The sequence below is a fragment of the Lolium perenne genome, chromosome 3 (assembly GCF_019359855.2).
Source record: "Lolium perenne isolate Kyuss_39 chromosome 3, Kyuss_2.0, whole genome shotgun sequence".
NCBI classification, from domain to species: domain Eukaryota; kingdom Viridiplantae; phylum Streptophyta; class Magnoliopsida; order Poales; family Poaceae; genus Lolium; species Lolium perenne.
The window spans coordinates 167779346-167851434 of record NC_067246.2 but is presented as its reverse complement, the minus strand read 5'-3'; the positions used below and the strand labels follow the sequence as shown (position 1 = coordinate 167851434).

Below are 72089 nucleotides of genomic sequence, written 5' to 3'. Positions count from 1 at the left end.
CTTGATCTGACTAATCAGGGTGGGTTGGAGTTCAATGCTGGCGAGATATCCTTCGCTAACCAGTTCAAGTCTAAACTGTTCAAACTCTTCAAACAGGCTGGGTTGCTCGATTGCTAACATGGAGTTTAACTGACACGACAGTTTACTCAGAGCATCTGCTACCACATTGGCCTTGCCTTGGTGATAGTGGATTTCCATGTCGTAATCCTTGATTAACTCTATCCATCTGCGCTATCTCATATTCAGCTCCTTCTGCGTGAAGATATACTTCAGGCTCTTGTGATCCGAGTAAACCTCGCATCGATTACCCATGAGGTAATGACGCCATACTTTCAGTGCTAACACCACGGCTGCTAGCTCTAAGTCATGGGTTGGGTAGTTCTGTTCATGCTGCTTCAGCTGTCTTGACAGGTAAGATATCACTTTGCCTTCTTGCATCAGCACACATCCAAGACCAATCTTGGAGGCGTCACAGTACACATCGAATGGCTTGGTAATATCCGGCATAACTAGTATTGGGGCTGATGTCAATCTTAGCTTGAGCTGTTGAAAGCTCTCTTCACACTTGTCGGTCCATTCGAACTTCCTGTCCTTCTTCAACAATTGAGTCATCGGTCTTGCTATGCTCGAGAAACCTTCAACGAATCGGCGGTAATATCCCGCCAATCCGAGAAATGCACGGACTTCGGTCTGAGTGGTTGGGGCTTTCCATTCTTCAACAGTCTTGATTTTTGCGGGGTCAACGGCAATTCCTCCGGCTGACAAGATATGACCCAAGAATCCTACTTCCTTCAACCAAAACTCACACTTGCTGAACTTGGCATACAACTGATGCTCCCGAAGGGTATCTAGGACCACTTCCAAATGTTGCTCATGTTCTTCTTCGTACTTGGAGTAGATGAGGATGTCGTCGATGAAGACAACGACAAACTTGTCCAGGAAGTTCATAAAGATCTTATTCATGAGATTCATGAAGTAAGCGGGGGCGTTGGTCAATCCAAATGACATGACATTGTATTCATACAATCCATATCTGGTGGTAAAGGCAGTTTTGGGGATATCGGTGGCACGAATCTTCAGCTGATGGTATCCTGTCCGCAGATCAATCTTCGAGAATACTTGGGCTCCGGTCAGTTGGTCAAACAGATCTTCTATCTTGGGCAACGGATACTTGTTCTTAATGGTGACATCGTTAAGCTTACGATAGTCCGTAACCAAACGAGTGGCACCGTCCTTCTTATCCACAAACAAAACTGGGGATCTCCATGGTGACGCACTTGGTTGAATCAGACCTTTGAATAGCATATCATCCAGTTGCTTCTTCAGTTCTACTAACTCTGCCGGGTTCATGCTATAGGCTCTCTGGGCTATAGGTCCGGTTCCAGGGATTAACTCGATGATAAAATCGATATCCCGATCTGGGGGCATACCGGGTAGATCATCCGGAAACACATCAGGGTATCGACAAACGACCCTGATCTGATCCAAGGTGGGTTTGGCTAGGCTTTGGTTGCAGGTAAACTTTCTGGGCATCTGTTCAGATATGTGTTCGACTATTATTCCAGTGCTACTATTCATGGTGATGGCCTTCTTGGCGCAATCAATCAGTCCATGATGTTTCGCCATCCAGTCCATTCCCAGGACTACTTCCAAACCTTTGGCTCCCAGAACAATCAAGTTTTCATAAAATTCTATTTCATGAATTCTGATAGGCACATCCTTGCAAATTTTTCTAGCTTTAGTTGTTGATCCAGGTATTTGAACTATCATGACATGCTTCAAACTGATGGGTTGAATCTTACTAGTGCATGCAAAATCTTCGGTAATAAATGAATGTGATGCTCCAGAATCAAACAGCACTCTTGCAGGTATTGAGTTAACAGAGAACATACCCAGCACAACATCTGGGGCTTCCTGAGCTTCCTCTGCATTCATGTGGTAGAGGCGGCCATTGCGGTTGTTCGGGTTGTTGGGGGCGAACTTCTTGTTGGTGGTGACACGGCGTTGCTGCTGAGCAGGGCCTGAGGTGTTGGCGGCAGTCTTGGCGAGCTTCTTGGGGCACTCATAGGAGAAGTGCCCCGCCACTCCGCACTCGTAGCAGTTGTAGGTGGACTTGTCCTTGGGGGTGATGGGAACAGCATTGCTCCCAGTCCTTGGAGCGGTGTTGGAGTTGTTGTTGGGGGCGCGGGGTGGAGCGCGATTGAAGTTGTTGTTGTTGTTGTTGTTGTTGTTGTTGTTGTTGTTGTTGTTGTTGTTGTAGTTATTGTGGTTGTTGTGGCCTCCTGGCCTGGGGTTTCCTCCACTCCGGTTCTGATAACTCAGACGTGGATTCTGCATCGGGGGCTTGTTGTTTCTTGGGGCGAACCCTCCACTTGAGTGATACGCGTACAGCACGCGTCCGTTGGGAACCCCAAGAGGAAGGTGTGATGCGTACAGCGGCAAGTTTTCCCTCAGTATGAAACCAAGGTTTATCGAACCAGTAGGAGCCAAGAAGCACGTTGAAGGTTGATGGCGGCGAGATGTAGTGCGGCGCAACACCAGGGATTCCGGCGCCAACGTGGAACCTGCACAACACAAACCAATTACTTTGCCCCAACGAAACAGCAAGGTTGTCAATCTCACCGGCTTGCTGTAACAAAGGATTAGATGTATAGTGTGGAAGATGATTGTTTGCAGAAAACAAGAGAACAAGATTGCAAGAGATTGTATTTCAAGATAGAGAATTGGACCGGGGTCCACAGTTCACTAGAGGTGTCTCTCCCATAAGATAAACAGCATGTTGGGTGAACAAATTACAGTTGGGCAATTGACAAATAAAGAGGGCATGACCATGCACATACATATTATGATGAGTATAGTGAGATTTAATTGGGCATTACGACAAAGTACATAGACCGCTATCCAGCATGCATCTATGCCTAAAAAGTCCACCTTCAGGTTATCATCCGAACCCCCTCCAGTATTAAGTTGCTAACAACAGACAATTGCATTAAGTATTGCGTGTAATGTAATCAGTAACTACATCCTCGAACATAGCACCAATGTTTTATCCCTAGTGGCAACAACACATCCATAATCTTAGAGATTTCTGTCACTTCCCCAGATTCACGGAGACATGAACCCACTATCGAGCATAAATACTCCCTCTTGGAGTTACAAGCATCTACTTGGCCAGAGCATCTACTAGTAACGGAGAGCATGCAAGATCATAAACAACACATAGATATAAATTGATAATCAACATAACATAGTATTCTCTATTCATCGGATCCCAACAAACGCAACATATAGAATTACAGATAGATGATCTTGATCATGTTCAGCAGCTCACAAGACCCGACAATTAAGCACAATGGGGAGAAGACAACCATCTAGCTACTGCTATGGACCCATAGTCCAGGGGTAGACTACTCACACATCACTCCGGAGGCGACCATGGCGGCGTAGAGTCCTCCGGGAGATGATTCCCCTCTCCGGCAGGGTGCCGGAGGCGATCTCCTGAATCCCCCGAGATGGGATTGGCGGCGGCGGCGTCTCTGGAAGGTTTTCCGTATCGTGGCTCTCGGTACTGGGGGTTTCGCGACGAAGGCTATTTGTAGGCGGAAGGGCAGGTCAGGGGCCACACGAGGGGCCCACACTACTGGTCGGCGCGGCCAAGGCTTGGGCCGCGCCGCCCTAGGGTGTGGCCACCTCGTGGCCCCACTTCGTCTCCTCTTCGGTCTTCTGGAAGCTTCGTGGCAAAATAGGACCCTGGGCGTTGATTTCGTCCAATTCCGAGAATATTTCCTTACTAGGATTTCTGAAACCAAAAACAGCAGAAAACAACAACTGGCACTTCGGCATCTTGTTAATAGGTTAGTTCCAGAAAATGCACGAATATGACATAAAGTGTGCATAAAACATGTAGATATCATCAATAAAGTGGCATGGAACATAAGAAATTATCGATACGTCGGAGACGTATCAGCATCCCCAAGCTTAGTTCCTGCTCGTCCCGAGCAGGTAAACGATAAACAAAGATAATTTCTGGAGTGACATGCCATCATAATCTTGATCATACTATTTGTAAAGCATATGTAGTGAATGCAGCGATCAAAACAATGTATATGACATGAGTAAACAAGTGAATCATATAGCAAAGACTTTTCATGAATAGTACTTCAAGACAAGCATCAATAAGTCTTGCATAAGAGTTAACTCATAAAGCAATAATTCAAAGTAAAAGCATTGAAGCAACACAAAGGAAGATTAAGTTTCAGCGGTTGCTTTCAACTTATAACATGTATATCTCATGGATATTGTCAACATAGAGTAATATAATAAGTGCAATATGCAAGTATGTAGGAATCAATGCACAGTTCACACAAGTGTTTGCTTCTTGAGGTGGAGAGAAATAGGTGAACTGACTCAACAATAAAAGTAAAAGAATGGTCCTTCAAAGAGGAAAGCATCGATTGCTATATTTGTGCTAGAGCTTTGATTTTGAAAACAAGAAACAATTTTGTCTACTGTAGTAATAAAGCATATGTATCATGTAAATTATATCTTACAAGTTGCAAGCCTCATGCATAGTATACTAATAGTGCCCGCACCTTGTCCTAATTAGCTTGGACTACCGGGATCATCGCAATGCACATGTTTTAACCAAGTGTCACAAAGGGGTACCTCTATGCCGCCTGTACAAAGGTCTAAGGAGAAAGCTCGCATCGGATTTCTCGCTATTGGTTATTCTCAACTTAGACATCCATACCGGGACAACATAGACAACAGATAATGGACTCCTCTTTTATGCATAAGCATGTAACAACAATTAATTTTCTCATATGAGATTGAGGATATTGTCCAAAACTGAAACTTCCACCATGGATCATGGCTTTAGTTAGCGGCCCAATGTTCTTCTCTAACAATATGCATGCTCTAACCATAAGGTGGTAGATCGCTCTTACTTCAGACAAGACGAACATGCATAGCAACTCACATGATATTCAACAAAGAGTAGTTGATGGCGTCCCCAGTGAACATGGTTATCGCACAACGAGCAACTTAATAAGAGATAAAGTGCATAAGTACATATTCAATACCACAATAGTTTTTAAGCTATTTGTCCCATGAGCTATATATTGTAAAGGTGGAGAATGGAAATTTAAAGGTAGCACTCAAGCAATTTACTTTGGAATGGCGGAGAAATACCATGTAGTAGGTAGGTATGGTGGACACAAATGGCATAGTGGTTGGCTCAAGTATTTTGGATGCATGAGAAGTATTCCCTCTCGATACAAGGTTCAGGCTAGCAAGGCTTATTTGAAACAAACACAAGGATGAACCGGTGCAGCAAAACTCACATAAAAGACATATTGAAAACATTATAAGACTCTACACCGTCTTCCTTGTTGTTCAAACTCAATACTAGAAATTATCTAGACCTTAGAGAAACCAAATATGCAAACCAAATTTAAGCATGCTCTACGTATTTCTTCATTAATGGGTGCAAAGCATATGATGCAAGAGCTTAAACACGAGCACAACAATTGCCAAGTATCACATTATCCAAGACATTATAGCAAATTACTACATGTATCATTTTCCAATTCCAACCATATAACAATTTAACGAAGAAGAAACTTCGCCATGAATACTATGAGTAGAGCCTAAGGACATACATGTCCATATGCTACAGCGGAGCGTGTCTCTCTCCCACAAAGTGAATGCTAGGATCCATTTTATTCAAACAAAACAAAAACAAAAACAAACCGACGCTTGATGTCTATGCCCCCCTCCTTTTCCTGTAGACAGTGTTGGGCCTCCAAGAGCAGAGGTTTGTAGAACAGCAGCAAGTTTTCCCTTAAGTGGATCACCCAAGGTTTATCGAACTCAGGGAGGAAGAGGTCAAAGATATCCCTCTCATGCAACCCTGCAACCACAAAGCAAGAAGTCTCTTGTGTCCCCAACACACCTAATAGGTGCACTAGTTCGGCGAAGAGATAGTGAAATACAGGTGGTATAAATAAGTAGTAGCAACAGCACCAGAAAAGTGCTTTGCCCAGGACAGTAAACAAGCAGTAGTAACACAGCAATAGTAACGCAGTAAAACAGTAAACAAGCAGCGATAGCAGTATTTAGGAACAAGGCCTAGGGATCATACTTTCACTAGTGGACACTCTCAACATTGATCACATAACAGAATAGATAAATGCATACTCTACACTCTTTTGTTGGATGATGAACACCATTGCGTAGGATTACACGAACCCTCAATGCCGGAGTTAACAAGCTCCACAATTCAATGTTCATATTTAAATAACCTTAGAGTGCATGAAAGATCAACACGACTAAACCAAGTACTAACATAGCATGCACACTGTCACCTTCACACTATGTAGGAGGAATAGATCACATCAATACCATCATAGCAATAGTTAACTTCATAATCTACAAGAGATCATAATCATAGCCTACGCCAAGTACTAACACGGATGCACACACTGTCACCATTACACCGTGCAGGAGGAATAAAACTACTTTAATAACATCACTAGAGTAGCACATAGATAAATTGTGATACAAAACACATTGCAATCATAAAGAGATATAAATAAGCACTTCACTATGCCATTCATAACAGTGAATAAGTATTCTGTGAAATATAGCCTAAGAGACCCACACGGTGCACACACTATCACCTTTACACACGTGGGACAAGGAGTCTCCGGAGATCACATAAGTAAAATTCACTTGACTAGCATAACGACATCTAGATTACAAGCATCATCATATGAATCTCAATCATGTAAGGCAACTCATGAGATTATTGTATTGAAGTACATAGGAGAGAGATGAACCACATAGCTACCGGTACAGCCCCGAGCCTCGATGGAGAACTACTCCCTCCTCATGGGAGACAGCAGCGTTGATGGAGATGGCGGTGGTGTCGATGGAGTAGCCTTCCGGGGGCACTTCCCCGTCCCGGCGGCGTGCCGGAACAGAGACTCCTGTCCCCCAGATCTTGGCTTCGCGATGGCGGCGGCTCTGGAAGGTTTCTCGTACCGTGGCTTTTCCGTATCGAGGTTTTAGGTCCAGGGGCTTTATATAGGTGAAGAGGCGGCGTCAGGAGGTCGAAGGGGTGACCACACTATAGGGCGGCGCGGCCAGGGCCTGGGCCGCACCGGCCTGTCATCTGGGGCCCCTGTGGCCCCCCTCTGGCGACTCTCGAGTGTTCTGGATGCTTCCGGGAAAAATAGGATGCTGGGCGTTGATTTCGTCCGATTCCGAGAATATTTCCTTACTAGGATTTCTGAAACCAAAAACAGCAGAAAACAGCAACTGGCCCTTCGGCATCTCGTCAATAGGTTAGTTCCAGAAAATGCATAATAATGACATAAAGTATGCATAAAACATGTAGGTATCATCAATAATGTGGCATGGAACATAAGAAATTATCGATACGTCGGAGACGTATCAGCATCCCCAAGCTTAGTTTCTGCTCGTCCCGAGCAGGTAAACGATAACAAAGATAATTTCTGGAGTGACATGCCATCATAAACTTGATCATACTATTGTAAACACATGTAATGAATGCAGCAATTCAAAACAATGGTAATGACATAAGTAAACAAATGAATCATATAGCAAAGACTTTTCATGAATAGTACTTCAAGACAAGCATCAATAAGTCTTGCATAAGAGTTAACTCATAAAGCAATAATTCATAGTAAAGGCATTGAAACAACACAAAGGAAGATGAAGTTTCAGCGGTTGCTTTCAACTTGTAACATGTATATCTCATGGATATTGTCAACATAGAGTAATATAATAAGTGCAATATGCAAGTATGTAGGAATCAATGCACAGTTCACACAAGTGTTTGCTTCTTGAGATGGAGAGAAATAGGTGAACTGACTCAACAATAAAAGTAAAAGAATGGTCCTTCAAAGAGGAAAGCATCGATTGCTATATTTGTGCTAGAGCTTTGATTTTGAAAACAAGAAACAATTTTGTCAACGGTAGTAATAAAGCATATGTATCATGTAAATTATATCTTACAAGTTGCAAGCCTCATGCATAGTATACTAATAGTGCCCGCACCTTGTCCTAATTAGCTTGGACTACCTGGATCATCGCAATGCACATGTTTTAACCAAGGGTCACAAAGGGGTACCTCTATGCCACCTGTACAAAGGTCTAAGGAGAAAGCTCGCATTGGATTTCTCGCTATTGATTATTCTCAACTTAGACATCCATACCGGGACAACATAGACAACAGATAATGGACTCCTCTTTTATGCATAAGCATGTAGCAACAATTAATTTTCTCATTTGAGATTGAGGATATTGTCCAAAACTGAAACTTCCACCATGGATCATGGCTTTAGTTAGCGGCCCAATGTTCTTCTCTAACAATCTGCATGCTCTAACCATAAGGTGGTAGATCGCTCTTACTTCAGACAAGACGAACATGCATAGCAACTCACATGATATTCAACAAAGAGTAGTTGATGGCGTCCCCAGGAACATGGTTATCGCACAACGAGCAACTTAATAAGAGATAAAGTGCATAAGTACATATTCAATACCACAATAGTTTTTAGGCTATTTGTCCCATGAGCTATATATTGTAAAGGTGAAGAATGGAAATTTAAAGGTAGCACTCAAGCAATTTACTTTGGAATGGCGGAGAAATACCATGTAGTAGGTAGGTATGGTGGACACGAATGGCATAGTGTTTGGCTCAAGGATTTTGGATGCATGAGAAGTATTCCCTCTCGATACAAAGTTTAGGCTAGCAAGGTTATTTGAAACAAACACAAGGATGAACCAGTGCAGCAAAACTCACATAAAAGACATATTGTAAACATTATAAGACTCTACACCGTCTTCCTTGTTGCTCAAACTCAATACTAGAAATTATCTAGACCTTAGAGAGACCAATTATGCAAACCAAATTTAAGCATGCTCTATGTATTTCTTCATTAATAGGTGCAAAGCATATGATGCAAGAGCTTAATCATGAGCACAACAATTGCCAAGTATCACATTGTTCAAGACATTTTAGCAATTACTACATGTAGCATTTCCCGATTCCAAACATACAACAATTAACGAAGCAGTTTCATCCTTCGCCATGAACATTAAAAGCTAAGAACACATGTGTTCATATGAACCAGCGGAGCGTGTCTCTCTCCCACACAAGCATTTATTCAAACAAAAACAAAAACAAGAAACATACAGACACTCCAAGTAAAGTACATAAGATGTGACCGAATAAAAATATAGTTTCAAGAGAAGGAACCTGATAATTCGTCGATGAAGAAGGGGATGCCTTGGGCATCCCCAAGCTTAGACGCTTGAGTCTTCTTGAAATATGCAGGGGTGAACCACCGGGGCATCCCCAAGCTTAGACTTTTCACTCTTCTTGATCGTAGTATATCATCCTCCTCTCTTGACCCTTGAAAATTTCCTCCACACCAAACTCGAAACAAACTCATTAGAGGGTTAGTGCATAATCAAAAATTCACATGTTCAGAGGTGACTCAATCATTCTTAACACTTCTGGACATTGCCCAAAGCTACTGGAAGTTAATGGAACAAAGAAATCCATCCCACATAGCAAAAGAGGCAATGCGAAATAAAAGGCAGAATCTGTCAAAACAGAACAGTCCGTAAAGACGAATTTTATTGAGGCACCAGACTTGCTCAAATGAAAATGCTCAAATCGAATGAAAGTTGCGTACATATCTGAGGATCACTCACGTAAATTGGCATAATTTTCTGAGTTACCTACAGAGAATTTTTCCCAGATTCGTGACAGCAAAGAAATCTGTTTCTGCGCAGTAATCCAAATCTAGTATCAACCTTGCTATCAACGACTTTACTTGGCACAACAAAACACAAAACTAAGATAAGGAGAGGTTGCTACAGTAGTAAACAACTTCCAAGACACAAATATAAAACAAAGTACTATAGCAAAATAGACACATGGGTTATCTCCCAAGAAGTTCTTTCTTTATAGCCATTAAGATGGGCTCAGCAGTTTTAATGATGCACTCGCAAGAAATAGTATTGGAAGCAAAAGAGAGCATCAAGAAGCAAATAAGAAACACTTTTAAGTCTAACATGCTTCCTATGCAAAGGAATCTTGTAAATAAACAAATTCATGAAGCATGATGCAACAAGCATAGAAAGATAAAACAAGTGTAACTTCAAGATTTTAAGCATATAGAGAGGTGTTTTAGTAACATGAAAATTTCTACCACCATATTTTCCTCTCTCATAATAATATCCAGTAGCATCATAAGCAAACTCAACAATATAACTATCACATAAAGCATTCTTATCATGAGTCTCATGCATAAAATTATTACTACCCACATAAGCATAATCAATTTTATTAGTAATAGCGGGAGCAAATTCAACGAAGTAGCTATCATTATTATTCTCATCATCAAATATAGGAGGCATATTGTATTCATAATCAAATTTATCCTCCATAACAGGTGGCAACAAAAGACTACTATCATTATAATCATCATAAATAGGAGGCAAAGTATCATCAAAGAAAATTTTCTCCTCAATTCTTGGGGGACTAAAAAGATCATGCTCATCAAAACCAGCTTCCCCAAGCTTAGAATTTTCCATAGCATTAGCAACAATAGTGTTCAAAGCATTCATATTAATAACATTCCCATTAGCATGCATATAAAGTTCCATGGGTTTTTTAATTCTCTCTTCAAACACATCATGTCCTAATTCAAGATAAAGTTCATAAAGATCTCTCATATTTTTGTTGTTTTCCATTATGCCTAACTAGTGTAAACAAGGAACAAAAAGATGCAATTGCAGGATCTAAAGGAAATAGCTTCGAGCACAAACACAATGGCGCCAGAAAAGTACTGTTACCTGGAACCGGAGTATGAGTGCCTTTTACCTTTCCTCCCCGGCAACGGCGCCAGAAAATAGCTTGATGTCTACGCCCCTCCTTTTCCTCAGAGACAGTGTTGGGCCTCCAAGAGCAGAGGTTTGTAGAACAGCAGCAAGTTTTCCCTTAAGTGGATCACCCAAGGTTTATCGAACTCAGGGAGGAAGAGGTCAAAGATATCCCTCTCATGCAACCCTGCAACCACAAAGCAAGAAGTCTCTTGTGTCCCCAACACACCTAATAGGTGCACTAGTTCGGCGAAGAGATAGTGAAATACAGGTGGTATAAATAAGTAGTAGCAACAGCACCAGAAAAGTGCTTTGCCCAGACAAGAAACAAGCAGTAGTAACGCAGCGGTAGTAACGCAGAAACAAGAAACAAGCAGCGATAGCGATATTTAGGAACAAGGCCTAGGGATCATACTTTCACTAGTGGACACTCTCAACATTGATCACATAACAGAATAGATAAATGCATACTCTACACTCTTTTGTTGGATGATGAACACCATTGCGTAGGATTACACGAACCCTCAATGCCGGAGTTAACAAGCTCCACAATTCAATGTTCATATTTAAATAACCTTAGAGTGCATGAAAGATCAACACGACTAAACCAAGTACTAACATAGCATGCACACTGTCACCTTCACACTATGTAGGAGGAATAGATCACATCAATACCATCATAGCAATAGTTAACTTCATAATCTACAAGAGATCATAATCATAGCCTACGCCAAGTACTAACACGGATGCACACACTGTCACCATTACACCGTGCAGGAGGAATAAAACTACTTTAATAACATCACTAGAGTAGCACATAGATAAATTGTGATACAAAACACATTGCAATCATAAAGAGATATAAATAAGCACTTCACTATGCCATTCATAACAGTGAATAAGTATTCTGTGAAATATAGCCTAAGAGACCCACACGGTGCACACACTGTCACCTTTACACACGTGGGACAAGGAGTCTCCGGAGATCACATAAGTAAAATTCACTTGACTAGCATAACGACATCTAGATTACAAGCATCATCATATGAATCTCAATCATGTAAGGCAGCTCATGAGATTATTGTATTGAAGTACATAGGAGAGAGATGAACCACATAGCTACCGGTACAGCCCCGAGCCTCGATGGAGAACTACTCCCTCCTCATGGGAGACAGCAGCGTTGATGGAGATGGCGGTGGTGTCGATGGAGGAGCCTTCCGGGGGCACTTCCCCGTCCCGGCGGCGTGCCGGAACAGAGACTCCTGTCCCCCAGATCTTGGCTTCGTGATGGCGGCGGCTCTGGAAGGTTTCTCATACCGTGGCTTTTCCGTATCGAGGTTTTAGGTCCAGGGGCTTTATATAGGCGAAGAGGCGGCGTCAGGAGGTCGAAGGGGCGACCACACTATAGGGCGGCGTGGCCAGGGCCTGGGCCGCGCCGGCCTGTCATCTGGGCCCCTGTGGCCCCCCTCTGGTGACTCTCGAGTGTTCTGGATGCTTCCGGGAAAAATAGGATGCTGGGCATTGATTTCGTCCGATTCCGAGAATATTTCCTTACTAGGATTTCTGAAACCAAAAACAGCAGAAAACAGCAACTGGCCCTTCGGCATCTCGTCAATAGGTTAGTTCCAGAAAATGCATAATAATGACATAAAGTATGCATAAAACATGTAGGTATCATCAATAATGTGGCATGGAACATAAGAAATTATCGATACGTCGGAGACGTATCAACGCTCCAAGCAAAGCACATAAGATGTGATGGAATAAAAATATAGTTTCAGGGGAGGAACCTGATAATGTTGTCGATGAAGAAGGGGATGCCTTGGGCATCCCCAAGCTTAGACGCTTGAGTCTTCTTGATATATGCAGGGGTGAACCACCGGGGCATCCCCAAGCTTAGAGCTGTCACTCTCCTTGATCATGTTGTATCATCTCCCTCTCTTGATCCTTGAAAACTTCCTCCACACCAAACTTAGAACAACTCATTAGAGGGTTAGTGCACAATCAAAATATACATGTTCAGAGGTGACATAATCATTCTTAACACTTCTGGACATTGCACAAAGCTACTGAAAGTCAATGGAATCGAAATATCCATCGAACATAACAAAACTGACAATGCGAAATAAAAGGCAGAATCTGTCAAAACAGAACAGTTCGTATTGACGAATTTTATCGAGGCACCAGACTTGCTCAAATGAAAATGCTCAAATTGAATGAAAGTTGCGCACATATCTGAGGATCACTCACGTAAATTGGCATAATTTTCTGAGTTACCTACAGAGAAAACAGCCCAGATTCGTGACAGCAAAGAAATCTGTTTCTGCGCAGTAATCCAAATCTAGTATGAACTTTACTATCAACGACTTTACTTGGCACAACAAAACACTAAAATAAGATAAGGAGAGGTTGCTACAGTAGTAAAAAACTTCCAAGACACAAAATAAAAACAAAGTACTGTAGTAAAAACATGGGTTGTCTCCCATAAGCGCTTTTCTTTAACGCCTTTCAGCTAGGCGCAGAAAGTGTATATCAAGTATTATCGAAGGATGGTGCATCTACAGCGGGGTGTGGAGTTTTCTCAACCATGCATAGTATTTTGGATACATAAGTTTTAGCGTCTCCCTTTTCATTAGTCTTAGGCTTGCTACTCTCATCAAATAAATTTTCCGGAACAAGCCAAGCATAATTATTTTCTAGTGCATCATTCATCGCTAGGAGCTTACATGGTATTGGTGCTTTGATCTCCCCACCATCATTAATATTATTAGTGTACTTTATTCTATCCATATCCATTTTTTCAAGGAGACTAACAAAATTGGTATAAGAACCAAGCATATTATATTTAGCAAAGACCTTTCTAGCCTCTCTTGCTATACCACCAAATTCTCTAAGAAGAGTTTCTAAAATAAAATCTTTCTTTTCCCCTTCTTCCATATCACCTAGTGTAAGAAACATGTGTTGGATTATAGGATTGAGATTAACAAATTTAGTTTCCATCATACGAACTAAAGCAGCAGCAGCAATTTCATAAGTAGGAGCAAGGTCTACCAAGTGTCTATCTTCAAAATCATCAACGATACTAACATGGTTGAAAAATTCTTCTATATTATTTCTCCCAATTATGGACCCGCGTCCTACCGGCATGTTTGTTACGGTAAAATTAAAAGGAAACATAATGAAATAAGTAAAGTAACTGCAAGTAACTAATTTTTTTGTGTTTTTGATATAGCAAACAAGATAGCAAATAAAGTAAAACTAGCAACTAATTTTTTTGTATTTTGATTTAGTGCAGCAAACAAAGTAGTAAATAAAACTAAGCAAGACAAAAACAAAGTAAAGAGATTGGGATGTGGAGACTCCCCTTGCAGCGTGTCTTGATCTCCCTGGCAACGGCGCCAGAAAAAGTGCTTGATACGCGTACAGCACGCGTCCGTTGGGAACCCCAAGAGGAAGGTGTGATGCGTACAGCGGCAAGTTTTCCCTCAGTATGAAACCAAGGTTTATCGAACCAGTAGGAGCCAAGAAGCACGTTGAAGGTTGATGGCGGCGAGATGTAGTGCGGCGCAACACCAGGGATTCCGGCGCCAACGTGGAACATGCACAACACAAACCAAGTACTTTGCCCCAACGAAACAGCGAGGTTGTCAATCTCACCGGCTTGCTGTAACAAAGGATTAGATGTATAGTGTGGAAGATGATTGTTTGCAGAAAACAGTAGAACAAGCATTGCAGAGATTGTATTTCAGTATAGAGAATTGGACCGGGGTCCACAGTTCACTAGAGGTGTCTCTCCCATAAGATAAATAGCATGTTGGGTGAACAAATTACAGTTGGGCAATTGACAAATAAAGAGGGCATGACCATGCACATACATATTATGATGAGTATAGTGAAATTTAATTGGGCATTACGACAAAGTACATAGACCGCTATCCAGCATGCATCTATGCCTAAAAAGTCCACCTTCAGGTTATCATCCGAACCCCCTCTAGTATTAAGTTGCTAACAATAGACAATTGCATTAAGTATTGCGCGTAATGTAATCAGTAACTACATCCTCGAACATAGCTCCAATGTTTTATCCCTAGTGGCAACAGCACATCCATAATCTTAGAGATTTCTGTCACTTCCCCAGATTCACGGAGACATGAACCCACTATCGAGCATAAATACTCCCTCTTGGAGTTACAAGCATCTACTTGGCCAGAGCATCTACTAGTAACGGAGAGCATGCAAGATCATAAACAACACATAGATATAAATTGATAATCAACATAACATAGTATTCTCTATTCATCGGATCCCAACAAACGCAACATATAGAATTACAGATAGATGATCTTGATCATGTTCAGCAGCTCACAAGACCCGACAATTAAGCACAATGGGGAGAAGACAACCATCTAGCTACTGCTATGGACCCATAGTCCAGGGGTAGACTACTCACACATCACTCCGGAGGCGACCATGGTGGCGTAGAGTCCTCCGGGAGATGATTCCCCTCTCCGGCAGGGTGCCGGAGGCGATCTCCTGAATCCCCCGAGATGGGATTGGCGGCGGCGTTTCTGGAAGGTTTTCCGTATCGTGGCTCTCGGTACTGGGGGTTTCGCGACGAAGGCTATTTGTAGGCGGAAGGGCAGGTCAGGGGGCCACACGAGGGGCCCACACTACAGGTCGGCGCGGCCAAGGCTTGGGCCGCGCCGCCCTAGGGTGTGGCCACCTCGTGGCCCCACTTCATCTCCTCTTCGGTCTTCTGGAAGCTTCGTGGCAAAATAGGACCCTGGGCGTTGATTTCGTCCAATTCCGAGAATATTTCCTTACTAGGATTTCTGAAACCAAAAACAGCAGAAAACAACAACTGGCACTTCGGCATCTTGCTAATAGGTTAGTTCCAGAAAATGCATGAATATGACATAAAGTGTGCATAAAACATGTAGATATCATCAATAATGTGGCATGGAACATAAGAAATTATCGATACGTCGGAGACGTATCATTGAGCTGGGGCGATACTTGTGGTTATTGCTGGGCCCACTCTGGTTCATCATGCGGCGCTTGCGGTTCTCATTGGCTTGGTGTATCTTCCCCTCCATCTGAATGGCGGAGTCAACGAGGGCTCCCAGGTCAGCAAAGGGGATTTTGATCAGTACAGTCTACATCTCATCATGCAGTCCATTCAGAAACCTCTCCTTCCTCTTCTCGACGGTATCCGTCTCATCCGGGGCGTACCTTGACAAGGTGAGGAACTTGTCGCGGTATTCCACCACGGTCATTCTGCCTTGTTTCAGTTCCCTGAACTCATCCCTCATCTTCTTGATCAGGCCCGGGGGTACATGATACTTGCTAAACTTGAGTTTGAAATCCTCCCAAGTCATCATTTGCCCCGCATTCAATGCGCGAGCACTTGTCCACCAGGCACGTGCCGGTCCAGCCAGATAGTGGGTGGCGAACAACACCTTCTCATTGTCCTCCACTCCGGCAACCTCGAGATTGTTCTCCATGGTTTGGAGCCAATCATCAGCATCTAGGGGTTCCTCCGTCTTGCTGAACACCGATGGGTTGGTGTTTTGGAAGTTCTTCAGCTTCGACCCTGGGTGGTCGTGGTTTCCGTGGCCTTGATTTCCTTGAGCTATCTGTTGAAGTGCAGCTAAGTTGGCTTGCCGGTCAGCTCTCTCAGCTTCTCTCTCTGTCATCATCTGTTGCAGCATTTGCAGCATTGCGGTTTCGCTGCGAGTTGGGGGTGCCATCTGAACAGGGATATGGATCATGAGATGAGAGGGAAATTTCTATGGCTCATTTTGGGATAAAAGTTCACACAATTTTAAAAATTGATTCATAAAATAATAATAATATTACACACACACAAACATAGTCATGGAGGTAGCAAATATTACAAGCCAATAGTTCCGGAGGGTTTGAAGAACCCTTTCAACAAACTACGATACATGGGGCGGGTACAAAGGACCGATACATAACACGGGACGCAAGTGCTCAGACGGGACTACTCGCCATCGACGTTGATAGGGTAGACGTTGTCTACCCCGGCAGCAAGGTGCTCGTGGCCATCCTCGTAAGGGTGGAACTCCAGGTCTTCGTCTTCCTCCTCCTCGTAGTCGTCGTCGTTGCTGACGTAGGAGTAGCCGTCCCCCTGGATGTTCTCCCCTTCACCTTCGCCCTCCAGCTCCTGGATCTGTTCAGCTTGGGTGGCGATGGTCGCCTTCAGAGTGGCGATCCTGGCCTTGAGGCGGTTGATGGCGTAGTCCTTCTTCTGGTTGGCGCGGCGGAGTGCCCTGCGTTCCCCGGCGATGACCTTGATGGTCTCTGCCTGCTGTGCCAACTGAATGTGAGTGTGGTTGGCGTATTCACGGGAGTTGTCGAGGTTGATGCGGGTCTCATTCAACATGAAGTCGAGATGATCCACATGGTGGCGCAGTTGCGGGTGCGACGGCAGGTTCATTGGCACCCCGAGGGAGTTGTGCCTTGCATAGTGCACAAAGGGACTATCCTCGAAGTCCATGAAGTTTTGCCCGCACAGACGTGCGAGCCCCTCCTGAAGTCCACGGGCGAGACCATCCGCCCAGTTGTCCTCCCGGAAGGAGAACTAGATCCTCGCGCTCATTGGGAGAGTGAACCTTCCACGGAGGTCCACCATGATCACCCACTGGAGTTGACCACCGGGCTGGTCATTGATCATTCCACCAAAGACTTCCGGTGGTGGGCGCCCGAGGAATTCCGAGAGGGAGAAGAGGTCCCTCTCGAAAATGATCTCTCCACCGTTCCCCAACTGATAGAACTCAGTCTGGAGGAAAGGCTGCCCGTCGACGACGTGATCCATCTGTAGAGGGATTAGATGATTAAGTTAGAGAGGTGCAAGTGTTCCAAATTTTAATTCACTCATAAGATAGAGCATGAATTTAAAGTTTTGCCAAAGACTCTTCAAGATAAGGGGGTGAAATAAAGTTTTCATAACTAGTCACTTCATGGAATTTGAAACTAAGTTTTTGAACGTCCATTCTAACTAGGGTCTCCTAAGGTCAAACAATGGCTCTAATACCAACTTGTCAACACCCGGGTTTTTAAGTCCAGATGCCTATTATGCCGTACATCGCAAAAAAAATCCCAGGAATAATGTTTTTGCGAGACATAATAGTAAGTAGCATAGAGTCATCATTTATTACAACACATATTGTCTTACAACCATAGATCACATGATCCAATATTACACGAATATATTGTTCAACATCACAAATAGTAGCGGAAGCGAAGTAGTAGTGGACTATCTATTCCACAGGCAACGCTTGACGTTAGAAGACGATCCTAGTTATCGTAGACGTCCTGCTGTCCGTCATCCTGATACTGGTGCTCTCCTTCATAGTCTGGCATTTGAATAGCCAGGGCAAAGCCATGAGTACTTTTAAAGTACTCGCAAACTAACTCTACAGTAATTACTTATTAAGTGTAGTAAGGGGGTGCTAAGCTCTAGGTTCATTTGCATAAAGCCAAGTTTTAGTTTGATAAACATTTAGTAAAGCCTTATCATGTGCTAGACTAACTCAAGTGGGAACATTAGTGTCATTCCCACAACTCATATTGATTCACCTCAATATCACCTTTCAATTCATCATTCCTTTTTAAGGTCAAAAATTATGATAACGGAGATAGTATGGCCTTTCCAATCGTCCGTAACCGTGGACACGGCTATTCGAATAGGTTTAACACTCTGCAGAGGTTGTACTCTTGTGCCACAACTTTTGATTACATCCGTCGAGGATAACCCCGAATCATCATAACACAGTACGCGGATCATCAACCATAACCTTTCACTTATATATGCTAGTATGAGCACCTCTCCCCATGAGCTTGGCCTCCCGGTGAAAACCGCAGTCAACCCGGGAACTGCACAGGGCTTGGACCGTACATTCACCCCATTTTAACATCATTCCACACTTAACGGAGGCAGCCTCGGCGTAACCCCTATGATGCTTGTTTAGAGGGAACCCATACTAAAATACACAAGTTTCTAGTTAAGCCCTACCCATAATCAGGTATTGTGGGGGTACTTGTATAATTGGAAGGGTATCACATTCAAACCCAATCATCAATTTTATCAAAAATCACCATCTTCTCTTGTTCATATCCACCTTCAACTTTACTTTCTTTCAAAGTCATTTCACTTCACCATGTTCCCATCTAGAGTAGTCAATTTTAATTCATTAGCACTAGCAACTATATGAGGGGTGCTATCTAGCCTTGAGTTGTGCTAATCTAACTTCAAGTATTGTTCTACTCTAGACCAAGTGAATCATAAATCAAAAAGTACTTTGAAATAAATAAGCAAAAGTAAATGTAAGTAAAAACATGGGATAGGTAATACATAAAAATAAAGGGTGATGGTGTCTTTGCTCTTGTAGAGCTAAGCACTTGTGTTTAGCAAGGGTTAGCTTGCCTTGAGCTGAGTAGTTATCGAAGTTCTCTTCTTCTTCCTGAGAGTAGGCCTCCTCCTCTTGGTATTCCTCGTTACTAGCATCTATATACGAATACGAGGTATAAATACTAAACCAAGCTCACATACTAAACTAGAAACACTCAAAAGAATCCACCCACTAATCCTATCATCAATCAAACATGGCATGGTGGATTATTTGATGAGTTCTTATTTAGGAGAAAAATAATTTCCTCTCATTATTCCTATTTCTTTAATTTGGTATTTAGATCCTTAGAGAAATTAATTTCTTCTCATTACATCTTATTAAGATTTAATCTCTTCATATAATAATCAGGTATGAAATATAGGTTGACCAAAGTCAACATTCCATATCTATTATATGTGAGTATAATTTAATTGAAGTGCTACACTTCACATAGTTTAATACTAACATTTAAATGAATTAAAATCTCTAAGTAATAATTATCAGGGGTTCATTAGCCTAAGTCATTTCCCCTGGTTATATTACTTAGGATCAAGATTTAAATGAGAGAGTAGCTCTCATATTACTTGTTGAGTTTGAATTCCAAGATTTAATGCACTAGTAATGGCTACATAGCCACTAATTTGATCTAGTCCATGATCCTACAAATAACATGTCTATATTATTGCATAATCAATTAGAGGACATCATTTGTGATTTATTAGAGTTGGAATCAATTCAAAATCTATTATGGTTAAATTTTAAATAAAGTTTGAATGTACAAAAGTCACTGTCTTGTTATTTTTATCAGATTAATTATACTTTGAATTTGGAGGTGGGACCAGTGGCATTAGTTAGATAATTTCATGGGCTTTCCAACGGTATAAAGTTTGCTAAATTTGGTTTGGCAGATTTCAAACTATTCACAAATTACTAAACCATCTGCAGAACAATTTGAAATATGAATAAATCCATATTTGAATCGTGGGCTTAGGCGGGAAGAGTTACTGGGCCGAAACGGGATTTAAATTCACTGCACAGCCCAACAAGCCACGGGTGCGAGTGGGCTGCCCTGACGAGGTGGGGGCCACCTGTCAGCGGTGTTTTAACCAGCGAAACGGTACGCAGAATATAAGCCGTAGGATTAGAACGAGATCCGACGGCGTGTGAACGTCGTCGTCTCCGACGAGCGGCGAGCTCCCTGGCGGCGAGCCTAGGGGGTGGGAGGGAGTACCAGGCCGTTGCAGGTGTCTGGCAGGGTGCTCGGGGAAGTCGTCGTCGACGAGGAAGAGCCTGGTGCAGCGGCGGCGCTCGGCGAGGCTCCAGGCGAAGCAGAGCTTCCGCGAGCTCCGGCGGACTTGAGCTCGCGATTCGAGCGACTCCGGCGGTGAGTGGTGAAATTGACTGGAGGAGGATGCTCAGAGAGGAGAGGGGAGTGGGTTGTGTGAAGAGAAGGAGTGCTGAGGAGCTCTATTTATAGAGGGAGGGAGGTGGCCGGGTGTGCTGAGGAGGAGCGGCCATGGCGTGGCTCTTGTGGCGATCCAAAGGGCAAGGCGAGGACGGCTACGGCTAGCTGGTGTCCTGGCGATGCTCAACGTGTAGCTGGCGAGGCCAAAGCGTGAAGAGACGGCTCGGGCGCATCCAATGTCTGCGGCGGAGCGTGCGGCAGAAAAGTGAAGAGGACGACGGCGACGGAGCAGGGGCAGGCCTGGGCGTTTGTCTAGCGTGTAGAGGGCGGGGAGTAGATGCTCGACGCGGTGGTAGCTTGGCCAGAGGAGGACGACGTCGCTCGAGTGCGCGACGTACTGGCGCGGCCAGAGCGCGGTGAGCGCGCGTGCTGGCATGTCCTGGCCAGCTTTGGGCGCGCGCGTTCTGGCCAATGCCAAGGCTTGGCATTGCTGGGTCGTGTACGGTGCGATGCCTCGTGATGCAGAGATGCTCTGGGACAAGGAGAAACGTTGAGAGGAGGGCCAGAGAGATGGATGCCAAAGGTGGCCGGGTGTGCTTTGGCATGGGTAGTTCTCCTCACCTTTCCACTCTACCAAGCCCTAGCATGTACCAAGCTTGATGCAGGGGAGCCAGAGGTAGCTAATGATCACCAGAGAAAGTTAGTTTAGGCTTAGAACCATTGGACAATAGAGTGTAACACCATTTGGAAAACATGCCTGCCAAGTGTTTGATTAAATGGCCGCATGAACTTTTTGTTTGAATTTTGGTTTTATTTTTGGTGGATCTCAATTATATAATTATAGTGTTGGATTGGTGGTGGTTTTGTTCAATTTGGAGTTGTTTTGCAAAATGGCAAAAGTGACATGATCTTCTCTTTAATTCAGCATCACTACTTGTCACATTGCTACTGGTCAACCTAGTCAACTCTAGCCATGGTGGTCAACATCAAAGTTACTCACCTTGACATGGTCTTGGATGACAGAGCTTTGGTTGACCAAGTTTAGTTTAAGAATGAAGAAAACCAGAGGGGTAAAGTAGTGAAGAAAATATTTTGGGGCCATATGACCATTATCATATGTGTGAAGATTTTGAGAATTCCTTGTGTTTGATTCTTGATTCATTGATGCAATTGTGTTAGTTTATCATATTTAAGCATTCTACAAGCAAGAGGGCAAGCAATTATGGCCTAGGGTGAAGATTTGCAATTTGGCATAATGTGTATGTAAGAGAGAAATGGGTTTTTTCTCATTTTCTTCATTTCTTCTTAATTTAGGGTTTGATGATCTTAGCTTAGGGTTCAATAGCAATTGATCATCATACTAACACTCATCATGGCAATTGCACAAAAGAAATCCACTCAAATGCATGAAACTATATGTGGCACTATATGCATAGAAAAAGTTTTTGTTAATTGCAAATTTTGAGTTTGGGAAATTTTCTTTCTTATTTATTATTGTTGAAACTTGGGATGTTACAAAAATAATCGTTTATTTATGGGCTCACAAAGGCTAAACAATCGTCGCATCCTGTAGCAGATGAATGATGCGAATATACGAAGAACACACGCCGAACTTCATCACGGCCGTGCGAGGCACACGAACCTGTGCATGCTGCAATTGCGTAGCAGTCATGCACGATGCCGACTGCCCTGACGGCCAAGGAGTCGCGACTCCTCCACTCGTCCGGCCGCGGTAGCCCGACGCGCCCGGCGTGGGAACTATTACGGCGAGTTGAGAAATTTGTCGAGCATACGGGACTCAATCGGTTAATCATGTTGCTCGGTTGCGTGCGTTTGTGCTCGTTATTTACTCGGTAGTAGATAATAGATGGTTGCACGTACTTTTTTTTAATAGATGGATGCTTACATGATCGAATATGTTGGTTTGTGGGTACATAGATCATGGGCCTGGTTATCCGGGGCGATTTAAGTGTGGGTTATATTGGGCTCAGTAAAAACGTTCTTTGGCCCATTTGTGACACCAGCCAGTCACCTATTGTCACTTTTTTTTTGCGAATAGGACTTTGGCATTAAAAGAAATAACGAACAGTACAAAGCACCCCAAGAAAAACGAAAATTACAATGAGGTTCTTGAGAAGCCCTTCATCTTCAACCTCCAGACCATGTCGACGGCGCGCCGCCGTTGCCGTTCCTCCCTGAGTTGGTCTGACGTTGTTGGTTGCGGACGGGAAGTCATCGAACGGGTCAAAAAGATCACATCCGTCCCAGAGACGAAGAAGAAGGAAGAACTGCCGATAAAGCTCCTTGACAATCCGAAGATCCCCACAGCCAGACGAAATCCTCAAAGACCACACCACTCCCACAAGCCCCTCGATGTTGCCGCCGAGATGGGGTTGAAGCCGGAAAGACCTTATTGCATGAGACGCCCCCACCACCACCTGAGCGCCGCCCCTACAAACCTTGACCCTAAAAACGAAGAAGGAATCCCTCGAAATAGGGAGCGGAGCCCTCCCATCGACGAGGGCCGAGATCCACCGCGCCTCCATGGTCCAAAGGCCACAAAGACGAGGCGATCAACGGCGTCGCCGACAGGAGGCACAAGCCGAGATCCAATTGCCTTGGGTCATCTGTAGTTCACTTTTGATGTTGGGTACATAGGCTCCTTCCACCCGAGAAAAAACTTTATATATCTAGCAAATACCGAGCACAAAATTTCGCACATACATCTTGACATTTTGTTTCCACGCCAAGTTTTATGGAAAACTAACATCGTTTATGTCCCGTGCAGAAAAAGATAAATAAATTTCTCTTGAAGAACTTTTTATAAGCACGGAATTTTATCTTTTTACAAATGATACAAAAATATCGATTTTCCTGTAGTTCACTTGTGATGTCGGGTGCATAGGCTCCTTCCACCCGAGAAAACACTTTAAATATCTAGCAAATACCGAGCACAAAATTTCGCACATACATCTTGATATTTTGTTTGCACGCCAAGTTTTATGGAAAACTAACATCGTTTATGTACTGTGCAAAAAAAGATAAATAAATGTCTCTTGAAGAACTTTTTATAAGCATGGAATTTTATATTTTTACAAATGACACAAAAATATCGATTTTTCGTTAAACAACTTTGTGAGCATATAGAAAAAATATAGGTTTTTCTTTAAATGACTTTGTGAACACATATAAAGTTGAGTTTTATGGGAGACATTTTTTGTCAGAATTTTTTGATATCTTAGAAAGCATTTAAAACACATTTTAAAAACCAGTAGTATATAGCCAAACACAGTCCTTTAATGAGAAAACGCTTTGTCCTTTAAATGTCTCTCATTAAAATGCTCATAAAACGGAAAAATATGTGAAGTGCACTTTACGCCAGTTGGAACAGTCTTAGGTCACCATGAGAGTGTCTTTTCCATTTATGAACAATCTAAGCACGTGTATGCATTGCATGATGCTCATGTACACACTAAACGTGTTTGGACTTTGGATTACGTTTTTACATCACACGCTTTAAGAATATTCGTTCGATCATGCCTAGGCATGGCTGCTAAGTGGTAAAGCGCTAAGTGCATCGAACTTGTAGCAAAATAATCGTTTATTTATGGGCTCACAAAGGCTAAACAATCGTCGCATCCTGTAGCAGATGAATGATGCGAATATACGAAGAACACACGCCGAACTTCATCACGGCCGCGCGAGGCACACAAACCTGTGCATGCTGCAATTGCGTAGCAGTCATGCACGATGCCGACTGCCCTGACGGCCAAGGAGTCGCGACTCCTCCACTCGCACGGCCGCGGTAGCCCGACGCGCCCGGCGTGGGAACTATTACGGCGAGTTGAGAAATTTATCGAGCATACGGGACTCAATCGGTTAATCATGTTGCTCGGTTGCGTGCGTTTGTGCTCGTTATTTACTCGGTAGTAGATAATAGATGGATGCACGTACTTTTTTTAAATAGATGTATGCTTACATGATCGAATATGTTGGTTTGTGGGTACATAGATCGTGGGCCTGGTTATCCGGGCGATTTAAGTGTGGGTTATATTGGGCTCAGTAAAAACGTTCTTTGGCCCATTTGTGACACCAGCCAGTCACCTATTGTCACTTTTTTTTTTGCGAATAGGACTTTGGCATTAAAAGAAATAACGAACAGTACAAAGCACCCCAAGAAAAACGAAAATTACAATGAGGTTCTTGAGAAGCCCTTCATCGTCAACATCCAGACCGTGTCGACGGCGCGCCGCTGCTGCCGTTCCTCCCTGAGTCGGTCTGACGTTGTTGGTTGCGGACGGGAAGTCGCCGAACGGGTCAAAAAGATCACATCCGTCCCAGAGACGAAGAAGAAGGAAGAACTGCCGATGAAGCTCCTTGACAATCCGAAGATCCCCACAGCCAGACGAAATCCTCAAAGACCACACCACTCCCACAAGCCTCTCGATGTTGCCGCCGAGATGGGTTGAAGCCGGAAAGACCTTATTGCATGAGACGCCCCACCACCACCTGAGCGCCGCCCCTACAAACCTTGACCCTAAAAACGAAGAAGGAATCCCTCGAAATAGGGAGCGGAGCCCTCCCATCGACGAGGGCCGAGATCCACCGCGCCTCCATGGTCCAAAGGCCACACAGACGAGGCGATCAACGGCGGTGCCGACAGGAGGCACGAGCCGAGATCCAATTGCCTTGGGTCATCTGTAGTTCACTTTTGATGTTGGGTACATAGGCTCCTTCCACCCGAGAAAACACTTTATATATCTAGCAAATACCGAGCACAAAATTTCGCACATACATCTTGATATTTTGTTTCCACGCCAAGTTTTATGGAAAACTAACATCGTTTATGTCCCGTGCAGAAAAAGATAAATAAATTTCTCTTGAAGAACTTTTTATAAGCACGGAATTTTATCTTTTTACAAATGATACAAAAATATGGATTTTCCTGTAGTTCACTTTTGATGTTGGGTGCATAGGCTCCTTCCACCCGAGAAAACACTTTAAATATCTAGCAAATACCGAGCACAAAATTTCGCACATACATCTTGATATTTTGTTTGCACGCCAAGTTTTATGGAAAACTAACATCGTTTATGTACTGTGCAAAAAAAGATAAATAAATGTCTATTGAAGAAATTTTTATAAGCATGGAATTTTATATTTTTACAAATGACACAAAAATATCGATTTTTCGTTAAACAACTTTGTGAGCATATAGAAAAAATATAGGTTTTTCTTTAAATGACTTTGTGAACACATATAAAGTTGAGTTTTATGGGAGACATTTTTTGTCAGAATTTTTTGATATCTTAGAAAGCATTTAAAACACATTTTAAAAACCAGTAGTATATAGCCAAACACAGTCCTTTAATGAGAAAATGCTTTGTCCTTTAAATGTCTCTCATTAAAATGCTCATAAAACGGAAACATATGTGACGTGCACTTTACGCCAGTTGGAACAGTCTTAGGTCACCATGAGAGTGTCTTTTCCATTTATGAACAATCTAAGCACGTGTATGCATTGCATGATGCACATGTACACACTAAACGTGTTTGGACTTTGGATTACGTTTTTACATCACACGCTTGTAAGAATATTCGTTCGATCATGCCTAGGCATGGCTGCTAAGTGGTAAAGCGCTAAGTGCATCGAACTTGTAGCAAAATAATCGTTTATTTATGGGCTCACAAAGGCTAAACAATCGTCGCATCCTGTAGCAGATGAATGATACGAATATACGAAGAACACACGCCGAACTTCATCACGGCCGCGCGAGGCACACGAACCTGTGCATGCTGCAATTGCGTAGCAGTCATGCACGATGCCGACTGCCCTGACGGCCAAGGAGTCGCGACTCCTCCACTCGCCCGGCCGCGGTAGCCCGACGCGCCCAGTGTGGGAACTATTACGGCGAGTTGAGAAATTTGTCGAGTATACGGGACTCAATCGGTTAATCATGTTGCTCGGTTGCGTGCGTTTGTGCTCGTTATTTACTCGGTAGTAGATAATAGATGGATGCACGTACTTTTTTTTAATAGATGGATGCTTACATGATCGAATATGTTGGTTTGTGGGTACATAGATCGTGGGCCTGGTTATCCGGGGCGATTTAAGTGTGGGTTATATTGGGCTCAGAAAAACGTTCTTTGGCCCATTTGTAACACCAGCCAGTCACCTATTGCAATTTAATAGTAAAGATTATCATATTATTTGTGAAAACTATATGAGGCTAGCAATATAAATATATTTTTATGAAGTTTCACCGTACTTGTATTAATACTAGCATCATGTGGCAGTATGCCCATGCGTAGCATAACCAAGTACTGAAGTACAGTATATGGTTGCACGTATATATTTTCTCTCATTTGTATTAACACTAGTATGACATACTCCCTCTATTCCATTCTATAGTGCCTATTGTTTTTTGGCACGGAAATTAGCGCAAGAGTATTTTTTACACAAGACCCCTTGCTGAACGATTTGAGATCAACGTAAAATTTGGTAAATCCATATCTTTCTAACTTACCATAACAATTTTTGGGAGATGAACGATTTGGGAGCTGAATGGGAGGGGTAATAGAAAAAAAGCTAAGCTACAACCTTATATTCTGAAACAAACGCCAAAAATCTATAGGCACTATATAAAGGAATGGAGGGAGTATAATATATGTCCACCGTGCAACCAAATAAGAATCATTTAAGATTTGGTGATGAATACATGCATATGCACCTATATTGCATGCCTAGTGCAAATAGTATAAGTTGTGATCGCCATGTAATTTCCCGGATATATGAATCCTAGAGTATACGATTTACTTTGGTGGATTAAATATGGATGGGCTAAATGCAACATGGATTAGCATCAGCCAAATCAATTTCACTATATGCAGTCTATTTTGTCATATTTTTTCGATAAAGGGCGCTTCCACTACAAGAAAAGTTCTGATACTCAACGTCCAATTTTCGTCAGGTATGACCCCTTTTTTTCGTCGCCTATGGGCCTAAGCCGATGATATGAGTTCTGTGGTCCAAACTGCGTCAGGCAAAGGCCTACAACGGATTTTTCGTTGCGTCGCGTTTGGGCGCCCATCCGCCACGGAAAATCGGACCGTTGCAGAAGTGTTTTCGGGAGGCCGTTGACTGCTGACGTCATGCAAACTGCCAAGTGACCGTTAATTGTCAGTTAACGCCGTTAACTAGCTGAAACCACGTGGCCCATTTAGTTTGCCGGCCGGGCCACCTAATTTAGTTTGACCGGTCAAGCATATAACTAGGATGGTCTATTAGGTACGTGGGCCAGGCCTAACCTCTAAGGTTGACTGGTCAAAACTTAAATTGGCCGGCCTACTAAGCACGTGGGCCGGGCCGAATGCCTTCGTTTGACTAGTCAAAGGATAGCTGGACGGGCCCACTGAAAAGGTGGACCGGGAATGTCTTTGTTTGACCGGTCAACACGATAAATGGGCCGACCCACTTGTTAAGTGGGCTGGGCCGAATGTCTTCGTTTGACCGGTCAATAGGATAAATGGGCCGGCCCAGTGAGCATGTGGGCCGGGCCAAATGCCTTTGTTTGACCGGTCAACAAGCAAACGGGCCGGCCAAATAAGCATGTGGGGCCCACTTTCCTCTTATCGGGTCGGCCCAGTTAGTAAGTGGGATCCACCATAAAGCAAATGGGCTGAATAAGTTAGTGCGCCGGCCCAAAAATAAAAGTGGGCCCACTATCCTATTATCGGGCTGGCCCAGTTAGTAAGTGGGGTCCACCTTAAAGCAAGTGGGCTAGCCCAATAAGCACAAGGGTCCCACTTTCCTGTTACCGGACCGGCCTAGTTAGTGAGTGGGGTCCACCTTAAAGCAATTGGGCTGGCCCAATAAGTAAGTGGGCCAGCTCGTTTAGTTGGTGGATCGGTCCACTACATAATATATGTGGGCCTAGTAAGGCCCAATAGTCTTGTTGGGACGAGGTGCGTGAAGACCGTTGTTACTTGTTGGGCCATCCCATCTGCGAATTGCTATGTTAACATGCCGGCCTATTATTAGTTGATGGGATTCGTAGCATAGAAAACAAAAAATTTCCTACCGCGAGAACGCAATCCAAGCCAAGATGCAATCTAGAAGACGGGAGCAACGAGAGGATGAACAAGACTAACCCTTGAAGATTTCCAAAGCCTACAAGAGGAAGCTCTCGTTGCTGCGGTAGACGATCACTTGCCGCTTTCAAAAGCGCGTAGAAGATCTTGACGGTGCCACAATCGGGCAGCACCTCCGTACTCGGTCACACGTTCGGTGTTGATGACGACGTCCTTCTCCCCGTTCCAGCGGGCAGAGGAAGCAGTAGATCCTCCTCGGAATCCCGGTAGCACGACGGCATGGTGGCGGTGGTGGTGGAGAACTCCGGTAGGGCTTCGCCTATGCGCTGCGGGAGTATTATGTAGAGGAGGAGAGGCTAGGGTTTGGGGAGAGGGGGTGGCTAGGGCGCCGGCCATGGGCAGCCCTAGGTGGTGCGGCCAAGAGTGGCTGCCCCCTCCCTCTCCTCCTCATTATATAGGTGGAAATCCCCAAGAGTTGTAGTCCAAGTCTTCGAATAAGACCCCAACAACAAAACCTCCCATAGGTGGGAAACCTACTCAAGGGGGGAGTCCTACCCAAGGTGGGACTCCCACCTTTCCCTTAGGTGGGGTGGCCGGCCACCTATGGTGGAGTCCACCTGGGACTCCACCCCTAAGGGTTTGGCTGGCCATGCAAGGTGGAGTCCCTCCGGGACTCCACTTTCCATGGTGATTTATTCCGGACTTTTCTAGAACCTTCTAGAACCTGCCATAAATGCACCGGATCATTTCCAAACTTGGAATATGACTTCCTATATATGAATCTTATTCTCCGAACCATTCCGGACCTCCTCGTGATGTCCTGGATCCCATCCGAGACTCCGAACAAAACTTCAAACTCCATTCCATATTCCATATCTACTTAAACGACATCAAACGTTAAGTGTGTCACCCTACGGTTCGCGAACTATGCAGACATGGTTGAGACCTCTCTCTGACCAATAACCAATAGCGGGATCTGGAGATCCATAATGGCTCCCACATATTCAACGATGACTTTAGTGATCGACTGAACCATTTACATACGATACCGATTCCCTTTGTCACGCGATATTTTACTTGTCCGAAGTTTGATCATCGGTATCTCTATACCTCGTTCAACCTCGTCTCATGACAAGTACTCTTTACTCGTACCGTGGTATGTGGTCTCTTATGAACCATTCATATGCTTGCAAACTATTAGACGACATTCCACCGAGAGGGCCCAGAGTATATCTATCCGTCACCGGGATGGACAAATCCCACTGTTGATCCATATGCCTCAACTCATACTTTCCAGATACTTAATCCCACCTTTATAACCACCCATTTACGTAGTGGCGTTTGATGTAATCAAAGTACCTTTCCGGTATAAGTGATTTACATGATCTCATGGTCGAAAGGACTAGGTAACTATGTATCGAAAGCTTATAGCAAATAACTTAAGGACGTGATCTTATGCTACGCTTAATTGGGTGTGTCCATTACATCATTCATATAATGACATAACCTTGTTATTAATAACATCCAATGTTCATGATCACGAAACCATGATCATCTATTAATCAACAAGCTAGTTATACAAGAGGTTTACTAGGGACTCCTTGTTATTCACATAACACACATGTATCAATGTTTCGGTTAATACAATTATAGCATGGTATGTAAACATTATCATAAACACAAAGATATATTATAATAACTATTTTATTATTGCCTCTTGGGCATATCTCCAACAGTCTCCCACTTGCACTAGAGTCAATAATCTAGTTTACATATGTAAAGATATAACACCTTGACCTTCCGGTGCTTTATCATGTTTCGCTCACGGGAGAAGTTTTAGTCAACGGATCTGACATGCTCAGAAACGTATGTATTTTGCAATTCATTTGTGTCTCAACGCATCACTCATTTTCTAAATGAGTCGGCATTAAATATGTTTGGTCTTTTGGTGGAACCTTAATTCCGCGGTCTGAAATATGTCACTAATATTGTCACACACAATATAGCTTCAAAGTTCTGACACTATCGGAACTACACCAAGTTTTCAAAGAACCTCTTGACTTAACATCCTCAGTCATTGTCAAAACAATGACATACTCTGCCTTCATTTGTAGAATCCGTCACAATATTTAGAACTCTTCTAAATCTAGCATAGACAACTTCTAGCTCATTGTGCTACCTTTTAAACACACTTATTCTAATTTGAGATTGAAATTTTATTTTTATATGTGACAAAACAAATATCGGTGCAACACCTTACAGCGATTTGTTTGTCATTTCTCCATACAAAACTATATATATATATATCCTTGGTTCTTCTTAAGTACTCAAGAATATTCTTACTGTTTTTCAATGATCATCACATGAATCATTCTGATACATGCTCATAACACATTTAGAGCACACGACATCTGATTGTGTACATATTATTCGTGATCTATAATCACTCATGTGTTTTTACTCATTGAGTGTCAGATACACTCAAGTCTTGTTAAACCTTCACATGACAAGAATATTTTCTTAATATTTCTATATTGAACTACTTCAATATCCATTCTATGTACTTTGACTTAAACTTATTATGTGTTTCAATCTATCTTCATAGATCTTGACACTAAATTTGTTTCCGTCCATATCCTTTCATTGAAGTTAATTTCTCAATGAAATCTTTTAATCAAGTATATAATTACATCATTTATAACCAACTATATGTCATCTACATAAAGTATTATAAATATGTCTCAGCGCTCCCACTTAATTTCTTGCAAATGCAAGCCTCTTCATCGTCTCTGATGAAATCAAAAACTCTTTGATTATTTCATCTGGTGAAGATTCCAACTCCACGATACTTAATTCATCCAATTGAAGTTCGTATACCTATCTAGTATTCCATGGACTAGCAAAACTCTTGGTTGTATCTTGTATACACCTTTAATACACACTTCTGCTAAGTAATGTATTTTGCCATCCTACTAGCATATCTCATAAAAGAAATATGTAGCGATTACTAGAATAATCCACATAGACTATAAGCATTGCTACGGAAGATCTAATCTTATCGTAGTCAACCTTTTGAACTTTGTCGTAAACATCTTTTCGACAAATCGAGCTTCTTCAAGGATATTCCATCCAAGTCCATCAATTTTATAGATCCATTTACTTTCAAAAAGTATTCATCTATCATGGATTTCATGGCGTATAGCCATCTTAACGGAGTCAGGGCCCATCATAACTTCTTTGTTTGTAGTTGGTTTATCATTGTTCAAAATCAATCCTTTGTCCACAAATCATTTATTTGATCACAAAGTAAACCACACCTATAAGGTTCAATAAGTACTTCGATCTCCATGGCTAAAAACACTTTGTAGTCATGGAAGCCATGATCGTCGTGGCCGCTTCCGGAACCATCTCCGATGCTGCGCTACTCTGATCATTATGCTCAGGTTCATAAACCTTATTAAGTTCTATTGTCCTCCCACTCAAATACTTCGCTAGAAAACAATTTCTTGGAAATAAGCAAGTAACATTAACAAACACTTTTGTCTTTTACTTCATAGTGGAAAGAATTCCCAATCAATTCTTTGGGATAACCAACAAAGACATTCATCCATTTTTGGTTGTAAACTCTTAGACCAAAATTTAAAGAAAGGACTATTAGGGTTTATACCCATGCCATAACTTGTATGGTGTCATTTCAACGGATCATGATGATGCTCTATTTTAGTGTAAAAGCGGCAGTCTCTAAAGCATAATCCACAAAAATTATAATGGCATTAATATTTTATCTCATCATTGACCCAACAAGGTTTGGATACATCTCTCGGATACTTCATCATTACTATGATACTCCAAGAAACGTGAGTTGTAGAATAATTTCATAACTCTCTTAGATGTTCGCTAATACTAGTAATTCAAATATTTCCACTATGATCCAATCATAGGTATTTGACTTTTCTATTACGATGATTTCCACTTCATGCTGAAATTTATTTGAATCTATTCAAATGTTTCAAACTTTTTCCTTATCGAATATATCCACATATATATACTCAATTCATTGTTTAAAGTTTTCATGAAGTAGAAGAATCTCCCGCACACAACTATGTCCAGTGAACCACATACATCATCATGTATGTTTTCACTAAGTTAGTTGCCTGTTCAACTCTTGGCCTATGAACGGTATTTTAGTCATTCTCTTTTAGAAAAGATTTGCAAGCGCCAAATGATTCATGTAACACCCCACCTTTTGCAACCTTGATTAATTGTCCTTAATGCAAAAATTAGGGGGAACAAAAACTTTTTCTATAGACTAATTAAGATGAATTGCCTTGATCTGTCTGTTAAGATGAATTGCTTTGATCTGTTGATAGATGTATTGTCTTGTTTTTCTTGTTGAGTTTTGTCTTGAGCCACCTCTTAGAACAACACCTCTAGTGGTAAAACCAACAACTCACCTAATAAAACACATGTGTGTCCTAGGAAAAGTTGTTTTCCTTTTTACTACATCAAACTCTTCCCCTGATGGCAACCTGAGTGTGCCTTCTTGATTTTTCTCCTTGTGGTACAACCTAGCTCAATCATCCTAAATTCAAAACTTGGGATCATCTTCCCCTAGCTACATCCCTCTCTTATACCCACTCATCCTTGTTGGTTTTGAGGCCATGTCGACCATCTGTGTTGACAGGATTAAAATGTCCAGACTTTGGCAATTGATCTCTAAGCACCCACAACTGTTATTGTTGACTTCAATGCATGGATCTCATCTATGCAACACCCTCTTCAACCTCCACATCTTGCATGTCTCAGTCTATCCTTGCAGCTCATATATTCAACTTGATCTTGTACCCTATTCAATGATTCAACACTAGATCACTTCCTTCAATTTTACCTCTTGTTTTTATTCAAGTTTAATCTTCACAAAACCAAGAGTGGGAATGGTGGGTACATTTTGTAGCCATCATCTACCCTTGAGAACACTTCTCCCTAAATTAGTTTTCTCTCTCAAAAATCCTATTGTTTTTCCTTCTCTAGTTTTGATCACAAAACTACTTCTAAGTCTTATTAAATCTTTTCAAGATAATTCTTCAAAGAAAACAAGAAACTGAAATGGGTTTTGTTTCTCATCCCATTTCTACCAAGTGCTGATTTCTAAAACATTATTTTCTATCTTGCCTTATTTTTTAACAAAAGGCTTGTTTATGGTACCTATACCATTTCTTGATTACTTTAAATTTGAGAAAACTCTACTTCACTTGAGAAAGTAAGTAGAACATTTTGAACTTCTATGTTCCAACTAGTTCTCTCAACATTTTCAAACTCCATTCCACTTGAGTTCATTCCCAATTGTCTTTAGACAATTGAGGTGTTTCAAATACTTTTCAATTGAGTTCTATTTCAAATGACAACTCTTGCACATCTTGTGTATCTCTCTGATCTACCACATTGAATCCCCTCCATTCTCCAATTCTTGATCAAATGGATGACCATTTGATACTTTCCAATCAATCCCAATTGACCTCTTATTTGAAGAGCAACTTATATTTCATCATACATACCTCACTCCTCCATTTCTTTCCATCATCACCTTGACCTCTTGAATTGATGATTTATGTCAATATATTCATCCTTGTGAGTATATGGTTACTTCACTCCCCATCTCTCTTAGCCTTGCTCTACCATTATCTAAACCATCATCACCACCATCAACTCTTGGCCAAATTGACAATTTGATCAAAGTACTTTATTTCTCAACATGGGCACCAATGTTTATTGTCACCTCTTTCCCAAATTTGAATACATCCCCAAGCCACTTTTGGCTAATCATCCCCTACACTCAACTTTGGCCGACATGCATGAAATGGTATTGCACTTTGCTTGTCCTCTTGTAATATCAAGAAGTAGCCGGCCATGCCAAGCTCTTGGCATGCATGAGCTGAAATTTCTTCATCTCCACTTTCTTCTCTTACAAGCCTTGCCTCCCACCTAACCCAATCACTAAATGAGCAGCCTCCCAACCAGCCCAATCAATGAGGAGGCAGCCAACCATCCTCCCTCTATAAAAGGAGCTTGGCCGGCCACCCCCTCCTCCTTTGCTTCTCATTTTTGACTCTCCACTCCTTCCACCACTCACTCACACCCCTCTCATACCTCTCCCCCACGAAATCCTGCTCCACCTAGCTACCATGGCCGGCCATGGCCATGGAAAGGCACCTAGATGAAGCTTCCCTCCTCCATCAAGCTCATCCTCACCATGAGAGCATCCCTCTCACTCTCTTCTCCCCTAACCCTAGTTGAATCCAGCCCTATTTCTCCTTTCTCCTCTCACAAGATTGGATCTTGATGCAGGTGCATGTTGGTCCAAGCATGGAGAAGGTTGAGCTATCCTCAGATCTGAAGCTCTTGACCAAAGTTCGTCCAAAATCTTGCTGTAATTTCTGCTATCTTGCTGTTTCAGATTCTGGTACGATCTTGTAAAATCCGCCAAATCTCGTGTGCAGATCCAAATCGAGTGATTCAAAGTTTCTCAGATAGGTATTGAAAAGATCTACAACTTGGCGTTGGTATCATCCTCAAATTCGTTACGGATTTTGCATGGTAAATAAAGTTCTGCAAACATGCAGAATCACTGTTTGTTAGATTTCTTCCTTTTTACAAAACCTTTTTGAGCAAACACAACTGTGGGTGAAATCCCTCTCCAGTACCTTCATTTTGGCGTTGGTTTCACTTCAAATGACCTCCTGAAATTGAAATGGTTCACAGATCAAGATCTGGTCAGATCTGACTTTGTCGAATTAAACCAGGAGCTTGGAAGCGAATTTTTGAATGAAACCAATTGGGTAAGAACCACCTATTCAATACCTTTCAGATGCAGCTGACCTCATATTTTTATGATTTGTGTAAGATTTTTTATGAATTAAACTTGTTCTGTGTGTTCTGCAGACATGGCTGTTAGCTTTTAAATAATCAAAAATCCATTTTTGAACCTAATTGTGTGATTCCAATTCTGTAGGATTACTGAATGTTTTCTTAATCATCTCAAACAAGATTCAAACCTTTATCTGTTCTGCAACTCCATAGTTAAAGCAAATGGTGAAAGCATGCTGTAAACTTGTAAATCCAATTGTGAGAGTTTCAGAAACAATTTGAACCCAAGTCCAATTGTGTGTGAATCTCTGTTTAAATATCTTTCGAATGCCAGTGGCCTCATATTTTTAGGATGTTTCTATGATTTATGGCTTACAAATCTTGTTTTCTGTACAGTCAGATTCAAAGAAATTCCTAAAATTGTAGGTTTAATATTTTTGTGTGATTCCAATTGGGTTAGTCTTGTATTAGTACTGGCTATATAGGAAAAATATTATTAGTCTCTGTTAATACATATTTGTTGCTGTTAGTAATGTTTATGTGTGACATGCATTGTTGAAGCAAAACTTTTCGGTTTATTTAAAACCCTTGACCAACTCTTTTTAGTAGAGATGGGCAACCTTTGTTTTATGCTTGCAAAACAAAACCTCTGCAATTTAACTTTAGCTCTTTTGTTTTGCTTAAGTCTTCAAATGGTGGGGCATATCATTTGCTCCTATTCTTGTGTAGTGTTATGTAAGCTTCTTAAAATAGGGAGAATGATTGCCCGCTTTTCCAAAAATGTTTCAAATTATAATGTGAATGTTTTTGTTGCCAAACTAATGCACTTGTCATCTTTATGATGTTATCTACCAGGGGATATTTGGTTTATACCATGGTGATAACCGAGAGAGGCAATTGCTAAGTTGTGATGCACTCATACCTTTACTAGGTAATTAAATGGGGTTTTCTAAATTAAAACTCTTAAAAATTGTTTTGTGGTGTCTATAGGTCTTTAGTATGTTATACCTTGGCTGCATGGTTAGTTGTTGATTGTTGAATGTTGTCTTGTTGATGCAATGTGATTGATTGTGTTCCTTTTATATTTTCTGGTGATAGATGCGAACAATTCCGGAGAAGAAGAAGAAGTGGAATCGGATGAGAAGATTATTTATATTGTTGGAATTCTTATATTGATGGAGTTGAAGAAGTACAGGGACAAATAAGCCAAGGCAAGCCATCTTTTGACCTCTGATTTGGTGTCTAGTTGGATGTCATTTGTTGATGTCCAAAGCACCTTGGTTCTATGTGTGTTGTTCTCCTTATTATTGTCATATATGTATGGTTGCTAGTGGAGTACTCCTAGTGGTGATACTCCACTATTGTCTTTGTGATTATGGGATGCATGGTATCATGGCCGTGCTATTCCTCTTGGTTATCTTGTATGCTCGACTTGAGCATGTTCCATCTCAAGATAATGACTTACACTACACCCACCACTTTTGTAGTATAGAGGTATCAATGTCATGATCTTGGTGTATTCTCAACTTGAGAGGAGTATGCCGTGTACCCATTGGAGAGTATGTTGGATAGTGATAATCCACTATCTAAGTTGTATATTTAGCACCACAAATCTGAAAGTATAATCCTCCTTGTGTGGTCATAGTACATGCTTACCTTAAGCAAGTATGATCCACTCCATTACTCCTTTTCACACCATCTATGGCGTGATGACTCTCATCTCGGCCGTAGTGCAATAGTAGTTCAACTCATGAAACTTTAGGTTGGGAACCCCTCAAGGCTTACCTTGTTGTAAATGTTTTATGAAAACCTTGGGTGAGTTGGACTTACCCAAGTGTGTGTTTATGAAAGGAAAGGATCTTGGCAAAGATGGTTGGAAAGAAAATCTTGTTTTCCAAAACTTTGGCGTCTAAGTATTCACCCGTGACAATTAACCCGCGCAACCACATTACCCTGGAGTGGGACGGGGCTTAGCTCGTAGTTTGTTCTTCTTAACATGGGACACCGCACAACTATATAAGGGTAAGGTTACCCCTGAATCCGGATTGTCGTTGGTGGAGACAATAGTATAACGGGAGGCCTTCGGGGCTGACGCGTCCGGAAGACACTATGGGTCTCCTGGCTTGGCGGTGGAGCCACGCTCAAAGTGAGGTGAGCTGCCACGGTGCCGGGGAGGTACATACTCCACAGGGTAGGATCCCGTGCTAAGACGAATAGGCGAAAGGCTATGTCCGAGTTTTTGTCATGGCATAGTTGATATGCGGGGATGATGCCCACATGATGAACTCGCGGATCTTGTGGGGAAAGTGTGCAAACTCTGCAGAGCCAAATCTATTTGAATAGCCGTGTCCGCGGTCATGGACGGTTGGAATGGCTGTTGCTTAGCCTGATGAGTTTTGTTTTACAAAATTGTTTGACAAAGGAAAGGAAAGAACTTGTTTTGAAGTACCGGAAGGGTACGGGAAAGGATGTGTCGACCATATGGAGATGGTCGGGAAGGATAAATAAAATTGGGTTACCCCATCCTAGTGTTTTATGTTGTGGAACTCTTTTGAAGTAACTTCTTCAACAAAGATATAGAGATGTCATAGGAACTCTTTTGAAGTATCTTCTTCAACAAAGATATAGAGATGTCATATGATCTTCTTAGTGTCCCCTTCAACTGTGATGTTGGGATGCTACATCCACAAGAGAAACTATTACTCTTTCATATGCTATATCCACAAGAGAAACTACTTCTCTTCTTCATGCTATTTCCACTGGAGAAATTAGCTCTTCCCTCTTGTCATCTTAGATTAGCATTTGTTATCTTGCACTCTTGCAAAGTACCTTCTTGATGGTTTGCGAGTACAATTCCAAATGTACTCACGGCTTTGTCCCTGGCTATTTACTTGGCCAGACTTGGAGGAACACGATGGATGAAGAAGGAGTTGACGACGTCTATGCGAGCTAGGAACGTCTTCCCAGTCAGTTGCCTGTAGGGTTATGGCAGATGACTTGGGTACTGCGATGCTGAAGTGATGATGCTACTCTGATGTTTAGTTAGGCCCTTCGAGGCTATTATGTAAGTATCGGTCATGTGACCATGTTGTAATTTTCTTATTCCGCTTTGTAATGGATGGTGTAATTTGATATCAGTTCGGTTATGTGTTCACGGCGCACTGATCATGGGATCGTGAACTGTATACATAACAGGGAATTTCGGACAGCTAGTCCGGGGTCCCCACAGTAGCCGGTATCGCAGCTATCCTGACTGTAGGAGACCTTAGTTAGCATGGACGTTAGTTAGGAAAGAAGTATTTGGGAAAAACTATTTACGAAACAAATTTTTTCTTTAGTCGGAAGCATAGCTTCTACTCCTCTTATTTCTTCAAAGCTTCTAAATTCTTATCTCTCCGCTTTATTAAAATGTGTGAAAATTCTTACTCTATTGTCTCATCCACTTCAAACCTACATATTTATGCGATGTCCCCAACTCAGACCCGGAGACTCGATGTCGAAGATGGATCAACTTTTTATGAAGTCTCACGTATCTCCAACAACAACTATTGAAGATTGGAGGCCGACTTAGTGTGCACATATAGGGATGATAACGTCGTGCCTTTGGTTGTCACCAAAGTCTGTCAGGGAGCTGACCTTGTTCCTCCGTGGACTTGCACTTTTTGCAGTCGTCAGGGATCAAGTCCTCAGTCTCTTGACTAGTAATTTTTAGGCCAGCCACAAGAAGATATCGACTTCGGGAGCACCTCAACACCTACCTCTACGAAGACCTCATGTTTCCGGGATGTCGACACAAGAAGTTCTACACAGTTTTCTCCTCTGCCTCAACATCAACGACTCAACACCCGGCCCCTTCACCACCAACTGCAACAAGAATCCAAGTTGAAGCCGATGCTGACGGTATGAAGACGTCGACATATGTGACCAGCCCCAGACCAATAGGATGGATAGGACAAACTCAATCGTTTTGACTGAGATAAACCCGCGCATTAGGAATTTTTGGGTACTTAGAGTACCATGTCTGGTTTGATGATTGCTTGTAGTTCCCTAGTGTGCTTCCTTGAGTGTTTGTATCTGGTTGTTGTGTGCATGTATGTCTTGCTATTTAGACGTTCCCGCCTTTTCTAATTGTTTGGAAATTGTAAAACAGAAATTAAAAATGGAAATCTGCTAGTGTACTGTTTTGCTAATAAAAATAGTTTGGTAGCTCCGATTGATGTGATTCCAGTTGCACTAGAACTAGTATGAAATTATCTTTCTGATGCCACCGACCTTGTATTTTTAGGATTTTTTTGCGGTTTTTAATAAATAAAACTCGATCACTGTTTCTGGTTAGTATTTTGAGTCTCAAAAATTGAAAAATAAATATTTTTGAATGATTCCAATTGTGTTGATCTTGTTTTGTTACTGTGCATCTAGGAAAAATACCAGTAGCCTCTGTTAGTGGTATTTTGACTCTGGTTATGGTTGTATGGGTGTCACATGCCATGATAGGATTAAAGTTTGCCTCGCCGATGTATTGCTAACTGTTAGTTAGTTGGGTAGATTAACGAAAGACTCTAACTCTAAACCCGTTAGCAGTTTTTTTTCAACCGTCAGGGAAACTAACTCAGACCCCTATCTACGCCGACTACTTTCAAGGTCATCTGAAGCATCTCTACTACGCCAACAAAGCAAAAGCCAATACCTTCAAGATCCGCTGAAGCATCTCCACTTCATCAAGAAAGCAGAAACCCCTACCTTCCAGAGTGACTGCACCTCTGCGAGAAGACATACTAACTTGGTCTAACCTTGGAGTAATAGCGCTAACCTCGAGAATATCTTCTTGAAAACCACCCTCTAACACACCCTCTAACAAGGTGAGGGAACAATAGCGTCAAAGTCGAGCTACATCACATGGTTCATCTGGTCCTCCTCAAGTGAAGCTTCTGAAGATACCTCAAGGACTCAAGGCTATGTGCAACTTACCCGCTCACCAACTGGTATAAGTCAGCACCGACCCACCAGCTGATGATTGTCATCGACGACCTCTGTTGCTGTTTCATATGGATACCAACTAGGTGTTTCATCAATTTACTAACTCACCGCGCATCCCATATGGTTTAGTTAACACATGAGTGCCTCTTGAAGATGTGGTCTGCACGTCGCCCCGAAGATTCTACAACTGAATACGGAAGATCGACGACTTCTTCAGAAGCCCCAGATAGGACCACAAGGCAGAAGCTCTGAGTTTTTCCGAAAGCCCGATGAAAACTCTTAAGGGTGGAAGACTTCGTCTTCCACTAAAAGTTGGAGCTAACCCTAAAATCTTAAAGCTTTCTAAAAACACCGTTGGAAACGTGGGACTACACTAACCCCTCTTGAAGCCGTGGACTACACAACTTTCTCTGAAGATGTTCGACGCAAGACGAGAGATCAACGACTTCTCCAAAAAGCGCCCGACAAGACCCGTGGCTGAGGCTCTAAGTTTTCAGGAACCCCGCTGAACAATCCTAAGGGTGGAAGACTTCGTCTTCCACTAAATTTAAGCTAACTCTAAAAAGTTTTCAACCCTGCTCAAGCACCATTGGGTGCACTAACTCTCCTACAATCATGAACCCCGCTAGGATCATGAAGAAGCTACAGGTCTAACATCTGCAGGGAGTAGTCAATCTCTTCATGAAGCTCGCCATCGGCAAGAATCTATCAAGTCTGATAGAAGATGAAGCAACGACCTTCTCTACAACTGCACATCTACAGAAGAATGGAGACTAACTTTAGTTAAACTTTACAACCCCTCTATTTCTACACTCAGTAATCTCGGGACGAGATTATTTTAAGGGTGGAAGATCTGTAACACCCCACCTTTTGCAACCTTGATTAATTGTCCTTAATGCAAAAATTAGGGGGAACAAAAACTTTTTCTATAGACTAATTAAGATGAATTGCCTTGATCTGTCTGTTAAGATGAATTGCTTTGATCTGTTGGTAGATGTATTGTCTTGTTTTTCTTGTTGAGTTTTGTCTTGAGCCACCTCTTAGAACAACACCTCTAGTGGTAAAACCAACAACTCAGCTAATAAAACACATGTGTGTCCTAGGAAAAGTTGTTTTCCTTTTTACTACATCAAACTCTTCCCCTGATGGCAACCTGAGTGTGCCTTCTTGATTTTTCTCCTTGTGGTACAACCTAGCTCAATCATCCTAAATTCAAAACTTGGGATCATCTTCCCCTAGCTACATCCCTCTCTTATACCCACTCATCCTTGTTGGTTTTGAGGCCATGTCGACCATCTGTGTTGACAGGCTTAAAATGTCCAGACTTTGGCAATTGATCTCTAAGCACCCACAACTGTTATTGTTGACTTCAATGCATGGATCTCATCTATGCAACACCCTCTTCAACCTCCATGTCTTGCATGTCTCAGTCTATCCTTGCAGCTCATATATTCAACTTGATCTTGTACCCTATTCAATGATTCAACACTAGATCACTTCCTTCAATTTTACCTCTTGTTTTTATTCAAGTTTAATCTTCACAAAACCAAGAGTGGGAATGGTGGGTACATTTTGTAGCCATCATCTACCCTTGAGAACACTTCTCCCTAAATTAGTTTTCTCTCTCAAAAATCCTATTGTTTTTCCTTCTCTAGTTTTGATCACAAAACTACTTCTAAGTCTTATTAAATCTTTTCAAGATAATTCTTCAAAGAAAACAAGAAACTGAAATGGGTTTTGTTTCTCATCCCATTTCTACCAAGTGCTGATTTCTAAAACATTATTTTCTATCTTGCCTTATTTTTTAACAAAAGGCTTGTTTATGGTACCTATACCATTTCTTGATTACTTTAAATTTGAGAAAACTCTACTTCACTTGAGAAAGTAAGTAGAACATTTTGAACTTCTATGTTCCAACTAGTTCTCTCAACATTTTCAAACTCCATTCCACTTGAGTTCATTCCCAATTGTCCTTAGACAATTGAGGTGTTTCAAATACTTTTCAATTGAGTTCTATTTCAAATGACAACTCTTGCACATCTTGTGTATCTCTCTGATCTACCACATTGAATCCCCTCCATTCTCCAATTCTTGATCAAATGGATGACCATTTGATACTTTCCAATCAATCCCAATTGACCTCTTATTTGAAGAGCAACTTATATTTCATCATACATACCTCACTCCTCCATTTCTTTCCATCATCACCTTGACCTCATGAATTGATGATTTATGTCAATATATTCATCCTTGTGAGTATATGGTTACTTCACTCCCCATCTCTCTTAGCCTTGCTCTACCATTATCTAAACCATCATCACCACCATCAACTCTTGGCCAAATTGACAATTTGATCAAAGTACTTTATTTCTCAACATGGGCACCAATGTTTATTGTCACCTCTTTCCCAAATTTGAATACATCCCCAAGCCACTTTTGGCTAATCATCCCCTACACTCAACTTTGGCCGACATGCATGAAATGGTATTGCACTTTGCTTGTCCTCTTGTAATATCAAGAAGTAGCCGGCCATGCCAAGCTCTTGGCATGCATGAGCTGAAATTTCTTCATCTCCACTTTCTTCTCTTACAAGCCTTGCCTCCCACCTAACCCAATCACTAAATGAGCAGCCTCCCAACCAGCCCAATCAATGAGGAGGCAGCCAACCATCCTCCCTCTATAAAAGGAGCTTGGCCGGCCACCCCCTCCTCCTTTGCTTCTCATTTTTGACTCTCCACTCCTTCCACCACTCACTCACACCCCTCTCATACCTCTCCCCCACGAAATCCTGCTCCACCTAGCTACCATGGCCGGCCATGGCCATGGAAAGGCACCTAGATGAAGCTCCCCTCCTCCATCAAGCTCATCCTCACCATGAGAGCATCCCTCTCACTCTCTTCTCCCCTAACCCTAGTTGAATCCAGCCCTATTTCTCCTTTCTCCTCTCACAAGATTGGATCTTGATGCAGGTGCATGTTGGTCCAAGCATGGAGAAGGTTGAGCTATCCTCAGATCTGAAGCTCTTGACCAAAGTTCGTCCAAAATCTTGCTGTAATTTCTGCTATCTTGCTGTTTCAGATTCTGGTACGATCTTGTAAAATTCGCCAAATCTCGTGTGCAGATCCAAATCGAGTGATTCAAAGTTCCGCAGATAGGTATTGAAAAGATCTACAACTTGGCGTTGGTATCATCCTCAAATTCGTTACGGATTTTGCATGGTAAATAAAGTTCTGCAAACATGCAGAATCACTGTTTGTTAGATTTCTTCCTTTTTACAAACCCTTTTTGAGCAAACACAACTGTGGGTGAAATCCCTCTCCAGTACCTTCATTTTGGCGTTGGTTTCACTTCAAATGACTTCCTGAAATTGAAATGGTTCACAGATCAAGATCTGGTCAGATCTGACTTTGTCGAATTAAACCAGGAGCTTGGATGCGAATTTTTGAATGAAACCAATTGGGTAAGAACCACCTATTCAATACCTTTCAGATGCAGCTGACCTCATATTTTTATGATTTGTGTAATATTTTTTATGAATTAAACTTGTTCTGTGTGTTCTGCAGACATGGCTGTTAGCTTTTAAATAATCAAAAATCCATTTTTGAACCTAATTGTGTGATTCCAATTCTGTAGGATTACTGAATGTTTTCTTAATCATCTCAAACAAGATTCAAACCTTTATCTGTTCTGCAACTCCACAGTTAAAGCAAATGGTGAAAGCATGCAGTAAACTTGTAAATCCAATTGTGAGAGTTTCAGAAACAATTTGAACCCAAGTCCAATTGTGTGTGAATCTCTGTTTAAATATCTTTCGAATGCCAGTGGCCACATATTTTTAGGATGTTTCTACGATTTATGGCTTACAAATCTTTTTTTCTGTACAGTCAGATTCAAAGAAATTCCTAAAATTGTAGGTTTAATATTTTTGGGTGATTCCAATTGGGTTAGTCTTGTATTAGTACTGGCTATATAGGAAAAATATTATTAGTCTCTGTTAATACATATTTGTTGCTGTTAGTAATGTTTACGTGTGACATGCATTGTTGAAGCAAAACTTTTCGGTTTATTTAAAACCCTTGACCAACTCTTTTTAGTAGAGATGGGCAACCTTTGTTTTATGCTTGCAAAACAAAACCTCTGCAATTTAACTTTAGCTCTTTTGTTTTGCTTAAGTCTTCAAATGGTGGGGCATATCATTTGCTCCTATTCTTGTGTAGTGTTATGTAAGCTTCTTAAAATAGGGAGAATGATTGCCCGCTTTTCCAAAAATGTTTCAAATTATAATGTGAATGTTTTTGTTGCCAAACTAATGCACTTGTCATCTTTATGATGTTATCTACCAGGGGATATTTGGTTTATACCATGGTGATAACCGAGAGAGGCAATTGCTAAGTTGTGATGCACTCATACCTTTACTAGGTAATTAAATGGGGTTTTCTAAATTAAAACTCTTAAAAATTGTTTTGTGGTGTCTATAGGTCTTTAGTATGTTATACCTTGGCTGCATGGTTAGTTGTTGATTGTTGAATGTTGTCTTGTTGATGCAATGTGATTGATTGTGTTCCTTTTATATTTTCCGGCGATAGATGCGAACAATTCCGGAGAAGAAGAAGAAGTGGAATCGGATGAGAAGATTATTTATATTGTTGGAATTCTTATATTGATGGAGTTGAAGAAGTACAGGGACAAATAAGCCAAGGCAAGCCATCTTTTGACCTCTGATTTGGTGTCTAGTTGGATGTCATTTGTTGATGTCCAAAGCACCTTGGTTCTATGTGTGTTGTTCTCCTTATTATTGTCATATATGTATGGTTGCTAGTGGAGTACTCCCTAGTGGTGATACTCCACTATTGTCTTTGTGATTATGGGATGCATGGTATCATGGCCGTGCTATTCCTCTTGGTTATCTTGTATGCTCGACTTGAGCATGTTCCATCTCAAGATAATGACTTACACTACACCCACCACTTTTGTAGTATAGAGGTATCAATGTCATGATCTTGGTGTTTCTCAACTTGAGAGGAGTATGCCGTGTACCCATTGGAGAGTATGTTGGATAGTGATAATCCACTATCTAAGTTGTATATTTAGCACCACAAATCTGAAAGTATAATCCTCCTTGTGTGGTCATAGTACATGCTTACCTTAAGCAAGTATGATCCACTCCATTACTCCTTTTCACACCATCTATGGCGTGATGACTCTCATCTCGGCCGTAGTGCAATAGTAGTTCAACTCATGAAACTTTAGGTTGGGAACCCCTCAACGCTTACCTTGTTGTAAATGTTTTATGAAAACCTTGGGTGAGTTGGACTTACCCAAGTGTGTGTTTATGAAAGGAAAGGATCTTGGCAAAGATGGTTGGAAAGAAAATCTTGTTTTCCAAAACTTTGGCGTCTAAGTATTCACCCGTGACAATTAACCCGCGCAACCACATTACCCTGGAGTGGGACGGGGCTTAGCTCGTAGTTTGTTCTTCTTAACATGGGACACCGCACAACTATATAAGGGTAAGGTTACCCCTGAATCCGGATTGTCGTTGGTGGAGACAATAGTATAACGGGAGGCCTTCGGGGCTGACCCGTCCGGAAGACACTATGGGTCTCCTGGCTTGGCGGTGGACCCACGCTCAAAGTGAGGTGAGCTGCCACGGTGCCGGGGAGGTACATACTCCATAGGGTAGGATCCCGTGCTAAGACGAATAGGCAAAAGGCTATGTCCGAGTTTTTGTCATGGCATAGTTGATATGCGGGGATGATGCCCACATGATGAACTCGCGGATCTTGTGGGGAAAGTGTGCAAACTCTGCAGAGTCAAATCTATTTGAATAGCCGTGTCCGCGGTCATGGACGGTTGGAATGGCTGTTGCTTAGCCTGATGAGTTTTGTTTTACAAAATTGTTTGACAAAGGAAAGGAAAGAACTTGTTTTGAAGTACCGGAAGGGTACGGGAAAGGATGTGTCGACCATATGGAGATGGTCGGGAAGGATAAATAAAATTGGGTTACCCCATCCTAGTGTTTTATGTTGTGGAACTCTTTTGAAGTAACTTCTTCAACAAAGATATAGAGATGTCATAGGAACTCTTTTGAAGTATCTTCTTCAACAAAGATATAGAGATGTCATATGATCTTCTTAGTGTCCCCTTCAACTGTGATGTTGGGATGCTACATCCACAAGAGAAACTATTACTCTTTCATATGCTATATCCACAAGAGAAACTACTTCTCTTCTTCATGCTATTTCCACTGGAGAAATTAGCTCTTCCCTCTTGTCATCTTAGATTAGCATTTGTTATCTTGCACTCTTGCAAAGTACCTTCTTGATGGTTTGCGAGTACAATTCCAAATGTACTCACGGCTTTGTCCCTGGCTATTTACTTGGCCAGACTTGGAGGAACACGATGGATGAAGAAGGAGTTGACGATGTCTATGCGAGCTAGGAACGTCTTCCCGATCGATTTACTGTAGGGTTATGGCGAGATGACTTGGGTGCTGCGATGTCTGAAGTGATGATGCTACTCGATGTTTAGTTAGGCCCTTCGAGGCTATTATGTAAGTATCGGTCATGTGACCATGTTGTAATTTTCTTATTCCGCTTTGTAATGGATGGTGTAATTTGATATCAGTTCGGTTATGTGTTCACGGCGCACTGATCATGGGATCGTGAACTGTATACATAACAGGGAATTTCGGACAGCTAGTCCGGGGTCCCCACAGAGCTGGTATCAGAGCTATCCTGACTGTAGGAGACCTTAGTTAGCATGGACGTTAGTTAGGAAAGAAGTATTTGGGAAAAACTATTTACGAAACAAATTTTTTCTTTAGTCGGAAGCATAGCTTCTACTCCTCTTATTTCTTCAAAGCTTCTAAATTCTTATCTCTCCGCTTTATTAAAATGTGTGAAAATTCTTACTCTATTGTCTCATCCACTTCAAACCTACATATTGGGCGATGTCCCCAACTCAGACCCGGAGACTCGATGTCGAAGATGGATCAACTTTTTATGAAGTCTCATGTATCTCCAACAACAACTATTGAAGATTGGAGGCCGACTTAGTGTGCACATATAGGGATGATAACGTCGTGCCTTTGGTTGTCACCAAAGTCTGTCAGGGAGCTGACCTTGTTCCTCCGTGGACTTGCACTTTTTGCAGTCGTCAGGGATCAAGTCCTCAGTCTCTTGACTAGTAATTTTTCGCCAGCCACGAGAAGATATCGACTTCGGGAGCACCTCAACACCTACCTCTACGAAGACCTCATGTTTCCGGGATGTCGACACAAGAAGTTCTACACAGTTTTCTCCTCTGCCTCAACATCAACGACTCAACACCCGGCCCCTTCACCACCAACTGCGACAAGAATCCAAGTTGAAGCCGATGCTGACGATATGAAGACGTCGACATATGTGACCAGCCCCAGACCAATAGGATGGATAGGACAAACTCAATCGTTTTGATTGAGATAAACCCGCGCATTAGGAATTTTTGGGTACTTAGAGTACCATGTCTGGTTTGATGATTGCTTGTAGTTCCCTAGTGTGCTTCCTTGAGTGTTTGTATCTGGTTGTTGTGTGCATGTATGTCTTGCTATTTAGACGTTCCCGCCTTTTCTAATTGTTTGGAAATTGTAAAACAGAAATTAAAAATGGAAATCTGCTAGTGTACTGTTTTGCTAATAAAAATAGTTTGGTAGCTCCGATTGATGTGATTCCAGTTGCACTAGAACCAGTATGAAATTATCTTTCTGATGCCACTGACCTTGTATTTTTAGGATTTTTGTGCTGTTTTTAATAAAGAAAACTCGATCACTGTTTCTAGTTAGTATTTTGAGTCTCAAAAATTGAAAAATAAATATTTTTGAATGATTCCAATTGTGTTGAACTTGTTTTGTTACTGTGCATCTAGGAAAAATACCAGTAGCCTCTGTTAGTGGTATTTTGACTCTGGTTATGGTTGTATGGGTGTCACATGCCATGATAGGATTAAAGTTTGCCTCGCCGATGTATTGCTAACTGTTAGTTAGTTGGGTAGATTAACGAAAGACTCTAACTCTAAACCCGTTAGCAGTTTTTTTTTCAACCGTCAGGGAAACTAACTCAGACCCCTATCTACGCCGACTACTTTCAAGGTCATCTGAAGCATCTCTACTACGCCAACAAAGCAAAAGCCAATACCTTCAAGATCCGCTGAAGCATCTCCACTTCATCAAGAAAGCAGAAGCCCCTACCTTCCAGAGTGACTGCACCTCTGCGAGAAGACATACTAACTTGGTCTAACCTTGGAGTAATCGCGCTAATCTCGAGAATATCTTCTTGAAAACCACCCTCTAACACACCCTCTAACAAGGTGAGGGAACAATAGCGTCAAAGCCGAGCTACATCACATGGTTCATCTGGTCCTCCTCAAGTGAAGCTCCTGAAGATACCTCAAGGACTCAAGGCTATGTGCAACTTACCCGCTCACCAACTGGTATAAGTCAGCACCGACCCGCCAGCTGATGATTGTCATCGACGACCTCTGTTGCTGTTTCATATGGATACCAACTAGGTGTTTCATCAATTTACTAACTCACCGCGCATCCCATATGGTTTAGTTAACACATGAGTGCCTCTTGAAGATGTGGTCTGCACGTCGCCCCGAAGATTCTACAACTGAATACGGAAGATCGACGACTTCTTCGTAAGCCCCGTATAGGACCACAAGGCAGAAGCTCTGAGTTTTTCCGAAAGCCCGATGAAAACTCTTAAGGGTGGAAGACTTCGTCTTCCACTAAAAGTTGGAGCTAACCCTAAAATCTTAAAGCTTTCTAAAAACACCGTTGGAAACGTGGGACTACACTAACCCCTCTTGAAGCCGTGGACTACACAACTTTCTCTGAAGATGTTCGACGCAAGACGAGAGATCAACGACTTCTCCAAAAAGCGCTCGACAAGACCCGTGGCTGAGGCTCTAAGTTTTCAGGAACCCCGCTGAACAATCCTAAGGGTGGAAGACTTCGTCTTCCACTAAATTTAAGCTAACTCTAAAAAGTTTTCAACCCTGCTCAAGCACCATTGGGTGCACTAACTCTCCTACAATCATGAACCCCGCTAGGATCATGAAGAAGCTACAGGTCTAACATCTGCAGGGAGTAGTCAATCTCTTCATGAAGCTTGCCATCGGCAAGAATCTATCAAGTCTGATAGAAGATGAAGCAACGACCTTCTCTACAACTGCACATCTACAGAAGAATGGAGACTAACTTTAGTTAAACTTTACAACCCCTCTATTTCTACACTCAGTAATCTCGGGACGAGATTATTTTAAGGGTGGAAGATCTGTAACACCCCACCTTTTGCAACCTTGATTAATTGTCCTTAATGCAAAAATTAGGGGGAACAAAAACTTTTTCTATAGACTAATTAAGATGAATTGCCTTGATCTGTCTGTTAAGATGAATTGCTTTGATCTGTTGGTAGATGTATTGTCTTGTTTTTCTTGTTGAGTTTTGTCTTGAGCCACCTCTTAGAACAACACGTCTAGTGGTAAAACCAACAACTCACCTAATAAAACACATGTGTGTCCTAGGAAAAGTTGTTTTCCTTTTTACTACATCAAACTCTTCCCCTGATGGCAACCTGAGTGTGCCTTCTTGATTTTTCTCCTTGTGGTACAACCTAGCTCAATCATCCTAAATTCAAAACTTGGGATCATCTTCCCCTAGCTACATCCCTCTCTTATACCCACTCATCCTTGTTGGTTTTGAGGCCATGTCGACCATCTGTGTTGACAGGCTTAAAATGTCCAGACTTTGGCAATTGATCTCTAAGCACCCACAACTGTTATTGTTGACTTCAATGCATGTATCTCATCTATGCAACACCCTCTTCAACCTCCATGTCTTGCATGTCTCAGTCTATCCTTGCAGCTCATATATTCAACTTGATCTTGTACCCTATTCAATGATTCAACACTAGATCACTTCCTTCAATTTTACCTCTTGTTTTTATTCAAGTTTAATCTTCACAAAACCAAGAGTGGGAATGGTGGGTACATTTTGTAGCCATCATCTACCCTTGAGAACACTTCTCCCTAAATTAGTTTTCTCTCTCAAAAATCCTATTGTTTTTCCTTCTCTAGTTTTGATCACAAAACTACTTCTAAGTCTTATTAAATCTTTTCAAGATAATTCTTCAAAGAAAACAAGAAACTGAAATGGGTTTTGTTTCTCATCCCATTTCTACCAAGTGCTGATTTCTAAAACATTATTTTCTATCTTGCCTTATTTTTTAACAAAAGGCTTGTTTATGGTACCTATACCATTTCTTGATTACTTTAAATTTGAGAAAACTCTACTTCACTTGAGAAAGTAAGTAGAACATTTTGAACTTCTATGTTCCAACTAGTTCTCTCAACATTTTCAAACTCCATTCCACTTGAGTTCATTCCCAATTGTCCTTAGACAATTGAGGTGTTTCAAATACTTTTCAATTGAGTTCTATTTCAAATGACAACTCTTGCACATCTTGTGTATCTCTCTGATCTACCACATTGAATCCCCTCCATTCTCCAATTCTTGATCAAATGGATGACCATTTGATACTTTCCAATCAATCCCAATTGACCTCTTATTTGAAGAGCAACTTATATTTCATCATACATACCTCACTCCTCCATTTCTTTCCATCATCACCTTGACCTCATGAATTGATGATTTATGTCAATATATTCATCCTTGTGAGTATATGGTTACTTCACTCCCCATCTCTCTTAGCCTTGCTCTACCATTATCTAAACCATCATCACCACCATCAACTCTTGGCCAAATTGACAATTTGATCAAAGTACTTTATTTCTCAACATGGGCACCAATGTTTATTGTCACCTCTTTCCCAAATTTGAATACATCCCCAAGCCACTTTTGGCTAATCATCCCCTACACTCAACTTTGGCCGACATGCATGAAATGGTATTGCACTTTGCTTGTCCTCTTGTAATATCAAGAAGTAGCCGGCCATGCCAAGCTCTTGGCATGCATGAGCTGAAATTTCTTCATCTCCACTTTCTTCTCTTACAAGCCTTGCCTCCCACCTAACCCAATCACTAAATGAGCAGCCTCCCAACCAGCCCAATCAATGAGGAGGCAGCCAACCATCCTCCCTCTATAAAAGGAGCTTGGCCGGCCACCCCCTCCTCCTTTGCTTCTCATTTTTGACTCTCCACTCCTTCCACCACTCACTCACACCCCTCTCCTACCTCTCCCCCACGAAATCCTGCTCCACCTAGCTACCATGGCCGGCCATGGCCATGGAAAGGCACCTAGATGAAGCTCCCCTCCTCCATCAAGCTCATCCTCACCATGAGAGCATCCCTCTCACTCTCTTCTCCCCTAACCCTAGTTGAATCCAGCCCTATTTCTCCTTTCTCCTCTCACAAGATTGGATCTTGATGCAGGTGCATGTTGGTCCAAGCATGGAGAAGGTTGAGCTATCCTCAGATCTGAAGCTCTTGACCAAAGTTCGTCCAAAATCTTGCTGTAATTTCTGCTATCTTGCTGTTTCAGATTCTGGTACGATCTTGTAAAATCCGCCAAATCTCGTGTGCAGATCCAAATCGAGTGATTCAAAGTTCCGCAGATAGGTATTGAAAAGATCTACAACTTGGCGTTGGTATCATCCTCAAATTCGTTACGGATTTTGCATGGTAAATAAAGTTCTGCAAACATGCAGAATCACTGTTTGTTAGATTTCTTCCTTTTTACAAACCCTTTTTGAGCAAACACAACTGTGGGTGAAATCCCTCTCCAGTACCTTCATTTTGGCGTTGGTTTCACTTCAAATGACCTCCTGAAATTGAAATGGTTCACAGATCAAGATCTGGTCAGATCTGACTTTGTCGAATTAAACCAGGAGCTTGGAAGCGAATTTTTGAATGAAACCAATTGGGTAAGAACCACCTATTCAATACCTTTCAGATGCAGCTGACCTCATATTTTGATGATTTGTGTATGATTTTTGATGAATTAAACTTTTTCTGTGTGTTCTGCAGACATGGCTGTTAGCTTTTAAATCATCAAAAATCCATTTTTGAACCTAATTGTGTGATTCCAATTCTGTAGGATTACTGAATGTTTTCTTAATCATCTCAAAGAAGATTCAAACCTTTATCTGTTCTGCAACTCCACAGTTAAAGCAAATGGTGAAAGCATGCAGTAAACTTGTAAATCCAATTGTGAGAGTTTCAGAAACAATTTGAACCCAAGTCCAATTGTGTGTGAATCTCTGTTTAAATATCTTTCGAATGCCAGTGGCCTCACATTTTTAGGATTTTTCTACGATTTATGGCTTACAAATCTTTTTTTCTGTACAGTCAGATTCAAAGAAATTCCTAAAATTGTAGGTTTAATATTTTTGGGTGATTCCAATTGGGTTAGTCTTGTATTAGTACTGGCTATATAGGAAAAATATTATTAGTCTCTGTTAATACATATTTTTTGCTGTTAGTAATGTTTATGTGTGACATGCATTGTTGAAGCAAAACTTTTCGGTTTATTTAAAACCCTTGACCAACTCTTTTTAGTAGAGATGGGCAACCTTTGTTTTATGCTTGCAAAACAAAACCTCTGCAATTTAACTTTAGCTCTTTTGTTTTGCTTAAGTCTTCAAATGGTGGGGCATATCATTTGCTCCTATTCTTGTGTAGTGTTATATAAGCTTCTTAAAATAGGGAGAATGATTGCCCGCTTTTCCAAAAATGTTTCAAATTATAATGTGAATGTTTTTGTTGCCAAACTAATGCACTTGTCATCTTTATGATGTTATCTACCAGGGGATATTTGGTTTATACCATGGTGATAAACAAGAGAGGCAATTGCTAAGTTGTGATGCACTCATACCTTTACTAGGTAATTAAATGGGGTTTTCTAAATTAAAACTCTTAAAAATTGTTTTGTGGTGTCTATAGGTCTTTAGTATGTTATACCTTGGCTGCATGGTTAGTTGTTGATTGTTGAATGTTGTCTTGTTGATGCAATGTGATTGATTGTGTTCCTTTTATATTTTCTGGCGATAGATGCGAACAATTCCGGAGAAGAAGAAGAAGTGGAATCGGATGAGAAGATTATTTATATTGTTGGAATTCTTATATTGATGGAGTTGAAGAAGTACAGGGACAAATAAGCCAAGGCAAGCCATCTTTTGACCTCTGATTTGGTGTCTAGTTGGATGTCATTTGTTGATGTCCAAAGCACCTTGGTTCTATGTGTGTTGTTCTCCTTATTATTGTCATATATGTATGGTTGCTAGTGGAGTACTCCCTAGTGGTGATACTCCACTATTGTCTTTGTGATTATGGGATGCATGGTATCATGGCCGTGCTATTCCTCTTGGTTATCTTGTATGCTCGACTTGAGCATGTTCCATCTCAAGATAATGACTTACACTACACCCACCACTTTTGTAGTATAGAGGTATCAATGTCATGATCTTGGTGTATTCTCAACTTGAGAGGAGTATGCCGTGTACCCATTGGAGAGTATGTTGGATAGTGATAATCCACTATCTAAGTTGTATATTTAGCACCACAAATCTGAAAGTATAATCCTCCTTGTGTGGTCATAGTACATGCTTACCTTACACTACAAGGAAAAGGCCTATTGCCGGCGCACCAAAAAGGCCTATTGCCGGCGCACTTAGAGCCCGCCGGTGGGAACAGGCCGGTGATAATCGCTTATTTCCGGCGCACCTGTTGGTGCGCCGGTGGTAACTCGCGTTATCCCCGGCGCACCTGTCTTGTTCGCCGGCGGTAGGTTATACAAGAAAACAAAAAAAAAATTAAATCTAGATCTAGATCTAGATCTAGATCTAGCTAATCAGTGGTTGTCGTCTCTGCGCCGGTGTAGGAGGTACAGGAGGTGCAGGATGATGGCGGAAGCTCCCGAGGTCATCGCGTCAGTGTAGGAGGAGGAGGAGTAGGCCGGAGGTGGAGGAGCCCGGAGTAGGTGGGGGAGCCCGGAGTTGATGGAGGTGGCCGGAGTTGGTGGAGGAGGCCGGAGGTGGTGGAGGAAGCTGGACGTGGTGGCGGAGGCCGGAGGTGGTGGAGGAGGCCGGAGGTGGTGGAGGAGGCCGGAGGACGTTGTGGCCGTCGGTGGCCATCATGGCCGTCGGTGCAGTAAAGGTCGCCGGAGTAGCTCACTGCAGTAGCTCGATGTAGTAGATGAGGAGGAGGAGGAGGAGGAAAAGAGAAGGAAAATGTGAAAGTGAGGAGCACAGGCAGGTGTGGAGTATATATATACCATAGGGTACTGCCGGCGCACCAAGTAGGGTGGTGCGCCGGGGGTATTTTTTTTCTTTTTTTCTCCCAAATCTTAAATCTGAAAAAAGTCCTGTTTCTGTTTTGAATTTGACGAATCCATTTTTTCTCCAAACGGCCGTAGGCCGTTGAATTCGAATAGGAATTTCGAGTAGATTGATTTTGATATAAAAAAGTTTTTCATCGGAGGTCGTATGCAACCAGAAATCCCGTTTTACCGAAAGATGACGCCATTTTGCATAATACATCGAAATTCAAATTTTCAAATTTTTACTAAAACTAGATCACATATTACATGGGCATTTCAAAGGATTTTATTTTTTGAATTTTCTATCATTTTCTATTATTTTTTCGAAAACTGAAAAGGCGATTCCCGGGGGGGGGGGGGGTGGAGAGAAAAATCTAGGCGGCGCGCCTCTATGGTGGTGCGCTGGTGGTAAATTGTCTACCACCGGCGCACCACCATAGAGGTGTGCCAGGGGTAAGGTGCCCATAATTTTTGGTTCCGGCCAGATCTCTTCGAATTTTATTCCCGGCGCACTAATTTTTTTTGTGCGCCAGCAGTATAGGTCCATCGCCGGCGCGGCGCTTACTTGGTGCGCCGGCAACATGTTCCACCGGCGCATGCCTATGGTGGTGCGCCGGCACCACTTGCGTGCAGCTATAGCCCTTTTCCTAGTAGTGTTAAGCAAGTATGATCCACTCCATTACTCCTTTTCACACCATCTATGGCGTGATGACTCTCATCTCGGCCGTAGTGCAATAGTAGTTCAACTCATGAAACTTTAGGTTGGGAACCCCTCAAGGCTTACCTTGTTGTAAATGTTTTATGAAAACCTTGGGTGAGTTGGACTTACCCAAGTGTGTGTTTATGAAAGGAAAGGATCTTGGCAAAGATGGTTGGAAAGAAAATCTTGTTTTCCAAAACTTTGGCGTCTAAGTATTCACCCGTGACAATTAACCCGCGCAACCACATTACCCTGGAGTGGGACGGGGCTTAGCTCGTAGTTTGTTCTTCTTAACATGGGACACCGCACAACTATATAAGGGTAAGGTTACCCCTGAATCCGGATTGTCGTTGGTGGAGACAATAGTATAACGGGAGGCCTTCGGGGCTGACCCGTCCGGAAGACACTATGGGTCTCCTGGCTTGGCGGTGGAGCCACGCTCAAAGTGAGGTGAGCTGCCACGGTGCCGGGGAGGTACATACTCCATAGGGTAGGATCCCGTGCTAAGACGAATAGGCGAAAGGCTATGTCCGAGTTTTTGTCATGGCATAGTTGATATGCGGGGATGATGCCCACATGATGAACTCGCGGATCTTGTGGGGAAAGTGTGCAAACTCTGCAGAGTCAAATCTATTCGAATAGCCGTGTCCGCGGTCATGGACGGTTGGAATGGCTGTTGCTTAGCCTGATGAGTTTTGTTTTACAAAATTGTTTGACAAAGGAAAGGAAAGAACTTGTTTTGAAGTACCGGAAGGGTACGGGAAAGGATGTGTCGACCATATGGAGATGGTCGGGAAGGATAAATAAAATTGGGTTACCCCATCCTAGTATTTTATGTTGTGGAACTCTTTTGAAGTAACTTCTTCAACAAAGATATAGAGATGTCATAGGAACTCTTTTGAAGTATCTTCTTCAACAAAGATATAGAGATGTCATATGATCTTCTTAGTGTCCCCTTCAACTGTGATGTTGGGATGCTACATCCACAAGAGAAACTATTACTCTTTCATATGCTATATCCACAAGAGAAACTACTTCTCTTCTTCATGCTATTTCCACTGGAGAAATTAGCTCTTCCCTCTTGTCATCTTAGATTAGCATTTGTTATCTTGCACTCTTGCAAAGTACCTTCTTGATGGTTTGCGAGTACAATTCCAAATGTACTCACGGCTTTGTCCCTGGCTATTTACTTGGCCAGACTTGGAGGAACACGATGGATGAAGAAGGAGTTGACGACGTCTATGCGAGCTAGGAACATCTTCCCAGTCAGTTGCCTGTAGGGTTATGGCAGATGACTTGGGTACTGCGATGCTGAAGTGATGATGCTACTCTGATGTTTAGTTAGGCCCTTCGAGGCTATTATGTAAGTATCGGTCATGTGACCATGTTGTAATTTTCTTATTCCGCTTTGTAATGGATGGTGTAATTTGATATCAGTTCGGTTATGTGTTCACGGCGCACTGATCATGGGATCATGAACTGTATACACAACAGGGAATTTTGGACAGCTAGTCCGGGGTCCCCACAATTCAAAAATCAAATGACTCCAATAATCCATTTGCATGAAGTTTCTTCATGCGTTCCTTTCCAACATGACCTAAATGGTGGTTCCACAAATAAGTGGAATTCAAATCATTTGCCTTATGGCATTTTAGCGTTAGTATTATGTGTGTGTGTTTCGCATTTAAGATTTATAATAACTTATCCATCGTACATGGAGTAATGTCATAATTTGAACAACTCATTGTTTTCATTTGACCAGAGCAAAATAACAATTATTAAGTTCTTTATTATAAATTCTAAGGGCTAGATAGAATGCCAACGATGAACATAATAACACTTTATTTTTGTTCCAGACGTGCATTCCTATCATATTCCTTGTCAGTCACTTAGGCCATTGTATTCTTGTATTGCGTTGTTTTGTATGACACTTCATACCAACCAATATGGTACAAATACCCAAGAATTTCATTATGTGACCAAACAAGGAATACATCCATAACATGTATATCATTTATATACACCTGAGCTAGACTTTCTAGTCTTTTTCTTTCTTTCTGCCAATAATGTTTTGTAGTTTCTCTTTTAGCTTTCCTCATTATTCAGTAAAACACTTTAACATCAATAACTTCTAGGTTTGTTGGTCAAATACCAATAACCTTGAAGTTCTTTCTTTGAAGTTGATCATCATATGACAAGTGTTCTGGATTTCACTATTAGTAACCTTTTAATATGATGAACAATTTCACTCATAATTTTATCCATCATGACGACTTTCCGAGACCATGTCTGTACATGCTAGGCTCGTAAAAGTTTAGCCTCAGTATTCGCATGTGCAAATCTGGCTTGCACCTGTTGTATGCACACGTAGAATCTATAACACCCGATCATCACGTGATGCTTCGAAACGACGAGTCTTAGCAACAATGCATACTAAGGACGATCACTTCATGGATATGCGAATATCGTTAGTGCCTCAATAGTTGGAGGATTGGGACGCCTTGCGTCTTCAACCTTCGTACATTCCCATAAAACTTATGAGTTTATGTAGTCTCACCAAATTATATTCTATCATCTTGCAATAAGGTCTTAGATATCACATATATCTCATACCTTGATTATTTCTGAAAACTAAATTTTCAGCTCCTTACTTTTCAAACAGATTTGAACTTCAAGTTTCACGGAGACAAGATAACTTTAGGTACTAATTGAAACCATAGTTCTTTGAATCAACAATGTGAGGTTTACCAAAAGTTTTGCAAATAGGACTTAATCATTTCTTGATTCTTTAACAATACGGTACCAGTCCGTAAAGTTTCTTGTCAGACTTAACAGTATTTCTATCTCAATTACAAGACTAGCGCATGGTAGAAAACAAATGCCAATACTACAAAATTAATTCAAAATACTACTCAGACTATGTTCATGATAATTAGTTCATGTTTTAATCTAATTACTAATGAACTCCCACTTAATACAACATCCCTCATAGTTGTTAAGTGGTACACGATCCATATCCACTACATCGAAACCGATCATCACGTGAGATGGTGTAGCTTCAATTGTGAACATCAACATGTTGATCATATCATCCATATGACCCGTGTTCAACCTTTCGGTTTCCGTTGTCCTGAGGCCATGTCTGTACATGCTAGGCTCGTCAAGCAAACCCAAGTATTCCGCGTGTGCAACATGGCTTACACCCGTTGTATGTGAACATTGAGTCTATCACATCCGATCATCACGAGATGCTTCGAAACGACGAACTATATCAACGGTGCATACGAGGGGAGAACACTTTATTATCTTGATATTAATGTGAGGGCTGTGAGGGATCATCTTATAATGCTACCGTCGCGTTCTAAGCAAAATAAGATGCATAAAGGATTAACAACACATGCAATTCATATGTGATATTATATGGCCCTTTAGTCTTTGCGCCTTCGATCTTCATCTCCAAAGCACGGACATGATCTCCATCATCAACGGGCATGATCTCCATCATCGTCGGCATAGCGTCAAGGTCCATGGCGCCGTCTTCATGGTTGTTCACCTCATGTAGCAACTATTACAACTACTTTGAAATACTACTCAACATGAAATTTAAAGACAACCATAAGGCTCCTGCCGGTTGCCACAATACAATAATGATCATCTCATACATATTCATCATCACATCATGGCCATATCACATCACCAAACCCTGCAAAAACAAGTTAGACGTCTCTAATTTGGTTTGCATATTTTACGTAGTTTAGGGTTTTCGAGTAAGATCCAATCTACCTACGAACATGAACCACAACGGTGATACTAGTGTTGTCATAGAAAGAGTAAATTGAATCTTCACTATGGTGGGAGAGACAGACACCCGCAAAGCCACTTATGCAATACAAGTTGCATGTCGAACGTGGAGCAAGTCTCATGAACGCGGTCATGTAAAGTTAGCCCGAGCCGCTTCATCCCACCATGCCACAAAGATGCAAATTACTCGAACTAAAGACAACAAAGCATCAACGCCCACAAAACAATTGTGTTCTACTCGTGCAACCATCTATGCATAGACACGGCTCTGATACCACTGATGGGATTCGTAGCATAGAAAAAAAAATTCCTACCGTGAGAACGCAATCCAAGCCAAGATGCAATCTAGAAGACGGGAGCAACGAGGGGATGAACGAGACTAACCCTTGAAGATTTCGAAAGCCTACAAGAGGAGGCTCTCGTTGCTGCGGTAGACGATCACCTGCCGCTTTCAAAAGCGCGTAGAAGATCTTGACGGTGCCACAATCGGGCAGCACCTCTGTACTCGGTCACACGTTCGGTGTTGATGACGACGTCCTTCTCCCCGTTCCAGCGGGCAGCGGAAGTAGTAGATACTCCTCGGAATGCCGGCAGCACGACGGCGTGGTGGCGGTGGTGGTGGAGAACTCCGGCAGGGCTTCGCCTATGCGCTGCGGGAGTATTATGTAGAGGAGGAGAGGCTAGGGTTTGGGGAGAGGGGGTGGCTAGGGCGCCGGCCATGGGCAGCCCTAGGTGGTGCGGCCAAGAGTGGCTACCCCTCCCTCTCCTCCTCATTATATAGGTGGAAATCCCCAAGAGTTGTAGTCCAAGTCTTCGAATAAGACCCCAACAACAAAACCTCCCATAGGTGGGAAACCTACTCAAGGGGGGAGTCCTACCCAAGGTGGGACTCCCACCTTTCCCTTAGGTGGGGTGGCCGGCCACCTATGGTGGAGTCCACCTAGGACTCCACCCCTTAGGGTTTGGCTGGCCATGCAAGGTGGAGTCCCTCCGGGACTCCCCTTTCCATGGTGATTTATTCCGAACTTTTCTAGAACCTTCTAGAACCTACCATAAATGCACCGGATCATTTCCAAACTTGGAATATGACTTCCAATATATGAATCTTATTCTCCGGACCATTTCGGACCTCCTCGTGATGTCCTGGATCCCATCCGAGACTCCGAACAAAACTTCGAACTCCATTCCATATTCCATATCTACTTAAACGACATCAAACCTTAAGTGTGTCACCCTACGGTTCGCGAACTATGCAGACATGGTTGAGACCTCTCTCTGACCAATAACCAATAGCGGGATCTGGAGATCCATAATGGCTCCCACATATTCAACGATGACTTTAGTGATTGACTGAACCATTTACATACGATACCGATTCCCTTTGTCACGCGATATTTTACTTGTCCGAAGTTTGATCATCGGTATCTCTATACCTCGTTCAACCTCGTCTCATGACAAGTACTCTTTACTCGTACCGTGGTATGTGGTCTCTTATGAACCATTCATATGCTTGCAAGCTATTAGACGACATTCCACCGAGAGGGCCCAGAGTATATCTATCCGTCATCGGGATGGACAAATCCCACTGTTGATCCATATGCCTCAACTCATACTTTCCAGATACTTAATCCCACCTTTATAACCACCCATTTACGCAGTGGCGTTTGATGTAATCAAAGTACCTTTCCGGTATAAGTGATTTACATGATCTCATGGTCGAAAGGACTAGGTAACTATGTATCGAAAGCTTATAGCAAATAACTTAATGACGTGATCTTATGCTACGCTTAATTGGGTGTGTCCATTACATCATTCATATAATGACATAACCTTGTTATTAATAACATCCAATGTTCATGATCTCGAAACCATGATCATCTATTAATCAACAAGCTAGTTATACAAGAGGTTTACTAGGGACTCCTTGTTGTTCACATAACACACATGTATCAATGTTTCGGTTAATACAATTATAGCATGGTATGTAAACATTATCATAAACACAAAGATATATTATAATAACTATTTTATTATTGCCTCTTGGGCATATCTCCAACATTAGTCGCTTTAGGATTTTGCGGGCCGGCCCATATGTGATTTAGCTTAATTGGGCCGTTGACGGGATGGGAATTTGTGATTTAGATTGCGCAACACATAGAAAGAAACTGAGAATATTTACGCAGCACATGATTTCAGTCGGATAGCCTCACTTACCACAAGCACCATAGAAAGAATAAGAACCATAGAAACTAACTAAATATTACAATGAAGCGATTTGGCAATCTTTTAAGTTGTCCGTGTACCACCTATATCTGAAACAAAGGCATTACAAGTTAAAACAACAACAATGAAAAGGCAAAGACACTACAATGTTGTTTGACAAAAAATTTGGAACTCACCACTTCCTCGTTATAATAAGATTATTGTAATGCGCACAAATAGTCTACCGGTATGGGGCTAATATAGACAACCATTAAGTAAATAAAGAGTGCATGCCGCATAGCAACAACCAGAACATTTTAACATGGACATATGGTAAATATTAAGCTGTGAGCTTCCTTTTGATGTGTATAATCTATACCAACATAAAAAATATGATGTTCTAATCATTAAGCAGCTGAGATAGTGCAAGATAGACAAGCAATCGAATTATTTTGTGGCTTATATAACCGAGCATGTCATAATAAAACAACAAACTTACTACTGCCAAGTCCCATGCAGCTCACCATGTTGATACACTCGTTGAAGATGTCCGATGTTGCCCTTATTTATAAACGGAGTTTTTTGTTACTCTGCATCAAGACACGATCAGTCATGCACATACGAGTTCCAGCATGATAAACAATATGTATGTACTCCCTACATCCCAGTGGTATTCATGCATTAAACACCGAAAATAGTGAGCGATGAGCTACATAATTACACAATATATGTGGCTGGAATCTCTGAAGAATGTGTGTTCATGCATATATACACACGCATGCCTACAGCAATACGAAAGGTACACGTACTTGAACCAGAGCAGTAGTTACTGGCCTGGCTTATGACAAACCAGATATATACAATAGTTGTATCATTTGCAGTGCAGCAAAAGCAGAGCAACATGTTCAGTTACTTCCAAATTGACATGAACTACTACATAATAGAAGACACTTACTTTTGTAACAAAGAATGAACCAGATAGTAGTTATAATGTCAACAACTATATAACAGGTAATGCAAACCAATATGCTCAATTACTTAAATTGGCCATGAACTAAATAATAGTACCATTTTACTGTCATGGCTAGTAATAAACCGTGAAGGAATTATAATCCGAACTTTGTTGTGCAGTGAATACTAATCAACACGTTCATGGACTTAAAATACGTAACATGCATCACATAGAGGGTAGTGAATGAACTGATAGCAGGCAGTTAATTTAGTAGCTCACGATGAACCAGGTACAAATAATAATGGTATTACTTGTACAGGGAATGCAGAATAACATGTTCAGTGACTTCAATTTGGCACGAACTACGTAATAGGAGGTTGTTACTTTTGTAACAAACAATGAGCCAAATAGAAGTTAAGATGGCAAAAGCTATAGAGCAGGAAATGTGAACCAACATGTGCAATTACTTAAAATGGGCCATGAACTAAATAATTGTAGGATGTTACTGTAATAGATATAAATGTACCAGATATGAATTATAAAAACATCATTCCTGAACATGTAGTGAAGGGAATGAAAATCAATATGTATCGGGACATAAATTTTTAATGAGCAACACGCAGAGGATAGTTAATGCTAGAGCTAAGGATGGACCAGATACATAATATAGTGGGATCACCTGTGAACTTGTAGAAGAGTTGAAGAGGAAATGCAAACCAATATATTCAGCATTCCATGTGTGAGTGCCATGGAAAGTAAGAGAAGCGAGTTAATGTTACAGCTTTTGGAGAACCCGATGGCACACAAAATTATTATCGAAGTAGCTAGTGTGACGAGTTTAAATAAATTTGTACTGCATGATAGCAGAGCAATAGCATGCAGGAACTAATAGTAGTCAGTTACTTTGTTAGCTTACGATGAAGTAGATAGAAATAACAATGACATCACCTGTAGTACAGGGAATGTAAACAACCATGTTCAGGGAGTACAAAATTGGCATGACCAGAATAGTAGCTGATACGTCCATTTTGCATCACTATTTTATATCATAATTTACTGTTATTCATTGATATATTTCATATTTAGAGATGATACTTATGTTATTTCACCTATTTTGCATGTTTCATGACTATTGGAGAATTACTCACCGGAGTCAGGATTCTGCTGGAAAAAGCACCGTCAGGATGCAATATTTCCGAAGATCAACAATTGACGGAAAATACACCAAAAGTCTTATTTCTCCAGAAGAAGGAGCCAACCAAAAGGAGGGGCCGAGGAGGGCCGCCATGGCCCCCCCCATAGGCCGGCGCGGGCTCCACCCTGGCCACGCCGCCTTGTGGGGAGGGGGCCCACAGCCCCCCTCGGCCGTCTCTATTTCGCGTAATTCATCTACCCGAAAACCTAAGGTACGGGGGATCATCGCGAATAGACACAGCCGCCTCCACGGGGCGGAAAACACCAGAGAGAAAAGAGCTCTCCGGCAGGCTGAAATCCGCCGGGGAAATTCCCTCCCGGAGGGGGAAATCGTCGCCATCGTCACCGTCATCGAGCTGGACTTCATTGGGATCATCATCATCATCATCATCTCCACCACCATCATCATCATCTCCACCACTGCACCTCGTCTCCGCTGTAACATCTAGGGTTGAATCTTGATTATTTCATAGTGGAAACTCTCCCGGTGTTGATTACTCTTTGTTATTGATGCTATTGAGTGAAACCATTGAACCAAGGTTTATGTTCAGATTATTATTCATCATCATATCACCTCTGATCATGTTCCATATGATGTCTCGTGAGTAGTTCGTTTAGTTCTTGAGGACATGGGTGAAGTCTAAATGTTCGTAGTGAACTATGTTGAGTAATATTTAATGGTTTGATATTTAAGTTGTGGTGTTATTCTTCTAGTGGTGTCATGTGAACGTCGACTACATGATACTTCACCTTTATGGGCCTAGGGGAATGCATCTTGTATTCGTTCGCTAATTGTGGGGTTGCCGGAGTGACAGCAACCTGAACCCCCATTGGTATATCAATGCAGGAGGGATAGCAGGATCTTAGAGTTTAAGGCCGTGGTTAGATTTATCTTAATTACTTTCTTGTATTCGCGAATGTTTGCAAGGGGTTTAATCACAAGTATGTATTAGTCCTAGGAAGGGCGGTGCATTAGCATAGGTTCACCCACACAACACTTATCAAAACAATGAAGATTAATCAACTATATGAAGCGAAAGCACTAGACTAAATTCCCGTGTGTCCTCAAGAACGTTTGGTAATCATAATTAAACAAACTGGCTTGTCCTTTGTGCTAAAACGGATTGGGCCACTCGCTGCAATTATTACTCTTGCATTTTACTTACTTGTATTTTATTTATCTGCTATATCAAAACCCCCTGAATACTTGTTTGTGAGCATTTACAGTGAATCCTTCGTCGAAACTGCTTGTCAACACCTTCTGCTCCTCATTGGGTTCGACACTCTTATTTATCGAAAGTACTACGATACACCCCCTATACTTGTGGGTCATCAAGACTATTTTCTGGCGCTGTTGCCGGGGAGTGAAGCGCTATTGGTAAGTGGAATTGGTAAGGGAAACTTTTACTGTACGTGCTGATTTTATTTCTGCCTGCTGCTATAATTCATTATGGAGAGATCTTCTCTTGAATTCCTGTTTGGAAAATCTACTACTACTGCAAAGGTAGTGGATGAGGCGCCAGGTGAGAAAGAGGTTCCATACAAAATACCTATGAAAATTATTGAACGTGTTGTGGATAACCGCTATGAAGGGGATGGAACTGTCCATCCTGGAGATCATTTACTGTTTTTACATGAATTATGCGGGTTATTCAAGTGTGCAGGTATTGCTATGGATGAAGTTAAGAAGAAACTATTCTCTATATCGTTGTCTAGTAAAGCGGCGCATTGGTACAAATTGCTGAAGAATGGGGATTCTCTTGATTGGAAGGATACTGTGCCTCTATTTTATTCTAAATTCTATCCTCCAAGTGAAATTCACAAAGACCGAAACCGCATATATAATTTTTGGCCTCATGATGGAGAGAGTATTGCCCAAGCATGGGGGAGATTGAAGTCTTTAATGCTCAAATGCCCCATTCATGAGCTTCCTGGTAATATCATTATTGATAATTTCTATGCAAGACTTTCTTTTCAAGATAAAACCTTGCTGGATACTACTTGTTCTGGATCATTTACACGCAACAAAGAAGAGTTTAAATGGGACCTTCTTGATCGGATTCAGGAGAATACTGAAGGATGGGAGAACGACAAAGATAGAGAGTCAGGTATAAATTATGATTATGAATGCATTGTAACTTTTATGGATACTAATAAATTTCATAATATGAGTGCTACTTATGGTCTTGACTCTCAAGTTGTTGCAAACTTTTATAAAGCTTTTGCCTCTCATCTTGAATTTCCTAGGAAGAATTTTAATAAGTATCATGAACCCTACAAAGATAAAACTGATTCACCTATAGGTAAATGTGTTGAAATTAAAACTGTTGATCATATTCTTCCAGAAGCTTATATTGAAAAAAATCTTTTTCCTGCTAAAATGAAGGAGTATTCTGTTATAACTAGTGTGGTTAATAAAAGTGCAAAGAAACCTATAGAACCTGAAGAGCAAATAAAGGTTGAACCTGCTATTGCAATAGTTAAAGATCTTGTGACTGAAAATGTAGAAGATGGTCATATCATTTTCTGTGAAGATGCTTCTAATATTGTTTCACATCCTAATAAGTCTAGGAAAGCCAGTGTTCCTATGCTCTCTGTTAGAATTGGTGATCATTGCTATTATGTTTTGTGCGATATTGGTGCAAGTATTAGTGCCATTCCTTATGAGCTTTACACAGAAATCATGCATGAAATTGGTTCTTGTGAACTTGAAGATATTGATGTGGTTATTCGGCTAGCTAACAGAGAAACTGTCTCTCCTATTGGTATTGTTCAAGATGTGGAAGTTCTATGTGGTAAGATTAAATATCCTGCTGACTTTTTGGTACTTGGTTCTGCTGCTAGTAAGTCTTGTCCTATCATTTTTGGTAGACCTTTTCTATATACTTGTGGAGCTGTTATAGATTGCAAGAAGGAGAAAATTGTAACTAAATTTGCTGGCGAATCTTATGAGTTTAATTTCTCTAAATTTGCCAAAGCTCCTTATAAAGCTGAATTGCCTAATAATAATTTTAGAGTTGAACAGTGTGCATCTATTGCTCTTGCTCCTAATGATCCTTTGCAGCAACATTTGGAGGATAGTGAGAGTGAAGTCTTTAGGGAAGAAAGGAATGAGCTTGATGAAATTTTCCTTCGTCAACCTATTCTTAAACAATTACCGGTTGAAGATCTAGGTACAACACCACCACCAAAGGAAGATCCTATTTTTGATTTAAAACCGTTGCCTGATAATCTTAAGTATGCTCATATTGATGATAAGAAAATATATCCTGTTATTATTAGTTCTAAGCTTTCAGATTTTGAGGAAGAAAGGTTATTGGAAATATTGAAGAAACACCGAGGAGCTATCGGCTACACTCTTGATGACTTCAAGGGGATTTCTCCCTCTATTTGCCAACATGCCATTAACATGGAAGATGATGCAAAGCCTGTTGTTGAGCATCAGCGTCGTCTAATTCCTGAAATGAAGGATTTGGTAAGGAATGAGGTATTAAAACTTCTTGAAGCTGGTATTATATATCCTATTGCTGATAGTAGATGGGTTAGTCCTGTGCATTGTGTTCCTAAGAAAGGAGGAATAACTATTGTACCTAATGATAATGATGAGCTCATCCCTCAAAGAGTAGTTGTAGGGTATAGAATGTGCATTGATTATCGAAAAGTTAATAAAGTTACTAAGAAAGATCATTACCCTTTACCTTTTATTGATCAAATGTTAGAAAGGTTATCTAAAAATACTAATTTTTGCTTTCTTGATGTTTATTATGGGTTTTCACAAATTGCTGTTAAAACTAAAGATCAAGACAAAACCACTTTCACTTGTCCCTATGGAACTTATGCTTATAGGCGTATGCCTTTTGGTTTATGTAATGCTCCTGCTACTTTTCAAAGATGCATGTCTGCTATTTTTCATGGCTTTTGTGAAAAGATTGTAGAGGTATTCATGGATAAATTTTCTATCTATGGGAATTCTTTTGATAATTGCTTGCGAAACCTTGATAAAGTTTTACAGAGGTGTGAAGAAACTAACCTTGTTCTTAATTGGGAGAAATGCCACTTTATGGTTAATGAAGGAATTGTATTGGGACATAAAATTTCTGAGAGGTATTGAAGTTGATAGAGCTAAAGTTGAAGCAATTGAGAAGATGCCCTATCCTAGGGATGTTAAAGGTATTCGTAGTGTTCTTGGTCATGCTGGTTTTTATAGGAGGTTTATTAAAGATTTCTCTAAGATTTCAAAGCCTCTTACTAATCTTCTTCAAAAAGATGTACCTTTTGTTTTTGACGATGATTGTAAGGAAGCTTTTGAAACTCTAAAGAAAGCCTTAACAACTGCTCCTGTAGTTGAACCTCCTGATTGGAATTTACCTTTTGAAATTATGTGTGATGCTAGTGATTTTACTGTAGGTGTTGTTCTTGGACAGTGAGTAGATAAAAAATTGAATATTATTCATTATGCTAGTAAAACTCTTGATGCTGCTCAAAGAAATTATGCTACAACTGAAAAAGAATTATTAGCTGTAGTTTTTGCTTGCGACAAGTTTAGACCTTATATTGTTGATTCAAAAGTCACAATCCATACTGATCATGCTGCAATTAGGTACCTTATGGAAAACAAAGATGCTAAGCCAAGGCTTATTAGATGGGTGCTTCTTTTGCAAGAATTTGATTTACATATTATAGATAGGAAGGGTGCTGATAATCCTGTTGCTGATAATTTGTCTAGATTGGAAAATATTGCTTATGATCCTGTTCCTATTAATGATAGTTTTCCAAATGAACAATTGGCTGTAATAAAGGTGAGCTCGCGAGATAGTCCTTGGTATGCTGATTATGCTAACTTTATTGTTTGCAAGTACTTGCCTCCAACCATTTCAGCTCAGCAAAGGAGGAAATTCTTTTATGACTTGAGGCATTATTTTTGGGATGACCCACACTTATATAAAGGAGTGGATGGTATTATGCAAAGACGTGTTCCCGAATACGAACAACAAGAGATATTGAGTAAGTGCCATGGTAGTGTTTATGGAGGACATCACGCCGGAGATAGAACCGCGCAAAAGGTTCTATAGTCAGGTTTTTATTGGCCTACTCTTTTTAAAGATGCAAGAAAGTTTATTTTATCTTGTGATGAATGCCAAAGGGTTGGTAATATCTCTAGACGCAATGAAATGCCTATGAATTATACTCTTGTTATTGAACCATTCGATTGTTGGGGTTTTGACTTCATGGGTCCTTTCCCTTCTTCAGAAGGTAATACTCATATACTTGTCGCTGTTGATTATGTTACTAAATGGGTGGAAGCCATACCCACAAAAAGTGCTGATGGTGAGACCTCTTTAAGAATGCTTTTAGATATTATTTTTCCTAGATTTGGAGTTCCTAGATATCTTATGACTGATGGAGGTTCTCATTTTATTCATGGTGGTTTTAGAAAAACTCTTGCTAAATATGGTATTAATCATAGGATTGCTTCCGCTTATCATCCTCAAACTAGTGGGCAAGTAGAATTATCAAATAGAGAAATTAAATCTATCTTGCAAAAGACTGTTAATAAATCTAGAAAAAATTGGGCTAGTAAATTGAAGGAAGCACTATGGGCTTATAGAACCGCTTATAAAAATCCTATGGGTATGTCTCCTTATAAAATGGTTTATGGAAAAGCTTGTCATTTACCTTTAGAACTAGAGCACAAAGCTTATTGGGCTGTAAGAGAACTTAATAAAGATCCTAAACTTGCCGGTAAGAAAAGGTTGCTACAATTGAGTTCTCTAGATGAATGGAGAAGTGAAGCTTATGAAAATGCTAAGCTTTTTAAGGAGAAAGTTAAGAAATGGCATGATAGAAGAATTATCAAAAGAGAATTTAATGTTGGAGATAAAGTCCTATTGTATCGGTCTCGTCTCAGATTTTTGGCAGGGAAATTACTCTCAAAATGGGAAGGACCATATGTCATTGTGGAGGTGTATCGTTCGGGGGCAATAAAAATTGGTTCTCTGAAAGGTGATGCCACACAAGTGGTGAATGGACAAAGACTCAAGCATTATATTTCTGGAGATTCTTATAATGAAGATGTTGATGTTATTCGAGTGGTGACTCCGGAAGCTTTCATAAAAGGTCAAATTGACAGTTCTGCAAAGTTCGACTTTGAATAGGTAACAGTTCTGGTAATAAAAAGTCCGCGTTTAACTTTCCGAACAATGTTTTTGTTATTTTTGGAAAAAAATGAAAAATTACGAGATCGAAACAGAGAGGAGGAGACGCACGAGGGCGTGCCCCCATAGGCCGGCGCGGGCCCCACCCTGGCCGCGCCGCCCTATGAGGACGGCCCCCCGGAGTCCCTCTTCAACTCTGGTTCGACCTGGTACTTTCCTTCTGTCGTGAAAATTTTAGCTATATAATCCCCCGGACCCCTGGAGGTCCGTATATCGTTTTCTCGTCGTGTTTTGTTTCGAGCTGTTTTCTGCCAGGATCTGTTTTTGATCTAGAAGCACCATGGTCTCTAACAACAAGGAAAAGGGGCTTTCAGAGGAAGATATTCAAGACCCCGAGTTCAAAGAAGAAGTCGAGAGCGAAGATGAAGGAGAAGTGGAGGAAGACCCGCGTGCCACCGTCGCAAGCATCGGGGTGGTGGAAAATCCTTTCAACCCCAAGAAGAGCGCACGAATTAGCACCGGGGGAAAAGTTCCACGTCGCTTCCTAGATCCAAGGACATCTCCTCTATGCATCGACAACCCCTTCCACACGCTAATTCATAATAGTCAAATTGAAAGGATTCCCAAGGCAGTATTGCCTAGCAGTTGGGATATGGATCGTTCTAACACTGCAGGAAGGATGAAACCTAAAGCTGAAGAGTGGGGAAACAACTCTAAGAGTTGGGACTTGCCGTCGGACATACTTCTTAACCGCATCGAGCACAACTCGGAGATGATCCGCAACCTCATATACGAGATTGATGAGCTAAAGGAGCTTGTTAAGAAGCTTATCAAGAATTCATCATCACCACCGCCGATGGAGTAATTCATCATTGGTATTGGCACCCCCTTGGTTTGTTCCAAGCTTGGGGGGAGTGCCGCGGTATCACATCATCACCATCTTTTACCTTTTTAGTATTAAGTAGTGTCATATCATGAGTAGGGAAGTTATCATATAAGATGGTTGCAGTGTGGAAGTATCTCTCTTTTAGTTGGTTATCTATGTATCCCTTGGTGTGAGTTATCGTTATGGAATATTGATGAGAAGTTTTATCATTTACATATTGCACACCTTACTTTAGTTTGCAATCTCTGTTATGTGATTGATCTTGTTGTTAGTATCGGTATCACTTTGGGAGCATTGGGTAAATCTATTTGGTTTTGGCAAACTTAGCATTGGTCAATAGCAACAACACTTCGAGGTTTAAGTAGAAAGAGGAAATACATGTAGATATGTTATTTCATTATCTTTCTTTCTTGTTAGCTAATGAGCTTAGTATTCTGAAGTTAAAATTATTTGTGCTTACAAGAAAGATGCATGATTGTTTCTATCACATGTATATTTGTTTGTTTCCCTCAACTCTTATGCTTGCTAACCAACCTTGCTAGCCAAAGACCTGTACCGAGAGGGAATGCTTCTTGTGCATCCAAACCCTTAAACCAAACCTATGCCATCAGTGTCCACCATAACTACCTACTATGTGGTATTTCCCTGCCATTCCAAGTAAATACTTCATGTGCTACCTTTAAACAATTCAAAAGTTATTATCTCTTATTTGTGTTAATGTTTTATAGCTCATGAGGAAGTATGTGGAGTTTTATCTTTCAATCTTGGTAGGCAGACTTTCACCAACGGACTAGTGGCTTCATCCGCTTATCCAATAATTTTGCAAAACGAGCTGGCAACGGGGTTCCCAGCCCCAATCAATTAACTTTCATTAATAACTCTCTTCACATGTTTTGCCCTGATTCACCAGTAAGCAACTTAATTTTGCAATAGACACTCCTCCATGGTATGTGAAATGTTGGAAGGCACCCGAGGATTCGGTTAGCCATGGCTTGTGAAAGCAAAGGTTGGGAGGAGTGTCATCCTTAAATAAACTAAAGTACATGTATAAACAAAAGAGAAGAGGGATGATCTACCTTGCTGGTAGAGATAACGTCCTTCATGGGAGCCGCTCTTTGGAAGTCTGTTTGGCAAGGGAGTTAGAGTACCCACTACCATTCGTTGACAACAACAAACACCTCTCAAAACTTTACTTTAATGCTCTCTATATG

General features: G+C 41.5%; 4 long non-coding RNA genes across 4 annotated transcripts; all 4 read left to right on the top strand.

Moving 5' to 3' along the window:
- The first annotated feature begins 34948 nt into the window (after nt 1-34948).
- On the top strand, nt 34949-38920 carry LOC127323518 (uncharacterized). Its single transcript, XR_007865798.2, has 6 exons — nt 34949-35238; nt 35328-35424; nt 35590-35666; nt 36550-36625; nt 36793-36905; nt 38594-38920. It is a non-coding gene; the product is annotated as an uncharacterized lncRNA (long non-coding RNA).
- Nucleotides 38921-43089: 4169 nt separating this feature from the next.
- Nucleotides 43090-44130, top strand: LOC127323517 (uncharacterized). Its single transcript, XR_007865797.2, has 3 exons — nt 43090-43703; nt 43793-43889; nt 44055-44130. It is a non-coding gene; the product is annotated as an uncharacterized lncRNA (long non-coding RNA).
- A 603-nt stretch (nt 44131-44733) lies between these two features.
- LOC139837601 (uncharacterized) lies at nt 44734-45463 on the top strand. Its single transcript, XR_011754147.1, has 2 exons — nt 44734-45090; nt 45258-45463. It is a non-coding gene; the product is annotated as an uncharacterized lncRNA (long non-coding RNA).
- Nucleotides 45464-51572: 6109 nt separating this feature from the next.
- LOC139837600 (uncharacterized) lies at nt 51573-57155 on the top strand. The gene is made up of 5 exons (XR_011754146.1): nt 51573-52167; nt 52257-52353; nt 52519-52595; nt 53722-53834; nt 56887-57155. It is a non-coding gene; the product is annotated as an uncharacterized lncRNA (long non-coding RNA).
- Nucleotides 57156-72089: the final 14934 nt, after the last annotated feature.